At 44.6% G+C, this 69,580-nt stretch overlaps 4 protein-coding genes and 1 long non-coding RNA gene across 10 annotated transcripts in view; 1 reads left to right on the forward strand and 4 right to left on the reverse strand.

The window, feature by feature from the left end:
• Window positions 1-3,044: 3,044 nt before the first annotated feature.
• LOC101465856 (prohibitin-2) lies at window positions 3,045-15,720 on the reverse strand. Of its 3 annotated transcripts, none has more exons than XM_004575685.3 (10): window positions 15,597-15,720; window positions 14,635-14,764; window positions 12,762-12,846; window positions 12,164-12,243; window positions 11,430-11,614; window positions 9,734-9,863; window positions 9,360-9,463; window positions 7,962-8,039; window positions 4,611-4,687; window positions 3,045-3,924 (listed from the first exon to the last, which is right to left on the reverse strand). In XM_004575685.3, the coding sequence occupies exons 1-10, from the start codon at window positions 15,615-15,617 to the stop codon at window positions 3,903-3,905; spliced, it is 912 nt and encodes a 303-aa protein (XP_004575742.1). In that variant the 5' UTR covers window positions 15,618-15,720; the 3' UTR covers window positions 3,045-3,902. The 3 variants fall into 3 exon arrangements, with proteins under 3 accessions (XP_004575742.1, XP_004575743.1, XP_076732833.1); XM_004575686.3 differs by lacking the exon at window positions 15,597-15,720 and adding an exon at window positions 15,379-15,529; XM_076876718.1 differs by lacking the exon at window positions 15,597-15,720 and adding an exon at window positions 15,000-15,020.
• A 4,952-nt stretch (window positions 15,721-20,672) lies between these two features.
• Window positions 20,673-34,525, forward strand: LOC101465551 (CYFIP-related Rac1 interactor B). The gene is made up of 11 exons (XM_004575684.5): window positions 20,673-20,961; window positions 28,213-28,286; window positions 28,840-28,961; window positions 30,330-30,435; window positions 30,760-30,896; window positions 30,992-31,069; window positions 31,311-31,427; window positions 31,946-32,025; window positions 32,112-32,238; window positions 32,417-32,487; window positions 32,572-34,525. Exons 2-11 carry the CDS (start codon window positions 28,214-28,216, stop codon window positions 32,639-32,641), a joined length of 981 nt encoding a protein of 326 aa, XP_004575741.1. The 5' UTR covers window positions 20,673-20,961; window position 28,213; the 3' UTR covers window positions 32,642-34,525.
• On the reverse strand, window positions 34,507-43,871 carry LOC101465086 (uncharacterized). Of its 3 annotated transcripts, XR_013094100.1 has the most exons (5): window positions 43,593-43,869; window positions 42,281-42,577; window positions 38,566-39,965; window positions 37,199-37,500; window positions 34,507-36,686 (listed from the first exon to the last, which is right to left on the reverse strand). XR_013094100.1 is itself a non-coding variant. In XM_004575682.3 (3 exons), exons 1-3 carry the CDS (start codon window positions 43,717-43,719, stop codon window positions 38,662-38,664), a joined length of 1,728 nt encoding a protein of 575 aa, XP_004575739.2. In that variant the 5' UTR covers window positions 43,720-43,869; the 3' UTR covers window positions 37,809-38,661. The 3 variants fall into 3 exon arrangements, 2 of the variants coding, with proteins under 2 accessions (XP_004575739.2, XP_004575740.2); XM_004575682.3 differs by lacking the exons at window positions 34,507-36,686; window positions 37,199-37,500 and having other exon boundaries at window positions 37,809-39,965; XM_004575683.4 differs by lacking the exons at window positions 34,507-36,686; window positions 37,199-37,500; window positions 42,281-42,577 and having other exon boundaries at window positions 37,809-39,965; window positions 43,593-43,871.
• A 16,701-nt stretch (window positions 43,872-60,572) lies between these two features.
• LOC101464606 (transcriptional regulator Myc-2) lies at window positions 60,573-65,950 on the reverse strand. 2 transcript variants are annotated; one of them, XM_004575680.2, is made up of 3 exons: window positions 65,815-65,950; window positions 62,548-63,160; window positions 60,573-61,513 (listed from the first exon to the last, which is right to left on the reverse strand). In XM_004575680.2, exons 1-3 carry the CDS (start codon window positions 65,854-65,856, stop codon window positions 61,014-61,016), a joined length of 1,155 nt encoding a protein of 384 aa, XP_004575737.2. In that variant the 5' UTR covers window positions 65,857-65,950; the 3' UTR covers window positions 60,573-61,013. The 2 variants fall into 2 exon arrangements, with proteins under 2 accessions (XP_004575737.2, XP_004575738.2); XM_004575681.3 differs by lacking the exon at window positions 65,815-65,950 and adding an exon at window positions 63,762-63,971.
• A 1,023-nt stretch (window positions 65,951-66,973) lies between these two features.
• LOC143413518 (uncharacterized) overlaps window positions 66,974-69,580 on the reverse strand; it is a 3,435-nt gene continuing 828 nt past the window's right edge. The window contains exons 2-4 of the long non-coding RNA XR_013094115.1: window positions 69,527-69,580; window positions 69,076-69,165; window positions 66,974-68,500 (exon numbers count right to left, since the gene is read on the reverse strand). The exon at window positions 69,527-69,580 is cut by the window's right edge and continues 99 nt beyond it. This is a non-coding gene — a long non-coding RNA (uncharacterized LOC143413518). The remainder of the gene's footprint in view (window positions 68,501-69,075; window positions 69,166-69,526) is intronic.

A 69,580-nucleotide genomic window follows, 5' to 3' on the forward strand; every position in this document is an offset into this window, starting at 1 on the left:
AGGGACAAATGTGATGACGAAATTAGCCGAAGGCCTCGAAGCGTCAGCATTATGAGCTGCTAAAGAGAATAAGTGTTGATTACTGAGCTGCAGCCGCATTTCTGCTCGTTTTGCAGTCTGTTAACATTTAAAGGTCAAAAGGTCAGGAAGACTTTGCCTCTCGCAGCAGCGCTGCTGTGAGGCGGGAGGAGCAGTTGGTGGTTGGAGGTGTTCTCCTGTTTGTGGGTAAATAATTAACCTCCAGGCTGTTGTTTGGAGCCCGTGTCTGTGCTGGAAGAGGTCCCGTCACTCGCGGCGTGTCAGAGGACATTTGCATCACTTTGAGTCTTTCTGAGACGCCCCCCCCCCCCCGCGGTGCAGATGGTCTCTTATTTAGTCCTTGGAGCTCAGTGGGCTCGTTCACAATGAACAGCAGCTGTCGCTCTCCCAGCTCCTCTGGAAAAGCCCACCTCTCTCCTAATGGTGACCTTCTGTCTGCTCCCCAGCAGGATTGGGGGCTTAGCGAGCTAACTTCAGGTTACAGCTTAAAGGTTGCAAAGGTGGTTACATACTGACCAATCAAATCTCTGGAGGATCGAGTGGATCACTGTGGACTGTAAAGACTGTAGAGCATCACACAAAACCCAGTTCTATCTGCAGCGAGCCGGAGCAGCAGAGCTGAGCCACACTGCTGTCGTCTCTTTGTTTCCTACATTGAACAACCCAACAAACTGACGCATCGTTTTCCTTCATCATAAAGAAATTCTGCTTTAGTAAATAATAAAGCCGGGAGTGTGGCTCTCTGGGCTCTGAAACACTTTCTCTGTTAATTCATCAAAAATAAAAAAAATTTACAAGAAAATGAAAAGAAAAACAACAAAAAACAGGAAATGTTCTGTTTTTAAATGAATATGAACAATAAAAAACCAACACCTCCTTTATTCATAAACTTCCTTCAAAGGTTGGAGCTGCTCTGGTGCTGTGTGACAGTAAGACTGTAAAACTGATCCAAGTGCAGGCAGTACAGTCCTAAACATGAGCCCCCCCGGCCTCCTGTGCCCCCGGGCTTGTGTTTGAGGTCTTTGTCTTCAGGAACAACTTCTTTATTTTGCCCTCCTGATGTGATATTTATGCTCCATGAGCTGTCATACGATCCGTGATCGGGGCACCTGGTCACAGGTAAGCCTGCTGACTGCTGTGCAGGTTGAACCCTGCAGGGCTGCAGCCACACGAGCATCAGCAACATCAGCTCGCTTTCATTAATTTAACTCAAGTCACAGCTGTAATCATGGCACAGCTGTCACACTGACGAGTCTATTAGCATCGTTTTATAGGCTCCCGTTTGTGCCCAGTGAAAGATCAGCTGTACGGTGCCTGCTGAGCTTAACTGCTTCAGTTTTCTGTTTTATCGATGAACCCTACGTTTGTCTCTAATGCCATTTTAAATGAAAGTGTTGGAACGCCCTCCACGCAGCCTCTGACATTAAACTGTTCAAATGAAACTAGACGGAGTACTTTTAGAGAAACTAGCATCAGATATTGAAGGCGTAGCTGTTTGTAAGTCAGACGACGGCGTGTCTGCATGAATATTAACGAGCTGTCAAACGTGTTGATTCAGACGCAGGAAACTGGCTTTAAAGTCGCATTTACATGCAAGAAATCAGACTCAAGGTGACCTCGCAATCTGCAGTGACACACAGCAGGTTTATCATATTTTACACAATTCAGTTATCAAAATGGGATTTTACCCAGCAGCTCCCGACCCCAAGCATCACGTCTGGGTCGTCTTTGAGCCGTCAGCAGGTCCGATTCAGCTCCCCTCCAAACGTCTCACATCAGTTTGATGTCGTATCAATCGATGGTGCCACGTTTTCACGAGCCGACTGATACGGAAACACTTCGATCTGCGTCACGAGGTCATTTTCACTTGCATGCGTCTCGGCCCTGCGGTTCCTCGTTCTCGTCTCTTTGCATATCTTTCATATTTTCTCAGACTTCATGTTGACATGATAACATGTACAGTCATGTTTTTCACGCTGTGCAGCAGTGATGGTTTTGTAGGAATTTTTCCCGCTCTGATTCAGCTCATTGAGGTTTGCAGGTGTGTGTTTGTGCACGGTGAACTCTGAACTATTGCAGCAGCAGCTTCTTTTCTTTCGCTGGTGGAGATCTGCTGCTGTGCTCGGATCATCGTCCTGTTGTGGTCCCAGCTTCAGCTGAGGGACAGACGGCCTCACGATCTCATTTGTCCACTCAGGGACTGCAAAACAAGCCCAAACCCTCCTCCACCGTGCTCACTGAGGTGTTTGTGCATCGTCCACTTTGGTCTCGTCTGTCTAAAGGACATCGTTCCAGAAGTCTTGTGGTTGGCTCAGATGCAGCTTTCAAACCTAAGCTGTGCTTTCAGTCTTTTCCATGAACTTTAACCTTTGACATGCTGACAGAGGCCTGTGAGTCTGGCGCTCTTGGGTTTGTAGTGGTTTCTCTGAGGACTGTGGGTCTGACCCTGGGGTGAACTCGTTGGGAAATCCACTCCTGATGTATTGTGTCACTGTGTTACCAAACAGCCCAACGTTCCACATCTGCAACCTGCCCAAACCTTTGCTTTTATAGGCGTTCACACTTTCTGATGTTCAGTTAACATGTTTGACTTTCGGCTGCTTCCTCACCCTCTCAGGAGGAGGGTGAGGAAGCAGTGCTTAGTTTGGTCACATCACTGTAAACGCCTCCAAGTACTTTAATCAAACCTGTGAAATCAACTGTGTTGCTGCAGCTTTGCTCTCATTGGTCCTCGATTCTCCAAATCTTAAACACCTGAGAAGGAATTTCTCTAAGATTACAGATTACACAGACGTTCATGGCTCGCTGTGCTAAGTGGAGCAAAGTCCTTTGAATAAGACCGTCAGCACTAAGGAGCATCAAGAGCTCCGTCTTTTAGCTCTGCATGCGTCACAGTTCAAAATAACCAGTGTTCCTGTCACACTGGGCCTGTGGTCACCTCACTGTGTGTAACATCCACCAGTGGAGCAGAAGGAGAGTGAATAAAAACATGTGAATGCAGCAAGTCTCCAAAGAACTTCATATTTATTCAGTATAAATTGTGTAAGTGCTCAAACATGGATCCGTTCATACAAACAAACTGCGGTGTGTTAGAGGCGGCACTGACAAATACTGGCTGGCATTAACGACGGTGACTCAGCAGGGTTTGAGGTTTTATGTTGAATGAGACGCTTATTGAAGTGTTACAAAACAAAAGCTGCTGCGAGCGCCGACTCACCGCAGCTGACCTGCTGACGGCGTCCAGGAAGCCTCTGGACTCCGAGTCTTCACGCGAGGCGGCGCCAGGCCGAAGCGCTCACCTGCTCCCTGTCGGACTGCGTCAGCACGGACAGGTGGACTCATTCTATCGTCCTCCTGCAGTCTGACGGCAACACGCCTGCATTTACGATCACACGTCAGACGCAAAGGGCGGCTTTAACGCCGGAGACCAGAGTTTGTTTGTTTGAGTTTTCTGACAAAGTAACAGAAAAACGTTCTGATAGTGTTTGAAAAGTTCAGAGCGACACGTCAAACTGTTACTTTGAGCACTGCGCTGTGCGACAGGTCACGCATAAATTAAGCTATGCTAATGAAAAGTGTTCATGAGAGGAAGTTCGAAAGCTCCGAAAAGCAGAAGGCTGCATCAGAGAGGAACTACTTCACACAAATAAAAAGCTTTTCCTGATTCTACAAAAAGGAGAAAAACGTCTGTAAATGTTACATTATCAGATATGAAAGTCAGGCTCGGTGTCATGGAAACGAAGCGGATCACCGATAAACCTGCTGTGGGAGGTAAACAGGGCCGGCGGGGAGAAGACGGGAGAAGACCGGAGGGGTTTTCTTTCTGCAGAAGCAGAACTGAAGGAATGATGAGAAGCAGCTTCTTACTTCTTCGAGAGCGACAAACTGGAAGACACAAAGAGTCAAACGTTACAAACGCTCCGTGGACAGCACGCCAACATCGTGGTTATTGTGCAGGTGTGCACTCCAAAAACACCTCCGATTGACCTCGTAAAGACCCGTAAATCCAGGCCTGAAGCGCGGCAGACCCCACAACGTGCACGAAACAAAAACAATGTCACGTTTGTGGGTTTTAATCGGACTTTGAGATCCCATCTGTGTAAACTAGGGGCTGGGCACTGGTGCCAGACTCTGTCAGCAGGTTTACATAAAAAGCTCACAATGTTGACCTCACAATTACTCATTAAAACACCACAGGCTGAGACATCAAACACTAAAACTAAATCAAGTACAAAAAAAAGTATATACGTGCGAGTCAGACACTCTTTACTGATGCTGTAAATATTAATGTGCAGTTGTTTATGCAGCTTCCTCATTATTGTAGCAACTCCAGAGTTTAGACTCTTCCAGCATCGACTCCTGTCAGGTCAACATGCGACCGCAGAAAACAGCGCAGACTGCGTCGGGGCTTCGACGCAGGACTACAAGTTAAACTTAAAGGTTTCAAACGTGGCCACACTCAGCTGGCGTCTCTGTGACTGGGTCATGCTTCATCGGACCGTCTGTGTTCAGACGGCACTGAGTAACCGAGAGCTTTGACCTCATTGGTCCAGTGAAAAAGGTGAACTTACTTGAAGCTTTTGCTGTCCTGCAGGTTGAGCACCAGGCTGTCGGCGTTCAGGTACACTTTGTTTTGGGACTGCGCCACCTGCAGGTCAAACACAGAGTGAGCAGAGAGAAAACACAGGTGGGAGGCAGCCTGCGGGCCTGACCGAGCACAATGGGAACACTGTCCGAGTCTCAACACTGAGCTGATTCACAGCAGAGCGAGAGCTGCCGAGCACGCTCGCCATCCATGTAGGAGGCGCATGACGCCAGCCGAACGCCCGGGCCCGATGACGTTCCTGCCGCGTGAGAGCGATCACGCCGCCATGGAAAAGGCGCTCAGAGCTGCTGATGAATGAGCGTCATCAGTGATCCTCTGGTGGAGACAAACACTCGCACGGTGTCTCAGTCACTGCTAATTATCACCATCACATTAGCTCTGATGGATTTGGGCAGTCAGTCTGAATGAAGCTGCAAACGCCACAGCGACGGCGAGCGCACCGACACGGAGCAGAGCCAGAGAGATTTCACCCACATCAACTTCTCTTCACCGCAATTTTAAATCCTCCTCGTCACAAAATCTCAAATAATCAGGCCCCATCGTATCTTAATGACCTTGTAGTACCATATCACCCTATTAGAGCACTTCGCTCTCGCTCTGCAGGTCTACTTGTTGTTCCTAGAGTATTTAAAAGTAGAATGGGAGGCAGAGCCTTCAGTTTTCAGGCCCCTCTTCTGTGGAACCAGCTTCCAGTTTGGATTCAGGAGACAGACACTATCTCTACTTTCAAGATTAGGCTTCAAACTTTCCTTTTTGCTAAAGCATATAGTTAGGGCTGGACCAGGTGACCCTGAATCCTCCCTTAGTTATGCTGCTGTGGGTCTGTACACATCACCTGACTCTGCTGCGAGTCTCTTCCTGTTAAAAGGTTCTTCCATCCCACCGTCACCAACTGCTGTTCAGTTTGTTTAGCTTTTCCAAATTGTAAAGCTCCTTAACATTTATACATGTAAGTAAAACTTGCAGATCTTGGTCAAAATGTGTGAAAGTAAAACAGGAAGAAAAAGGTTTCAAGTGGCTGCTGCAGTGTACGGCTCCATTTTTAGCTGCACTGTGAGACAAGCAGCAGCATCTGCTGAGCAGAGAGCTGATGGATGAGGCCGGTGCAGGTGGGACGCTGGGTAGACGTTTGCGGCTGACATCGGAATAAAAACTCAAACATATCTGTGTTTTCATCATCCTCATCAACCTGCTCTCTGCTCTGATTGGCTGCTGAGGTTCACCTGTGTCTGAAGGGGGGCGGAGCGGCTCCATCTCCTCTCTGCTTGCCTTCCACAGTTTCCATGTATGAGTCACAGCTCGCGATGAGGTCTGTTCACGGCTTCCTCCCTCGTCAGGTTCTCAGGATTTTATGTCTCAAACTCTTTGAAACATCTTTGTGCTTTCATTCCTCTGAGCGACCTGTTTAACATGTTTGCTTCATCAACGATTTGACTGTATTTTGTGTGAGTGCATCACTCTGCTTCACGAGGGTTTGTTTTTCCTGCTCGTCACTTTAAGTACCCGACGTTTTCCCCGTGATTTTGATGCAAAGTCAACTTTAAAGCCTCGATGAAGCCACGTTTCTCTTCTGTTGCTGCTCATCATCGTTTCGGCCTCTTCCACCTCATCTGCGTTCTTTTAAAACGTTCAAACATTTAATTTAAATCCAGAATTAATGCTCGACATTTCCTGCTGTGGGCTGATGCGTGAGTGGAGGTCAAAGGTCAGAGCTGAGGACAAAAAGGACAGTTTACAGTCTGAGCCTTTTGTTTCAGTCCTGCTTTCTGTTACATTCCTGCTCTCTTGGCGCCACCTGGTGGTCTGGATCACACATGGCAGCTCAACACTGTCGAACTCAAACCAAACGTCCGGTGGTTAATGAATAGAACAAATATCTGTGACTGTTCTTGTTCACGTCAGCTGCTCGGCTCAGCTGCTGGTAGTTACTGTACAAAGAGCGATTAACCAGGAGGACCCCACGCTGCTCCGAGTAACGAGTTTACTCTGGCGATGAGAATCAGACCGACAGTGAGACCACGCCGCTGCAGGAACACGTGCGATGTTTACTCTGAAGAAAACGAAACATCACATCAGGATCATCTGGTCCACGTTTGAGCCGCCAAAGCCAAACTGACGAGTGTGAAACCTCCCATCAAACAGCTGTTCTCAACCTCATATACGTGTCTCTTCATCTCCCACACAGAGGAGGAGGAGGGGCAGGTTAGAGGCGGGACTCTGCAGGTGTTTGTAGCACGACAGGTGAGCCGGCGCTGCTGCTGCAACAACAGCTACACTAAAGCAGCGCTCTGGTTCTACTTTAGCTCAGTGTTCATAATCAGCTTTGCAACATTCTGGTGCAGCGAGTTCTGCGGAGCACCGACAGTCAGGACTTCTCTCCGACAGAGGCGGCTCGCCGAGCACGACGAGCTCCACAGCTGACAACCAATGACTGCTGAGCGTTTCAAACTATCGAAGACTGAAAGACGAGCACAAAGTGACCCTGAAAGGACCGAACACACAAAAGATTCACAAAACAAACAACCGAGAAAAAGAAAGGAAACAGGTGTGTTCTGTTTGTGAGAGACACCACCCGTGCATCCACCCTTTAGAGGAGGCCAGCTCTTCCTCTGTGGTGTCCACAGTAGAAGTGACGCTCGAGTGTCACAGGAAATGTCTTGAAACAATCGTTTTAATCATCCTATCAGCAACCCTGCAGTCTCCTAGGAGACACACACAAGGTTTGACTTGACCTTTGACCTTGATGTCAGCTCCACCTTTGGTGTGAATTTCAAAATCCTACGTCACCTCGTTCTCGAGAAACTTATGTTTCCACGCCAACCCACCCGCTCCCACCCCCCAGCGGGTGACAACACCTCCCCTCTTTTACAGCTGATGGTAAATGCACGATGCAGCACAGCAGCATCACTGCGTCAAACATTTCCTCTCGCCTTTCACCTCCGCTCACTTTGTTTATTCTCCACCACGAGGAGTCACAGGAGGGTCCGACTGAGAAACCTGACGAGTTTACATTTAAACCTGTTGGTTTAAAGAGAATCGTGATGTGACGAGTTCATCGGCGGCGCACGACTCTCGGCTCTGCTGAGGTTTCGTTCGACTCACACAAAAGGCGCCTTGTTTGCATTGGTGCTCCTCTCCCCTGCTTCAGTGTCAGCAGGGTGGAGTCTGGGACGGGGGTTTGTGCTTGTTTGTGCGTTTTTAAAGGGACAGTACGCAGAGGAGAACTGCGACTGTGTTTATTTGTGGGATTCTGTTTCAGGCTTTGAGGGTTAAGACGTGTCAAACAGACGAACATGGTGCGGGTCGTGTTTCCTACCGTCTTGGCGATGTTCTGCGCCGCCCGGATCTTCCTGAGTTTCAGGTAACCTGGATTCTTGGTCACGGCCTCGCCCAGCTGCAGCAGACAGAAACAGGCTGTTAGTGAGCGCTACGCACCTGCAGGAGAGCGAGCGGCGGGCCGAGCGAGCCACTCCCAGCGCTCCAACGACGAGCGGGATCGACGCTGCGGGCGTGTCGCCGCTCGGCTTCGCACGCACATTGACGTGCAGAGAAAACAATTAGCACATTTTTGGATGAAGTGTTTGTTTGAGGTGTTTCTGGTTCTCACAGGCTGAGGTGAGCGAGTTCACAGAGCAACAAGCGCTGGATTTTACTGAAGCACACTCGCTTTGTTTTTGGATACCAACTCGTAAAAATCCTTGAAAGCGCTGAATGACTGCAGATGTTTAACAAAAACAACAGCTGGAAACAGCTGCTCTCACACTGCCATCCAAACTGCTGCTCAGAGGTCGTCTGAGGCTTTACATGGACTCAGTCTCAGCTTCCTCACGCCTGAGATCTGCAAGTCTAAGATTCCTGGTTTGATCCCAGGAGGAGACGCACCCCACTGGGGCTGTGTCAGGAAGGCAAACTCCGGAGGAGCTGCCCACTGTGGGGACCTGACTGGGATAAGAAGCAGCTGAAAGCACCACCAGCACAAAGATTCACGTCTCTGATCAGAGGCTGAAACGAGGAAACACGAACGTGTGGGTGACGCTGCCGGACCCACAGCCCGGGCTGGAAGAGCCACATTACCTGATGAGCTAATAAGTGTGATGCGTTGTCATAAATGAGGTTACAGTGAGCATGCTCAGTCCCTGATGTGTTTTATGCTGCTTTCAGTGACGTGACAGACGTTACATGTACTGAAGTTTCTCTGTGATAAACCTACAAACGAGTGATTAACGTGAACTTCTGAGCTCAGAGGTGCTGATTGCTGCTCTCGTGTCCTGTTAATATTCCTCAGATATCTCTAATCGCCCGCTGATTGGTCAGATCTGTCAGTCTGAGTTACCAGGGAGAAGCTGTAATCTCTGACTTGGGTTTGAGGTTTTGTTGAACCTGCCACAGCCGGAGGCCTCCTCTACGAACACGTCACCTGCTGACGTTTAATGAACGAGCTTCTTGAAAAAGCGACTCCTGCAGCTCCTCTCTGCTAGAAACGTGTTTATTTTCATCCGGTAATTATAACGACAGCATTAGGCTCAATAATTTTATCTGAAAGGTTTTTCAGCTCTGAATGTTATAACGAACCAAACGTTTGAGTCTCAGAGTCTCAGACGGCGGTCTGGAGGGGCTGCTGTGGCACACACTGTGACTCTGTGGATTTCATTTGTTTTTTTGATCTAAAAAAGTGATTCATCTTAAAGACATGTCCCTCCAAAGCGGAGCTCACCATCTTGGCGGCCTGAGCTTCTCCTTCGGCCTGGATGATCTTCTGCCTCTGGTCCTGTTTGGCCTTCTCCACATAGAACTGAGCTCGCTGCGCCTCCTGCTGGGCTGAAGAGGAACAAACAACAATCGTTCACCCAGCAGGCCAACGACCTTTTACGTGACTGTTTTTATAAGCTCACCACTCTGGTTTAATCTGGGTAATGTACATATTTAGCTTTAGGTCACAGTGAGTCTCCAATAAACTGAAATCATTTCATTCTCCACACGGTGATGATAAACCAGCCGTCAGGTGGACGCAGTAATCATCGAGTCCCCGGGGTCAGAAATTCAGCCCGATGTGGCTGCAGGACAAAGACTGAGCAACTCTTCACTCACCGACTTGTTTGGCCTCCACGGCGGCCGTGTACTCGCGGCTGAAGCTGAGCTCGGTGATGGCCACGTCGTCCAGGATGATGTTGAAGTCTTTGGCCCGCTCAAACAGCTCCCTGCGGATCAGCATGGAAACCTGCAGGAGACGGAGTCAGACAGACCTCAGTGTCAGATCACTAACAGTGATCATCAAGAACTCTGAAATATTCAATTTATGTCGAGCTGCAGGGACCAGTCAGGACTTCTGACTGGTCCCCTGCAGGAACACTCCACAGCTGTGGATAGGGTGAGTCGTTCCCACAGTGTTGCTCATGGTCAGTGTCACAGTGTAGCACCAGAGCGTAATGGTGCACAGAGCTTGAACCAGACAGTGAAGCTTTCAGGTTACCAGTGGCACCAGGATCCAAGCCTCCCCTGAGGTCATGACCCCGGCTGAAAGGCCGAGGTCGCAGACACAAACAGCCAAAATAAGCTTCCTCCACAGGGCGTCTGAGCTGAGCTCTCAGACACTCTAAGGAGCTTACACCCAGGGGAGCTCAGAGTGGAGCTGCACCTCCACGAGCTGAGCTGGTTCAGGTATCTGATCGGGGAACAGTCGGGGTGCCTCACCTCGGAGGTCTAAGGACCTCTGGAACAACCACCGCACTGAACTGCAGCCCAGCTTTGGGTTATCAGACGAAGAGGCACAGGCGACCCGCAGAGAAATAATGTGATGTAACAGCTTCCATAATATAATTATTTTGTTTTTTGGACTGAGATCCTCCTCAGGTGCGTCTGTGTGTGACCCCACATCACCACACGTGATTAACCCTTTAAAGCCGGGCAGAGCAGCACGCTCCGTTTTGCGTAACTATTTTTAAATCCCTGTAGAACCGGAACCACGTGAGCTAGCGCAATAATTGTTTTTGCACATGAAACTGGACGAGTTGTACTTACATCTTACGCCATCAGCTTGTGCTCGGTCACAGTTTCCTTCCACATAAAGCTTTGCAAAAACAGCATAAAAAGCACTTGCAGCAACAAAAACAGAATATTCCAGAAACACACTTTGCCGATCAGCTGTTCAAAACACTTCCTACGTTGGAACGATCGCACGTCCGCCATGACCTGCCCGAAACCCGAAGTGACGTCATTTCGCAGAAAATGTAGTTTTTTACCTTCCGGGTCTTCTGAGCCTAAACTGGTGTTTTTAAAACTCGTGTTTGACTTCATGCTTTTCTGTGTCGTTTCTGTGATGCAGAGCTGGAAATAGTTTCTTTTGATGCACGTGCTGGTTTATAATTATAATAATTATTTGTTTTTCCTGCAGTATGTAAAACTTGGTGTATTTCAAAAATAAAACTATGCAGACACTCAAAATAAACTTTCTGTGGTTGGAAACTTTTTTGTATTTACAGTTTTGAGGGATAAGCCTCTTAAATTTCTCTAACTAGAAATATATGTAAAAAGAACAAATGATTTTCAAGTTTTTTGTAGTTTATTGCACTTTTTTGCACTTTTTGTAGTTACTGTGGACTTAATGCAGACATATTATTAAAATTTGGGCTGTAACGGTTGTATTGATGTAAAGCAACTTGAAATGCTCCCACAAATGGCTCCACAGCATGTAAGAATATAAAGATCACTGACTTGGTTCTATGGCAGGTCTTAAAGGGCTAAACAGATTCAAACTAAGCGCGCCGCTCTGGGGGCGTGTTCGTACCTGCGCTCTCTGCGTGATGAGCTGCGATGCGTTGAACTTGGCCACCACGCTCTTCAGCACCTCGTTGACGATGGAGGGCAGCACGCGCTCGTCGTAGTCCTGTCCCAGGTGCTGGTAGAGGACGGGCAGGTTGGACGCCAGCGGCCGGGACAGAACTCGCAGGGAGACGTTGACCATCTGCAGGTCTGAGACAGAACCAGTCAGAAGCTGAACATCTGTGACAGCTGCTGACTAACCAGCCGTATCTCTGCTGAGCTTCACACGACTGCACTTGTTTGAAGCTCATGATTTTGCACAGGCTCCATTCACACCTCGGATTCGTCAGCGAGCTAAACCAGCTTTGTTTTTATGTGAAATAACCCACAGATGGCCCCAGTAACGTACTGGGGCCATCTGTGGGTATGTTCTTATAGTTTATAGGCTTATTCCAAGTCTCCAAACTGTTGACTGAACATATCGATCTACTGTTTCATTGATTATCTGAAACCAACCAGCTGTTATATGAAAACAGTGAAGTGTCTGTAAACACATGAAAACATGAAGCTGCACCTGTGGAGTTTCCAACAATGCTGAGAAGCAGCTTTACTGACACTTAATGATTAAAAGCTTAATCTAAGACTTGGAGGACAACCTGATGTGTCCTCGAGGCTGCAGGACTCAAAACTGGACTCGTTTTCCTCTAAAACCAAACACGTCCACAGACGGTCTTCAGTTATACGACGGAGGCGTCTGACCTTTGCTTCCAGTGAGAGAGGAGATCTTTCTGGGTCTGGCTCTGATGTCATAGATGATGGGATACTGAAACCAGGGCATCCTGAAGACAGACACAGAATCACATCAGTTAGTTTGCTGATCTGTTTTTTCTGCATCCGTAAATCGTTTTTATTAAACTAATGCTGGAATCCTCAGGTGTTGGGGGCTGCACCTTCATGTTCATGTCCATCTACTCTGCAGGACTTCTTTTAGTGCCGTTTCATGGAAAGGAAGAAAGTCGGACGACTGTTTGGCCCTGAAAAGCCTGCTGCCTAACCAACACTGATCCGTTAAACTCAAAAAGGAAAAAACTATTTTCATAAATCAACTCAGAAAAGGTCAAATTTAGAAAATGAGATTAGAGAGCCTGAGATGTATCGAGGAGCCGCTGATAAAGATTTAGAAACAGAGCACACGGAGCAGTGAAACAGAGAATTAAAACACTTTCTGACTGTTTTACAGTCCCGCCCACACCTCCAAACAGCCACGCCCATTAATATGAGCCAACACGCAGCATCAGTCACCTGTCAGTCAGTACGAGCTGGTTGCTATGGTAACAGTGTGGGTGTGGACTCGTACCTGAAGTGGAGTCCCTCGGCGAGCACCGTGTCCATCTGCATCCCTCCGATCCGGTTGAAGACGATGGCCCTCTGACCTCCTTCCACTGCACACAGGAGACCAACCTCAGACTGAACCCTGAGCTCTGTTCTTCAGTTTCTGCTAAACTGACGGAGCCGTTTCCACCGGCCTGAAGCTCCCACTCAGGAACATGAACCACAAACAGATCTGTCAGCACAGACCTCTCTGCTGTGTGAACGTCACAGCAACGATGCGAATGACATCGCTGCTGACACTTCAGCCTGTTACACCGAGATTAAAACAAACTTCTGATACCTTCACCTGGTCCAGAGGTGGACGTTCACGTTAACGTGACCAAAGTTTAACATGTGGTCAGTAACACCTGAGAGTAGAGCTGTTGGATATAACCATATATATCAGATGACGATATAAAAACGTCGTTTCTTATCACGCTCTTTTGTTTCGTGGTGTCGTAAAATAAACTACGTCACTGCAGTGGCTACATTCATTTCTTAAAGTTCTCTCTTTCTCTTATATTTAATATAACCACACTACGGACGGACAAGCGCCTGTTTTTATGCGTTGTCGTTAGCAACGACGACGGTAACACCATCAAGTGGCTCCGCTGTTCGCTTGTTTGTTTTCCACGTAAACCTTTCACAATAAAGCTCAAGATCCTGTTGAGACTTTTCAGAATAAACTGAATCACGTGAAAGATGCAGAGTGTTTACGGAGGAGAAGCAACAAAGAGCCGCCAGGTGCTAAAGAATAAACCTTAGACTCAAACTTTGAAAGAAAACTGCGGCCGTTACGACTTCTGTCTAAAAATGTTTCATGCACCGGTTAAAACACTCGACTCCAGCTACACGACGCCCAGCTGGAAACACTTCACACAAGTCGAGCTGCCCGAGATTCACAGAATTGACAGAAAATGTTACATTTTTGTGATTTATATCGTTGTCAGGACGATAAATGTCTTTTATCGGGATATGAGACTTTGGTCATATCGCACAGCCCTACCTGAGTCTAAAGCTCAGACTGCTCTAAATACTCAGTTTCACGCAGTTTTTTCCTGCTCTTGGACCTTGATGATGTCATAGAGAGACCTTACTGTAAACGTGGTCAGCTCATGCACAGAAGTTGGCTTTAAGTGAAGGTAAAACAGCTTCTTACAGACAGCTGAGGAGCACCGAGGCCTGCGAACTGGGACTCCAGCTAAGCTGCTCTAATAAAAATATAAAACATGGATCTGAACATGAAAGACTTTAATTAAACAGTGAAGATGTTTTAGATTGTAGTTCGTGAAACAAGATGAAAACTAATACAAGCACAAAGCTGTGGATTTTCTCTTTTACCACCATCAGCCTGAAGGTTCCACAGATACAGGAAAGGCCCATTTCCATCCTGCTGAGCTTTAAACATTAAAAGTTTTTCATATAATAAAAAACAGGCTGTTAGCACCAGTGCTTGCAGGTGGAGCAGACTGTGTGGCTGCCTGCTAAAAACCATTTAGTGAGTAAATACTTTGTACGTATTTAATCACTTCTTGTTTCACAAGCCTGAGCCGACCACCTTTAGACGCAGAATTTACATCATCCTCCGTCTGTGTCTGGCTGGGTAACAACTGCAGCCCAACTCCACTTTTCCTTAATCAAAGCTGGAAACTTGCAGAGCAGCTGCAGGCAATCCCGTGTTTTGTATCAATGAAGGACAGAATCGAGCTTCGAGCCTGTACCACAGACACGCTTTGATAAAAGGTCTCTAAAGAACTGTCACACTAAATATGACAGATTACTCCAGGAGAGTGAGAGTGTCAGGGATCAGAGCCCCAGCTGTGCTGAATATTCATGCTTTCACAGTGACTGGGGGTTACCTGTGTATGTGGCTTCCTTCACTGTGTAAGCCAGAGCTCCAGCACCAATCAGCAGCTTCAAGCCGAGTCCTGCGCCCCGAGGTCCTGAAGACATCCTGCCTGCGATCTGCCGCAGCTGCTGCAGAAAACCCTGAAACACAAGGATTTCAGTAAATCTCCCCGTGCTCGCTCACGCAGGACACTCATGGTTAAAACTCAGTGACCTTGACTCCGAGTGGACAACCCCCCTCCCTGTATATCTACAAGGCCTGCATGTACCCGCCACAGAAACCTCGTTAGAGGACGCTCAGATTCTCTCTAAAAATAAACTGTTTTAAAAAAGCAACAAGGATGCTAATAACACAAGGCTGGACACGTCTGATCACCTGTCTGAACTTTAAGGACTAAGTTTAAACTCGGCTCATGCAAAAAGCACAAAACATAACTCGACTTAAAGAGAAGCAGCTTCTTTGGTTTGATGCGCTAGCTGCGGGTTAATTAGCCTGTGTAACATCAGGGACTGCAGACTCACCTGCCTGCACGCCTGATGCACCTGAGTGTGTTACGCATGCGCAGAATTAAGTAACTGCTTCTAGAAACTTGCAATATTTTCAGTGAATTTACTTCTAATGCGTATACATGTGTTAACTCAATTATTTCATAATTGAGAGAGTTTTAAAGGGACCCCGGCGTCATGTTCGACTCCCACTCTCTACCTGAGTGTAAAGCTAGCTAACCGGCATCGAGTGGCTCTCACGGCCTCACCTGTGCCTCATTAGTGCCGTCAGGCTGGATGGAACCTGGCTGACATGGTTTCGAGTGTAAACCTGCTTACATCAGACTCACGTGTCAGACCTAAAAGCTTCTAAAATGTCACCCAGGTGCGTGCAAAGCGCGGGAAACCCGGAGCGGTTGAACCTGAGCTGAAGGCAGAAAACTTCCCTTTAAAGCCGAGTTTAAACGGGAGACTCACAAACACTCACCCCGGGATCTTTATTCGCCATGCTCGTCCTCTCCGCCTGTTAGAAAACCAAGTGAAGAAGACAAGGTCGCAAGTGATGACGCGTTTCCGGGATTGGGGGTAACTTGGGAAATGTAGTTTTTAAGAGTATTGGGGCATAGTCTCTATGTATATATATTTAAAGATAATAAAATGTTTTAAACCCACCCAAAGTTCTGAGGATGGAAATTAAGGATTCGCTTTTCATTTTTGCCATAATCTACAAAATAAAAGCAAGAAGGATTGTGAGCTATAAAGTACAAAGTTATAAGAGGTAAAGACAGACTACAGCGTCTGATCTCACGGATGCAGTGATGCCGGTCCTGAGCAGCAGGGGGCAACAGAGGGCAGCAGAGCTCCGGGGTGTCGGCGGCTCCTCAAACCGCAGGAGCACCTGCTGCACATAAAACGGTTATTTTCACACTGAAGTTCACTCAAGTCTTTGTTTCCGTGGTTTGAACACAGTGAAGTCAGCCACTGAAATGTTTCCGTTGTGCTTTCAAGAAGAAATTTTGCGACAGAGTTCAAGGAATTAACATCAAAATCCTGCTGCTGTGCACACAAACTGGACATGTTCACTCACCTTCCTCTAAAGGATGAGAAAAAGTTAGTTCCACATTTTAAACCAATACTAGTCAGAATAATGACTAATAACAATCATATAAAAGTATTTAAAAAGCAATCAGAAAATAAAGGCTGACACTCAAATAAAAATGTGACCTTCACTAATATATTACACTGTCATGTTTAAGCTTTATTCGATTACACTGTTATCACTACGGGTCAACACACATCAATAAAAATAGCACTGCTGACTTTTCTTATCTCTGCCCTGCATCTGTATTTTTTACTTCCTTCCAAAAATGAAGGCACAATTATGAGCTGAGGTAAAACTATGACTTCGCAAATCAAGCTAATGAAGCGACGTATAGAGGATAAATAAACTGGACATATTTAGAAAAATCATTAAACAATTAAAATTGGGAGTTAATAAAAGAAGAATCTGAAACTCTTACATCTTTAGAAACAGAAAAATGTAGCTTTTTATTTGAAAAGTGAGGAGGAAGCTCACACCTGCTCTCTTCAGACTTTGAAACAAGCTCAAATCTCAAACAACTAAAATCAAGCAAAGAATTCAGATCATAAAAAGGAAACAGACACACCCCTAAAAGCACAAACTTTAAGCCTTAATGCAATTTAAACAGTTGTGTTATAAAAATTATGACACTTGTGTAGATGTTATGAAGGAGAAAATGATCTATAAAGACAAAGAAAAGTATCAGGCTGTGAACACGCTTATTTCTGCTGTAAAATTTGAACATGGAAGTCCCTGCTGGAGCCGCTGGTGTTGGTGTTTTATTTTTCAGCCTCTGAGGGTCACTGCTGAGAAGACTCACTCAGCAGAGAACAGACTGAGAGCATGCTGTAGGTATTACAGGTACTGCACTGCAGTGGTTTGTATCATATCTATCTAATAGACTCCAGTTTGTTCATGTAAATGGAGAGTCCTCTTCACACACTGAGGTTAATTATGGAGTTCCACAGGGTTCAATGCTAGGACCAATTCTGTTTACATTATACATGCTTCCCTTAGGCAGTATCATTAGAAGACATAGCATACATTTACACTGCTATGCTGATGACACCCAGCTCTATCTGTCCATGAAGCCAGATAACACACACCAATGAGTTAAACTGCAGGAATGTCTTAAAGACATAAAGACCTGGATGGCCACTAACTTTCTGCTTCTTAATTCAGATCAAACTGAGGTTATTGTACTCGGCCCTGAAAATCTTAGAAATATGGTATCTAACCAGATTCTTACTCTGGACCTTGGCCTCCAGTAACACTGTGAGGAACCTTGGAGTCATTTTTGACCAGGACATGTCCTTCAACGCACATATTAAACAAATATGTAAGACTGCGTTCTTCCATTTGCGCAACATCTCTAAATGCCCCCGGCCTCTCGGCCTAGGGCTCGGTCACTCAGGCACAGCTGGGGGCCGGCGGAGCTCACGGGCGCGTCACTGCAACTCCCCCTGACTTCTGCTCCGCGGCTGCTGGGCGAGCCCTCATCTGGGACTCTCCTCAGCTCTTACTGGAACAGTGGCGCGGCTGCCCCTCTGTTGGTCTTCCTTGGTCTCTTGTGTTCTGGGGGCCTGTGGATGTCTGGAGTTTTGATCTCCTCCATACCCGCTTCACACCCTGGAGGACGGGGCTGTGGCCCCCCCACACTCCCTAGCAGATCATTACATGGAGAAACCTTTGGAATGCAAGCATGCTGATCCACACAGGTATGCACACATGGGTATTCACAGACGCGGACTAAAGCTTTCTTGGCTGCTGCCTCAAAGCACACTGTGCGCTGTCTATCTTGCGTGCTGCACAATATCGTTTATTATTTAGTAAATATTGATATCTATGACTAGCTAGTTTATTGTGATGGTGCTTTGTTTTCTCTATTATTATGTTGCTCTTTGTTGTTTGCTGTCTCCTCTGTTTGTTTTTTTTTTTTTTTTTTTTTTTTTCTCCATACAGGTGACCCAGGAGTTCTTTTTTTTTTTCTCTCTCTCTTCCCCCCCCTTCTCACCGTCTCTTCTCCCCTTTGGTTTTCTTTCTTTCTCTCCCCCTCTTTCTCTCATTCATTCCCCCTGTCCTATTTATTTAAAAAAAAAAAAAAATGACAAAGGATGAACTGAAGCTCTGCCATCACGTAATGTCGCATACTGCTGTTTCTGATGTCATTTAGAAAAAAAAAAAAAAGAAAAAAAAAAAAGAAATATTGTATCTAATCAGATTCTTACTCTGGATGGCATTACCTTGGCCTCCAGTGACACTGTGAGGAACCTTGGAGTCATTTTTGACCAGGACATGTCCTTCAACGCACATATTAAACAAATATGTAAGACTGCTTTCTTCCATTTGTGCAACATCTCTAAAGTTAGAAATATCCTGTCTCAGAGTGACGCTGAAAATCTAGTTCATGCATTTATTACTTCCAGGCTGGACGACTGTAATTCATTATTATCAGGAAGTCCTAAAAACTCCCTGAAAAGCCTTCAGCTAATCCAAAATGCTGCAGCAAGAGTCCTGACAGGGACTAGAAAGAGAGAGCAGATTTCTCCTGTTTTGGCTTCCTGTTAAATCCAGAATTTAAAATCCTGCTCCTCACATACAAAGTACTGAATTATGTCTGTCATGGCAGATGACCGCCCCTCCCTGAGCCGTGTTGTGCTGGGGATTACTTCCTTTTAAAAGGGTTTTTTCCTTCCCACTGTTGCCAAACTCTTGCTCATATGATGTCATGTGATCTCTGGGGCTTGTTCTCTATTATTATAAGGTCTTAACTTACAATATAAAGTGCATTGAAGCAATTGCTGCTGTGATTTGGTGTTACACAAATAAAATTCAATCAAGCTGAATTAAACTGAACAGAACTGAATTGACACTCTTGAGTCTTCCGGCTTTTTCTGCTTTTCATGAGCTATTTTTCTTCTTCATTATCGTGACCACAGAGGATCTGAGTGGGTTGAACTCTTTGCCCTACTCAGTCTCATTAATCAACAAGAACATGTTTGAACAGTGTTTTTCTTCATCCTGCTCCTCTTCTTCCTCCTCGTCTGCCACCTCTTGCTTGCAACTTCCTCCTCTGCCTCTCAGTCTGGGTCCACCAGCTCACCCCAAACTTTAAAAAGGCAACAAGTGTGAACATTTCTGTGTCACTGTGTGAAACTGAAAGAAAAGGCATCTGTGCTGACACTTTATCGCCCGTCAGCTGTGGTCACTGTTCTGCATTACAGTGCAAAATGTCTGCTGTTTAAGGAGAATGAGTGTAAAGTCCTGCAGAGGCTACAGACGACTGAGAGGAGGATGAGGTTTAAATTAGGATAAAACTAAATGAGACACAAAGCAAAGAGAGTCATTTAAAGTGGATCATGTGACACAGCATGTGGTTATATGATATTTAGGTGAAAATGAGCATCCAGGTGTTACCCAGCTGTCAGCCTATGAGGCTCCAGCTAATCGTGACCCTGGAACTGGAATCGTGGTTAAGAAAAGAAAACGGACGTTACAGTTGAAAATGATTAAAATTGCAAACTTTTGATTTGCAAAAACATACCAAGTGAATAGTTTTCAAATATAGTTTATGGAATATTATGAAAAAGTTGCTTCACCACACCGCCCACGGTGCCTTGTTGTGCTATTTAAAGATGAACTTAGATTCTTGTGGAGCTTTTTGACATGTAGCGTCCATCAGTCCATCCCAGCTGTCACAGGCAGAAGGCGAGCTACACCCTGCACAGCTCACCAGCTGAGCTAACAAGCACGTCTCTGCAGTGTGGGAGGGGAACAGGCCACACAGACACCACCAACCAAGACCTCCACGCTGTGAACTTATAGCTTATATAGTTCCTCTAGACTTTCTGTAACGTGTTCTTTCTTACGTTTCATCTGTTTATGCTCTGATTGGTGGATCCGTGGTCAGGCTATGAACACACATTAAAGATTCAAACACACCGAACAGTCAGTCGAAATTTGTGGACAGATTTCAGCATCAGCGTCTTGCTGCCTGCTTATATTCAGGACAGCTGTGATATTGTAAATGAGACTTCTTATTGAGACAAGATAAACCTTTATTAGTCCCACGCGTGGGAAGTGGACATTTCAAAGTTGAGAGCAGCAAAGATGAAGAAAAACAATAGAATAAAATAAGATAAAATAGAATAAAATAATAAAATACTGACCAAGAATTTACCAATCAGAGCACAGAGATTAAAACACATGATGCCATAAACGAGTCTGTAGTTACTGTGTGTTTTATAAGTTTTGTGGAGTGATGGATGCAGAGTGTTTCGTGTGCGCAGCAGAGACACAAACACGCGGCTGACTGACGGAAACGATGTTTTTATGATTTCTTCGGACAGCCTGGAGTTGTTATAACTCTGCTGTGACGTCTCCGTGACGATGGTTGTGATATAAAACCCGTGGAGCTACTTTCTGGTGATGCCTGGTGTTTTTGAGACTGCAGCAGTGCGCAGACTCGTGCCTCGAGGCTCTGCTTTTGTGTTTTAGTTGCACCGGAGCTCGGGTTGCCTCCGTCGGTCGACCGTGAGGTTGCAGCTGCAGTTGCTGCCGTCACGGCTCGCTGATTGGCTGCTCGCTCAGTTCCTCCTGAGGAAATCACTCCTTTTATAGTTAACGGAGTGCCGCGCGGTTGTTTTCCGGGTTCACACTCGCGCAGCATGTAGAGAAGGCGGACCGCCGGGAGACACCTGGACCACCGCGGACACACCGGAGCCCGGACGCACGGCATCGATCCGCAGCTATCGATCAGCTATCAGTGAAGGTGAGGAGGGCAGAGGGGGGCCGTGTTGTGGGGAGAGGGAGGGTGGTGGTGGATTTGCAGGGAGGAGGGGGGCGACCAGTGCTCTGGGTGGATCCTGGTCTCAGATCAGACATGTCAGGTCCTGCAATCTGCAGACTCCGAGAAAAACTCCGCAGGGTAAAAAGTTCCTCTTCCTGCAGCCGCAGCGCCTCTGTCCGCGGATCACGGCTCAAATGCGCCTCAGCGCCAATCTGGAGCTCCGTGGCGCTCCGGGCGAAGCGGCGTGTGTGTGCCGCGGGGAACGAGCCGCTCGGTTACGCGTTTTTACGCAGACAGAGCCGGAGCCGCTGGCACGCGCTGCTTCCGGTCAGCCCGACTGTCGGGCGGCGCGAGGAGCTCTGTGATCACAGTTTGACGCAGCAGACGAAGCTCCTGAAGCGGGCTCACAGCTCTGAGACTCCCTGAAAGAGGAGCAGAGTCTCCGCTGAAAGTGCGGAGGAGAAAGGAGAAGCGCGCACTGATGAGTGAAACTGTCAGCATCATCATGGCCGACTCCGTGTTTACTGCACAGCAGCTCCGTGTCAGCTGCACATCACTGTTTATGGATCCTGATGGAATCCAGTTAAACTCTTACTGTTTAAAGCTGTGTTTGAGCTTCATTTATCAAACACGGGCGTAAAACTTGACAACCATCAAACAGCAGACACGTTCAATCCACTGATCTTCACCAAAACACCAGCTGCAGATTATGAAACGATATAAACTCTCTTATCTGTGTAAAGTGTCCCAGCTGATGAGCTTCAACTTATGTTCTCCTAAATTTACTAACCTGCTAGTTTAACTCGCACCTCTAAAAGTGAGCTTAAGTCAGTTTTTGAGGCAGTGAGTTTATTTTATTAGAAAATGTCCTGAAATAAAGTTTAATAAACTGCTTTAAACTTAAAATATACAAACGTTTGAAGTTTACTTGTATTCAGTGTTTGAGTTTCTTCGTTAGCTGTAAAAACGAAAGTCATATTAACTGATTCTATATTAAGCAGATGTAACTTTCGACCCTTAAGTACTTAAGTAAATATAAGTAACTACGACTCAATGACGCTGACATTACTGATGTTTTAAGTAAAGCCAACTTCTCAGTGTTTGGTTTTAGGTGATGTGAAGTGCATTAGTTGATACCAGTGTCTAATATTTAGACATGATTTGTATGACTTGTCGTGCCTCTGCGGTCCAGCGGTTAACACCTTCACCTCACGGACTGATGTCCCGCTCGATCCTGGGAGGAGACACAAACTCGGCCTTTATTTAGTGTAAAGTCTTTAACTCAGAGCTCTTTAGCCGTTGTTCTCTACATTAAGTCGACGTAACTCACAGGTCGGCACATTTTATTTCAAAATGTGCCGACCTAGAGTAGTCTGAAGCCGAGCTCTTTTATTTTGGGATATCTTTTAACGTCACTTCAGTTCTGCACACTGAATAAACCAACTGGTGTAACTCGGCTGCTTTAAGCGGGTAAGATGATGTTTTCTGAGTCGTTTTAAATGAAGCCATCTCACAGTGAATGTTGGATCAAATCTCCAGCAGGGAGGAACATCTCACGCAGCAAACACAAACAACTACATTTTTAACCAGAACAATCTGGTTTATGTGCACATCAGCAGAGTTTGGAGGAAGTTCGAGCTGTTTCACTTAAGTATAATTAGAATCACCACCAAGCAAAAATAAGTTGGTGCACAGCGACGCTGAACTTTGAGACCTCAGATGCGTTTTATTGCAAATGCTTCGACATTTGAGTCGTCGTCATTTCGTTCTCTTCTGCCTGAATATTTCTGCTCTCCTGTGTTTCATGTCAGCTGAGAGTCACCGACAGGTGATCACAGCTCGGTGTGGCTGCTGCACGGACTGATGGTGGCAGAGCTTCGTGCTGGCAAACAGTAACTGACAGATAAATGCAGGCAGTGATATACTCGAGTACAGTGGTACTATCAGCACAGTGTAAATTAGTCGTGAAGCTTTCAGGAGAAAAACATTTTCTCAGTTTAACTCGTTGAATGTCAGGATTCAAGGGTTTGATGCTTTTCTCTGATGGTAAATGTGTAAAATCTGTAAAAGAGTGTTTTTGGTACCTCAGGCCAAACCAGAGCCTCAGACTGTCCTCACATCAGCACAAACAGCCTCTGTGCCTCCATCCTTGTATAACTCCTCCATCCTCTAACATCCAGCAGTCTCGCTGTTTGTGGTTCACATCCACATGCTCTGAAAAGGTTTCTCTCAGAGTTTGAGCTGTTCTGGCCCCGTGTTAGCTTTATTCACCTGCTCCAAACAGACTTGGAGCCTGAAACCTGTGCAGGATTACCAAAGTCTACATCAGGGTCAAGCTGCTAATTTTGTGAAACGTGTCAGTTTGGAACGTCTTAATGTCAAGTTTTGTTTTTGTTGACTGGTTCTTCTGTGCCACGTGCCGCAATTCCTCTAATGCCCACTGGAGGCTCCAGCAGTGAGACTCTCATGTTAAAACTTTTCCGCCTGATACCAAAACTTAGCTTCACCTCAGCTGACCCGAGTTCCTGAACTTCACTGCTGGACTGTGTTTGTGTTGTGGGAGGCTTTAGTGAGATTATCTGACCACTAATGTAACTGCAGTGAGGTTAATGCACTGAGAGAATACCAAGTCTGAGCTTCGGTGTTGCTGAGTGTAGGATCTTAATCAGATTTGGTTGGATGCAACACTCAGAACGCCGCCCTCCATCTTTTATATACAGTACTTGCAGTAGGCACGCCCTGTCCAGCTTGTTTGGGCGGCGACTCGTCTGCGCTGGTGGTTGGTTGAAAGAAAGTGATGTTTCCCCCACATCACAGGCTCAGTTTCCTGCTCTGAGTCTGAAGTAAAGACCTGGCGGGGAAAATGAAGCGCACACTCATTTCTAACGAATCTGCTTCAAACTGTCGGGATGAACGGTTCCTCATAAAGAATTTTCTGCAAACCACATGTTCCTTAAAACAACATCACATTTCAGCGGGTTAGTTATTAATGGAGGGGAAGATTTGTTAATTTTAGCTCAGCTGCTTTAAACACCCACTTAGCTCCCAACTGACCAAACACCGAACAGAAAACTCCGTTATTAGCACTTTAAAGAAGTAAAACAGGACGTCTGACTGGTTTTTATATTCAACTTAATCACTGATACCCGCCACAGTTCATTCAGCATAAGAGGAACTTTAGTTTGACACCAAGCAGAGAGAAGCAGCTTCACACTCTGACATCTCATTTATTTCTGCACAGCACGACACATGATCGAGGATATCTTTACAGCTTGTGAATATTCTCAGAGATTAACAGAGCAGCAGACTCAGATTGAGGATAAATAAAGAAAAGACTTTTATAAATGTATCACGTGTATTATTCTGGTCTATCTGTCAGCAGATCAGTACATTTACCAGCTGGGACTCTGCAGAAAGACTTCAGTGAGAATGTGAGGTTTAGCACATCAGTGTAGGTGAGGTTTTTCTCCTGTGTCGGCTGCTTTGTGCTCCGTCACACTTGTAGATCAGGAGACGGCTTCAAAGGTGTTATAATAAGAGGTGATTGCAGAGAAAGTTTACAAGAATGTGCTGAAATGAACTTGAACTTTGCACACCAGTGTGTGAATGGGTGGGTGACTGGATATGTAAAGCGCTTTGGGGTCCTTAGGGACTAGAAAAGCGCTATATAAATACAGGCCATTTACCACACGGGCAGGCTTTAAGCGACTGAAGCTGTGCCGCAGATAAAGAGGAAATCGCCAAGGATTAGAGGAGCAGTTCACGTAAATGCTCAGAGTTTCATGTGAGCGCTGTGGAAACTTCCTCTGCAGCTAAATGTGAGCTTGATGAAACATTAAGAGGTTTTCTGTCGTTGTCAGAAGAAGACGAACTCAGAATAGATGTTTTGGTTTGGGTATGTGTTATCGGTGCAGCTTGGACTTCTTATTTTCACCCAGTGTCTTTCTTACCTGACCCGAGCTGCTCGGTCTGCGTTACTTCCTCTGTTTTTAAATTTAGGCCAAACTTTCAGAGACTTCATCACTTCCTCTTTTGACTGTTTTCAACAAGCAGGCGCTGCTTCCAGTTCAGCTTGCAGCCCGCAAACGCAACGCAAGCAAACGTTTTCTTTCAGTTTGAATTGGTTTGCAGCTGAAACTTAAAGTCTGACAGAAAGCTTCAGTTTCCTCTGCAGCAGATTTCACACAAACGCACCGTTTCTCCAGTAAAACCCACTCTGTGTCACCCACTGTCCGTTTGTTGTGTTTCCTCTGAGGTAGAATTTAGGTTCCACTTCCACCTAATGGAGACATGCACTCACCAGACACTTTATTAGGAACAGCAGTGAAATCGTGCAGCAGCTCTGCAGATACTCAAACTAAAAACTCCAGCAGCCAGTGAGGCTGTCGCTCCTGGACAAGAACATCAGATGTCGTTCATCTGAACAGAGAACCAAAACCTGCAGCTTGTTTCACATGTGGTGTGACATCAGCAGCAGTAAATCTGAATGCTCAGCATGAATGCTGCCTGTCAGCTGGGCCTGTCAGACATGTGAGACGGTTAAAAACACTGAAATTACAGAAAATGTGTCCCAGAGTCTCTGACTGATGTATAGTGAACAAACAAAGTGACGTCCTTCTTTTTAAACAGCAGCAGTGGAGTAAAAACTGATTTCACTCCACGTTAGCTTGTGTCTCAGTGAGAGACTGTAAATAAAGGATGGATGTGGCCGGCGTTACACATTGTTGGTTGGAGTTCACATTTTGAAGCCTTAGCGGTGATGTTTTGTCTGCTGCTGTGGTTTTAATGAAGCCCCGAGTATCCATATTTGGACGAGAGGGTCAAGCTAAGGTGAACTAGCTTGGTTAGCAGGCTGCATCCATAGACTGCACGTGTGCATCGCACAGATACCTGCTGATTACTGTTAATGTCATGGACTCTGAAATCAGTCAATCACAGTGGGCATGGGCATCTTTTATATACAGTTTATAGCTGACCTTGTGTCTCTTTAAGTCAGGGGTGTCGAACTCCAGGCCTCGAGGGCCGGTGTCCTGCAGGGTTTAGAGCTCATCCTGGGTCAACACACCTGAATCAAATGATTAGTTCATTACCAGGCCTCTGGAGAACTTCAAGACATGTTGAGGAGGCATTTAAATCAGCTGTGTTGGATCAAGGCCACATCTAAAACCTGCAGGACACCGGCCCTCGAGGCCTGGAGTTCGACACCTGTGCTTTAAGTAATCCAGACTGGCTCCGTGATGTTGAGGTCTTTATCCTGTCTTCCTTCTCTCAGCCCAACCCAGGAGTGGGCAACTCCAGGCCTCGAGGGCCGGTGTCCCTGCAGGTTTTAGATGTCCTTGATCCAACACAGCTGATTTAAATGGCTAAATTAGCTCCTCACCATGTCCTGAAGTTCTCCAGAGGCCTGGTAACGAACTAATCATGTGATTCAGGTGTGTTGACCCAAGGTGAGATCTAAAACCTGCAGGACACCGGCCCTGCCCCAACTGGTCACAGCAGATGGCCCCGCCCCTCCCTGAGCCTGGTTCTGCCGGAGGTTTCTTCCTGTTAAAAGGGAGTTTTTCCTTCCCACTGTCGCCAAAGTGCTGCTCATAGGGGGTCATATGATTGTTGGGTTTTTCTCTGTAGTTATTAGTGTAGGGTCTAGCTTACAGTATAAAGCTCCTCTCCTTGATGCGACTGTTGTTGTGATTTGGTATTTGTATAAATAAAACTGAACTGAACTGAGGTCGGGCCATGTGTTCTTCTTCTTCTGGATAAAGATCGTTGTTCCGGACTCAGACTTCAGTCCTGGTGGACTCAAACATCCAGAGTGATCTTTTGCTGAATGTTTGCATCGATGCTAATCTTCATAGCTGCTCCTTTTAGCACAGACCTGTTAGCATCCACCAGGTATAGGTTTATGGCTACGTTCACATTCACCCCTCCATACTACCAAGTGGGAATCTGACATCAGAGGCCAAAGTGTCTGTTTGACTCTTCATCTGAAGAATAACCAGCTCTATTTTCTTGGTTTAGGGTTAGCATGTGGCTAAAATTCTAGCTAACCCCAACCTGAAGTGGTTCACCAGTTTCCTGGTTTAATTGCATTTCTTTATTTAACCGTCTTTTTGTTCGGCCATGTTTTCCTCTGTGACTCGTCTCTGTCTGCTGAACATCAGTGTTTAATGTGTGAGGCTGAATTTTCACTGTGAAATCAGTGTTTTCACCTCTGTTACAGTGAGTGTGCGCACAGTGAGTGGTTTCGATTGTGCGAACACATCGTGTCTTTATTCTGACCGTGAAACGCGCGTATCCTGTTCTGTCTTCTTATTCAGTGCTGCATGTAAAGGCTGCGGCTGTAGCAGCATCCAGCTGATAGCTCTGATAACAGGTGAAGATGCACCCACTGCTCTCTGCCGGTGTTTCTTCCAAGCAATTAAAAGTCTCACTACATCTAAGAGACGTGAAGAAATCCTGATCTCACACTGTTAAATCTGTGCTCACATTCTGTGTTTGGTGTTGATCTGGTGACTCAGGCAGCTCTGATCCATTTAAAGGGTCAGTTCTCAGACGCCGGGAGGATTTCTGTTTATGTTTCCAGGTAAAGCCGCTGAACAGTGCTTAAGTTTTCTACTTACCCCACACTGGAGGTTTCATAAGCTCTGACAGATATTGTGGAACACCCCATAAATTACAAAACTGTGAAATAAAGCCAAGCTGGTAGGGACACGCTGCACCAGAACTCCAGCAGTTTCATAATGGAAGCTCTGATTCATCCCAGATTGGGTGTGACAGAGTTCGGAGGGCTCCTCTCCGAGTCTGAGAGACAGAACGTGAAACTCTCGACGCACTGAGGAAACGCAGGCCTGCAAACACAGAAAAACCACAGGTGGAAATGTGAAACATGAACCAATATCCTGGCTTGGATCAGGTATCGTCAGTGTTTCACGTTAAAGGGTGTAGGACTCTTAAACTTACTTTTGAAGCACAGCATCCAGTAGCTTTGACCTCTTCTTCTTCCTTTGCCACCAAATGGAAAATGAAGCTAAAGATCTTACCAGCATGTTACAGACTGAGCTGTGCGCTGGTTTGAAAAGAATCTCAGTGATGCATCGATACCTGTGTCGTTGTGTTTGAATACTTCAGTGTGTCGGTTTGAATGTTTCATCATGCTGCAGCACGGCTGCATCTCTGTGAATCGCACGTGTGCAGCTCCGAATCTGTTCGCTGACGCCGTGATTGTTTTTACAGCATGGGGAACCTGATCAAGGTATTAACCAGAGACATCGACAACAACGGTGGAAACTTCTTCCTGGACTTTGAGAGTGAGACACACACACACACACACACACACACACACACACACACACACACACACAGACCTGTGTTCACGTCAGGCTGTTCAGACCTTTTCTTTAAGCTCACCTTTCACTTAGTAAACAGTAAATACAGAAAGTCTTTGTCAACATGAAGCTTTCGAGTTTCTTTATGTCACCGGGTGGGTGGGTGTGGGTGTGGGGGGGCTTCGGTGAAAGGATTCAGACTGTGTAGAAAAGCTCAGTGATTTGTGTGACTGTGTTTCAGAATCAAAGCTCGTTGTTGCTGATGCAGCGTTTCACTGCCCCGTCTGGGTTTGTGGTCACCAACATTAACAACGTGCTGCTTTTTGTTTTCAGGCCAAAGTTCAACAAAAATGTTCCTATTACATGTTTTTACACATAAAAATCTTATTAACGAGTTCTTGTTAACGGGTTGGGTTAGTAAACAGGTTAAACGCCACAGTCTGACGCACATGTGCAGATCTGTGACGTCAGGAAACATTCAAATAAGCTGTCCACCTGAGACAGTTCGACCTTTGACCCTGATCTTGTGTTTCAGACGCTCAGCCCTCACAGTCGGAGACGGACGTGTGGGAGAAGGTGAACCAGGTACTGACGGAGGCTCAGGTCATCCTGGAGGACCTGCAGTCGTACAAAGGGGCAGGAGAGGAGATACGACAGGTGAGACTGAGCACACAGACGAAGACATGCGTGTGCGCGGGCCGTTATGATTACAGCGCCGTGCGTGAGAGTGATGTCACAGGAAACGGCGTCAGTGTTCTTCCTGTTATCGTGCAGGAAAAAAGATTTCTCACTTCCAGCAGTGAGAAGAAACGTGATGCAAAAGCATATCAGGTGAAAGAGCGAGAGCTCGGAGCACACAGGCATCAAAACCTCTTTTTAGATTTGGTGTGATTTCCACTTCCTGTGGATATCGCCGTGATCTCACATGCATCCAAAATAATCTGCGTGCAGACTCCATGAAGCGTTTACGGCTTCGCCGCCGGCCTGTACGGGTCGCTCTTCGAGCGCTCCGGTTCCTCACGCCACCGTGGACACGCCAGCTTTTTGTTTCTCGTCACCGAAGCTTCAACAGAGGAGGAAAAACAAACTCGGGCTGCAGTCTGGGTTTGAGATTTTTATCAGATCCAGTCTTCCATGAACAAAGTTCCAAAATAAAAGTTGCTGACGTCGGGACGTAAACGCACCCTCTGCTGGAGCTCTTTGACTTTCCAGCAGGAAAAAGATCGTGAACAGTCTTAGTTTGGTATTTTCATCCTTGATAGTCGACTGTTTACAGGGTGGATGCAGTGACGAGTCACAGAGGTCGATAAATGCAGATCTGTGTAAAGATGTTTCAGTGTGAGGAGGATCAATAAAAGCAAACTTTGATGATGGCAGACGCAGATCTGCCCGAGAATCTGTGATATTTGAATTATGAGAATACAAGTTATAAATATGATGATTATGAGGAAGATGAGGTCTCTACTCTGAGTTCGACTTTCCTCTGATAAAGCAGATTGATCTGTACAGGTCACATGATGAAAGCGACCACAAACATCAACGTAATTTGATCAGATTCAGGAAACAGTCATAAACAAAGCAATGAGAAGACGCTGCTTCAGGAGGTTCAGTTTTTATTGTTTACATCTTTGTAAAACTGTCTGTAGTATGAGAGTGAAAGTTTAAAAAGTAAAAGGAATGAAAACCACACAAAGGAAGCCGCGGAGTAATTTCAGGTAATGATTAAGAAAAATGTTTCTGCGTTCATGAGCCAGACTGTGCTGTCAGCGATCCGAGAGAAAACAGGAACAAATGTTTCAGTGCGAGCGTGCTTTTCACTCGCTGAGCCGTAAATGTAAACGCCGTCAGCAGGAAGTGGCGAGAGCCGTCCACCAGAGGGCGATCACTGCAGCAAACAGCCGCTCCCTGTCAAACAGTGACACAGGAAGCAGCTGATTGGGTCACAGCCAACGTGAAAAAGCAGAGAAACGTGCAGGAAAGAATAATAACAACAGTGTGTGTGTGTGTGTGTGTGTGTGTGTGCAGGCGATCCAGAATCCCAGTGTGGAGGGCGTGCAGGAGAAGGCCTGGTCTGCTGTCGTTCCTCTGGTTATAAAACTCAAAACCTTCTATGAGTTCTCCCAGAAGCTCGGTAAGAACCACAGACGGCTGCTTCAGCTTCAGCACGTTTGAATATTACAAACAAAACAAACATAAATAAATAACAATGTTCAAAAGGAGCAGGAAGAAGCATAACCTTCTTTAATAACCTTTTTCTGTTTGTGCTGCTCCTCTGTATGTATTTGGTTTCATAACCACACACACACACACACACACACACACACACACACACACTCACGCACACACACACACACAGATGCAGAAACGTTTCAGGGATGTTAGCAGCTAACGTTCACACTGAGCTCAGGTTACTGTTCGGCCTGATCAAAGAGGTGCTTTCTACCGCGTCCCACAGAGACCAGCCTGCAGTGTCTCCTGGACGTCCTCACCAGCTCCAGCTCCACTCCCACTCAGCACCTGGAGCAGAAGCAGGCTCTGGCCCGGCAGTTCGCCCACATCCTGCACTTCACGCTACGCTTCGACGAGCTCAAGGTCCGCTCCCCCTCCTCCTCCTCTGCTCTTCGTCTCTGTTATTCACTGCTCATCCTCCTCTTCATGTTCTTCATCTCCTTTTCTGATTGCTCCAGATGACCAACCCCGCCATCCAGAATGACTTCAGCTACTACCGTCGCACCATCAGCCGCATGCGAATCAACAACCTGTCTGTAAGCAAACAGCTCCAAAATGCATCTGAAAATCTAAAATATGTCGCAATGATTGAACGAGAATAAAAAACCACATGAATGCTGTAAAATGACGGCCTGTATATAAAAGATGGCTGCAGCCCAGGCTGTAAATGTCTCAGAGAACAGAAGCTTCACCTCACAGGTCTCTGCAAACTTACAAATCTCACGTCTACATTGATTTAAATTCACTTTATAAACTTACAAACTGCCACTTTTTCAGTCTGAAGCAGGCAGTGAAGTCAACAACGAGCTGGCCAATCGGATGTCTCTGTTTTACGCCAGCGCCACGCCGATGCTGAAGACGCTAAGCGACGCCACGTCGAAGTTTGTCTCAGATGTAAGTTCCTGCACACTTTCACTTCTGATTCAGGGTTTCTATGTCTTCACTGCTGGAGGTTTTTTACATCCTTCAGTACCGCCCTGAAATGTTACCTGAGGGAACTTTTCTCTACTTCCTGTCTGAGTCTCCTGTTCCTGGATGCTCACATTACACATGATCTCAGTCTCTAATAACGAGGTCTGTGTACGAGCTGCAAACTGCTCCCAACACAGTTCATCTGCATGATGTCATATGGTGAGAGTGCATACTGAGGCCTCCACCCACCTACAACAGTTCAAGCAGCCGGCCAATCAGGTGAAAGCTGGCTTAAAGGCTGAGCTAAAACAGAAGAATAAAGCTGCAGAGGCTCAGTATGAGATTCAGTCTGTGTACTTCAGGACTATTTTATTTGCAGTTTTTTTAATACACAGAACTGTATGCTGGTTTTTGTTTTTATAACCCACCAGCAGAGGGCAGCCTCAGCACCGACTGTGAAAACACAGTTTGATAAACTGATTCTGATTTTTGTTGCTCAGCATCCGGAGGTGCCGATCGAAAACACGACAGACTGCCTGAGCACGATGGCCAGCGTGTGTAAAGTGATGCTGGACACACCGTAAGTCCTGACGTGTCCCTGAACACACCACGATCACCGTTTCTCTGTCATGAAGCAGATTCATGACTGTGTGTGTTTGTGCGCAGGGAGTATCGCAGTCGCTTTGCGAGCGAGGAGACCGTGTTATTCTGCCTCCGCGTGATGGTCGGCGTCATCATCCTGTACGACCACGTTCACCCAGCTGGAGCCTTCGTTAAGACCTCCAATATAGATGTAAGTTAGCACACATAACTTTTTTAAATTTTACAAATAACCCTGCACACTTCTGCAATGATCTCCTCACAGTTTAAGAAAATCACCCCCGTTGTCGTTTCCCACGAATCTGCTGAGCATGAAACCTCAGCCTGTGTCTGCAGGGATCAATCAACGTTTGGTTTTTGGTGCTTTTCAGATGAAAGGGTGCATCCGAGTGCTGAAGGAGCAGCCGCCCAGCAGCGTGGAGGGTTTACTGAACGCTCTCAGGTGTGTACTCGCCGCACAAACACATCGAAACCACCAGCACAGCCAAACAGGCTTTAAACGAGCTCCACCCTTTCACCCCTGCAGGTACACGACCAAACATCTGAACGATGAGACTACCTCCAAGCAGATCAAAAACATGCTGCAGCAAAATTAACCCGACATGAAACTGGAAGGCTGCAGGGAGGTCACAGTGTTTGGTCCGAATTTCAAAAGAACTACTGAACAAACCTTTATCTAATATTTCTGTGATTATTGTTTTAAACTGTCATTTTGAAAAAAAGCTGTTTTTGTTGTTAAGAATTTTTTTTAAAAAAAGGGAAAAAAGGACATAAACCAAGAACAATTGGTTAAATATGAACTCGACTCGCATTCACGTCATGTGTGGTTTACAGGCCACCTGGTGGGCATTAGCAGTAGTACAGCTGACTTAATGTCTTAAATCTCTTTTGCTGGTTATTGCAAATTTACAGAAAGTCACACATGCAGAAAACATATCGGCGCCCTCTGGTGGAGGCGTTTGTTCCAGCCTAAAAGCATCCTGATGATGATGTCGCATCCACACCTCTGTCATTAGCAAAGTTTACAAAGAAGCTAGGAAAGTAAGAAAAGCCAGTGAACAGAGTGTCACTCTGGCCTTTTAGACTTCACGTTGTAAATGCAGGAAACAGAAGTAAACAGGAAAGTTCACCAGTGGCGATGATGATGATGATGGACAGCCATGTGGGTAAAATTTCAGACGCATGGAAAACCTGGAGGTCTGCCTGCAGCTGATTGGGTCTCATTCATAAAACAGAAACAATCAAAAGTGAGGTCGCAGCAGTTTGATGTCAGAGGGCTTAAAAAAGTCGACCACACGACTAAAATCTCCAAGCCTGCGGAGCGAGCGCTCAGCAGGTCGTCTGTAACGCTCAGTGACGTGAATGCGAGTCGGTCGCCTTCAAAGCAGCACAGATCAGTCAGCGTCCATCTGTTTAAGTGTTTTGGTGGTTCAATCACCACTTTGGCCTCTTTTCCATCACAATTTTTTTTAAGAACCCAAGACAGCTTTTATCTGATCGAACTCCTCGGCTGTCGTTCCTCAAAGAAAAAAAAAACCCTCTGTGGTTATTTTGAGGATCTATTTTCTCCACCAGTCCTCTCACACCAGCGGAACAAGATCCAAACATTATGGAAACCATCTGAAACTCCTGGAGAGGCAGATTTTATTGTCCTCTTCTGAGAATGTTTTTCCCCCTCACATTTATAAAATGAGCATTAGTATGTTTTTAGGGTCTTGAACCGCTGCTGCTGTTGTTTCCAAAATCTTTATCAAACCAAACCAACAGGCAGGAAAACCAACCCGTCACCACGGCCGTGTGTGGAGTCCTGCTCTGCACAACTCACACTTTTATTTCTTAACTTTAATGAAATGTAGTTTGTTGATGTCTGCAGTGAGGTGAGGTCAGCGGTGCAAAACGTCACAGCCAAAACTGGTTTAGCCATCTCAAACATTACAGAAGAGTTTCATCGAGCTGAGATGTTTCAGCCTGATGGTAAATCTGAGGCCTTTTCAGTGTTCTTGTTTTCTTGTTTTATGACTGTGCTGAGTTGTTCTAATTATTTGATGGTACGTTGAAGTTTCTTTGGTGGAAAAGCTTTAATTCCTCATTTGGTCCCCTGGTTTAACCAAACACACCGTTTCAAATAGTTCTCTGTGGTTTCATGTATGTTCTTTACACTCAGCTCAATTTATCTTTCATTTGTTAAGCTTAGACTGAAACATTGTTGAGGTTTGAAATCCTCTAACACAAAACTGTCGGGGGGAGGGGAGGGGCTGAGAGCGGGTATCGGCCAACCAAAGAACCACTGTGATGATGATGATGAGGAGGATGAGGTACGAGGGAAACCGAGGAGGACTTTACTTTGGGCCGGCTGACTGGAAACTTTGAGCTTCTTGTTTTGCTTTGTATGTTAGCGCTGCCGTTTCAGGGACTGTATGGCATTAAGTGTTTGAAATGATGTCTGTGTTGGCAAAATAAACTTTTTACATTTTTAAGAATGATGCGTCTGTCTCTCACGTCATCATCAAGTCCTGAGTGGGAGCGTCCACACAGCAGTTAACTAATCAAAGGTTTCAGCGTCACTCATCAGACCACAGGGGGGCGCACTAAGCAGCAGGTTTGACCTTTGTGTTCGCTGGATGACGACGTCCTTCTAAAGTCGGGACCAATGACTGTATAAAAGATGGACGACGCGACACCGCCTCCTCCCATTGTGCAAAAATGAAGCCAAAAGCTCGTGTCCAAATTCATGGGCTGCGTCCTCCTGAGGACGCATTTGTAGACAGATTACGTCACAGCGACGTGCCAAAGGCTGCATTCCTCCGAATGCAGCCGACAAATGCGTCCTCCTTTTCCCCAAATTTGAAGGATGGGTCGGGTGTGTCCTTCGTGGCCCACCATATCCCAGAATTCATAGCGCAGCCCAGCCAAACTCCAGTTTCCAACAATGGCGGCCTCTACTAAGTTTTAAAATTACTCATACTAATCTTTCTGGGTAACAAAATAAACTTTTAACATATTTTCAGGCGAGAACGTGGGCGTGTAAACTTGAAATATCTGCTCGGTTTATCAAGATTTCGCATATTTGCATAAGTGCTTCGACGTTTTCGGAGACGTCTGTTACCCACCAGCTCGATAGCAAGCCGAGAGCTCGAGAACGGCACAACTCCCGGCACATCATTTTCAGATCACCGTGGACTTTCGCTACTCAGGTTAAACGTAATATATAAGTCACTTAGATAACCTAAAAATGTTATTGTTGGGCTTTTTTCAGTGTTTTATTTATTCGTGAGTAAATCGGTTTGGCTGAGATTAAAGTTATTAGAGTAAATTAGATAAAATAAAACTTTATTAATCCCCCGGGTAGGTTCCTCCTTGGTTTTTACTAGGGATGGGTATCGTTTAGGTTTTATCTGATACCAGTACCAAACCGGTACTTTTGAAACGGTGCCGGTGCTTAAACGGTGCTCAAACCGGTGCTTAAAGAATGGAGAACACAAAATTGGTCCAAAAACCTCTCATGTTCAGCTGGTTTTTTTGTAAAAAGATAACAATGTTAGCCTTTTCTGCAGCTATAGGGCATATATGGCATCACTCTTGGCTGGAAGCAGTGCTTAAACAATGGAAAAAAAAACACACACTTTATCCAAAAACCTCTGTTTATGGATAAAGTGTGTGTTAAACATGAGAGCTCTCATGTTCAGCTGTTTCCCTCTTCTTCTTTGGTCATTTTAGCCTTTTTGGGCAGGGTGAAGGGAGTATCTGCCATCAAAGAAGAAGACAGCTGCATGTAACTACCACGGTGTTTGCTAGTTCACCTTACATGCATTAATGTAATAACGTGGTTAGCCTACTCAACGTAAATTACACACGAACAACATTAAGCTACTCACGCAGAGAAGAATGGCTGCTGCTGATCTTCACCAGCAGCTCCCTCACAGGGAAATCTTCAGCACTCCTCCGTAGGCCCGCCCCACGAGATGGATAAACCCAGCATTTCATTCAATTCAATTCAATTTTATTCATATAGCGCCAAATCACAACATAAGTCGCCTCAAGGCGCTTCATAGATACATGATTCATAGATTCATGAACACTGTGATGGGGACCTTTGGTTTGTGTAATGTTATAAATACTCAGATACTCCCCAGAGGCTCCGGACTTTTACATAAAGATATTATATTCAGTCCTGTAGAAAGTTGTATATTTAAAAACACATGATCCTCTCTGAATCACTTTATGGTAAATAACACTATCTGCAAAACACTGAAAGAATTCCAGATCACAAGTTTGTAGTTCAACATACAAGTGACGACCTTTGACCTTCATCAGGTTTTATTTAATTGTGTCAGAGAAACTCAAACGTGCTCTTCATGCAGCTGAGTACATGAAGTGTTTAAAACAGAAGCTGTGCAGGTCTGAGATCAGCAGCTCTCTGAAACACCAAACTGAGGTCCTGTTAATGCTGATATACAGTGACACAGTTACAGGGGTGAGTAATCCTTTTGTTTTTTTGTCTTTAACTTTATCAATAAAACAGTGTGGTACTTTAACCTTTGCACTGTTTCCATCAGTTCATTTTGCAGTTAACACGTGAACATGTTGGATGATCTGTCTGCTGTCACTGGTGGTGCTGAGGTCTGAATCTGAGGGCAGCTCCTGTAATCACAAAGACAACAGAACCATCCAACTCAGATATAAATTTTATCCCTCAAAATTGAAATAAAGCTGATTCTTCTGTCCTCACACACTCAGGATCTGAAGCTCTTCTCTTACATTTTTTCAGTATTACAGTACACTACAGTACTTTAATCCATAGTTCCTGAGTAATGAGGAGCTACTGAAGTACAAGCTTTTAAAAAATTGTTACTGTCTTTACAGATGTGGCAAGAGACTGAAAACATGCGTTGTTTGCACATATTTAATATTCAGCTCTGCACAGGAGCTGTAGCAGGATGCAGCCTGTTGCTTTTACAGTATAATACTTGTAATAAAAGTATAGTAATGATAATTAGTGACTGAGCAGCTTGATTTCTTTAGTCAGGGTAAATTCATTCACCTGCACAGATTAGCTAAACGAACCCTGACAGCCGAGTGCTCATCTTAGCTAGGTCTCAGGACCGAGCTAAGGACAGTAGTTACGCATTAGCTTACAAACACGTTTAACTTACCGAAAAGGTGCAGCAGGGCCTCGGGTCCTTCTGTCGGGTAGTCCAGTTTACTGAAGAACACCTCAGGCTGTCAGGTTAAAACACTGGGTCGTGTTTTCGTAGCGTAAACTCTGGCCCTCCTCGCAGAGCCTACGCTCTATCTGCTATTCGCGAACAGAGATACGCAAGTTTCTCCGTGACTGCAGCTGTCAGTCAAAGCTGTTATGATGATGTTTCACCCCAACTTAACACAATGGCGGTAGGAATTAGAATCAAACTCATGGGAAAGGAGACCCCTCGGACATCAATCAGCGTGATGAGAACTATTGAAAACAAAAGAAAGAATCTTTGGAAAAAAAATTATCTAAGGGGAATTAATCTATTTTAGTCTGACCCCAGTCCCATCCGCTAACATGGAGGAGGCGGGGTTTATGACCTATACTGCAGCCAGACACCAGGGGGCGATAGAGACGTTTTGGCTTCATTTCTGGGGAGCTGTCGCGTCGTCCATGTTTTCTACAGTCATGGTCGAACCTGCTCCTGATTAAAAGTTTTTTTTCTCAAACACAACTCGTTAATTTTGCTCCGTGTGGAGGGAGGAGAATGCTGTAACTATAGCGACAAACATTACTTCACTTGCACCAAACAGTTTAATAAAATGTTTAAATTGTATATTTGAATTAAACATTCAGACATTTACTCCTCGCAGCTAAAGTCATGCACTGATCTCAAACACTGAAACAAGTCTCTTATAAAAACCTTCAAATTTTAAACGTTCCCAGGAAACATGAAGACGTTCTGCATGAATGCCATGGCTTCTAAGTGCTGAGCGTTCACTGCAGGCCGCACGCTGTGGTGAGATCTAATAAACTTATAAAGCATATTGATGACATGGAGCAGAGCCGCAGGAAGCACCAAGGAATAAAGGTGACCACAGAAGAAGTTCTGGGAAAGAAGAGTGAAGATTAGTGAGCAGCAGCGGTGTCACGTCAGCAGCAGGTGGGCCGTTTGCTCCGAGCGCGCTGATGGACGGAGACAGGAGCTGAAATGTGTCTCTGTGGAGAAACTGGAGGTGTGGTATCACATACAGATACAGCGCTGCTTGCACCACAGGTGTCTCGAAGTAATGCAGCAATGATGTAAAGTGCGACTTTCTTCAGGGACTTTTAAATAAGCGAGGACGTGCAGACAGCATACTGGATTTTTGGAGTAACGACCCCAACAATGTTAAAGGTGGGCCTGTCAGGTGGGAGGAGCCAAGAACATGCAGGTGACGGAGACTGAAATGTGGTGACTCCTAACAGGCAAAGCTACAGTACACAGCAAAATAACCTAAACAGTGGAATAAACACAGGTAACAGAATAACAGAGGCTCACAGCAGCCTTGCTGTGGGATATCTCACACACGCCTGCTGTACAGTTTCCGATGCTCTCTGTGTGACGGCGAGCTCACACATCACAAACAGATGTTTAAATCCAGACGTTTATCGGGCCTGGTCTGCCGGGTAATTCTCCCCCACAGGTGCTTCCGGGCTTTGTTTCCGACCTCTGTGAGTCCTTGTGTGAATTTTCAGCTTGGATGGGTCTTTAAATCGTTTCTCGCAGGTGCTGCAGGAGTAAGGCTTCTCACCTGTGTGTGTCCGCATGTGATACAGCAAATGGATGTTCTGGATGAAACCTTTTCCACAGGTGTTACAGATGTACGGCTTCTCGCCCGTGTGGATCATCACGTGCTTCTTCAGCGCCGTCAGTTCGGTAAACCTTTTCCCGCAGGTGTTGCAGACGTACGGCCTCTCACCTGTGTGGGTTCTTATGTGGACCATCAGGCCTTTCCTAGAGCTGAGACTTTTCCCACAGGTTTGGCAGGTATAAAGTTTCTCCCCTGTGTGGACGGTCATGTGGTTTTTCAGCGCCGATAAGTCTGTGAATCTTTTCCCACAGGTGTTGCAAAGGCACGGCTTCTCACCTGTGTGAGTTCTCATGTGGACGTTCAGGTTACTCGGCTGACTGAAGGTTTTCTCGCACAGTTTGCAGGAATACGGCCTCTCGCCCGCGTGGGTGTTCGTGTGGACTTTGAGGTTGAAGCTACTGTTGAAATGCTTCCCGCACGCCTCGCAGGAATACGGCTTCTCACCTGTGTGGATTCTCATGTGGACCAACAAACTGTAGCTGCAGGTGAAATGTTTCCCGCAAGTTTCGCAGGAGTACGGCTTCTCGCCGGTGTGCGTTCTCATGTGGACGGTCAGATTGCTGCTTTGGCTGAACCCTTTCCCACACGTTGTGCAGGAGTACGGCCTCTCGCCCGTGTGGATCCTGTGATGTCGCTCCATCTGCGACTTGTGTTTGAAAACCTTTCCGCAGAAAGCGCATTTTACTGGCTTTTTACCTGCAACAGTGTTGCAGTTATCCACATCACTGTGACCTCTGTTTCTGAACTGTTTCTTCCTTCTTAGCTTGATACTCTTTCCTGACTCAACATTCCCGCTCCCTTCCCGATCTCGGCTCTCAGTTTCTTGAGAGCTGTGAGAGAGGAGCTGCTCACTGATTGGTTCTGATTCACTGTGGTCGCTTTCACCGTAAGTAAGAGTCACCATGAAGGTATCCGTCTCCTCCTTCAGTCCCAGCTGCTCTCCCTGCTGACTGCTGCACAGTTCCTCCTGCTCCTCTTTAATCTGTGGAGGTTCTGGTTCCTCCTGCTCCACACTGGAGCTCCTCTCCTGGTCACAGAGCTGCTGCTCAGGGAGAACCTCCTCCTCCTCCTCTTTACAGACGTGCTGCTGTGGGACGTCTGGAGGGACACAGAAAGGTTTGTAGTGTGATTACAGGAAAAGTAAAAATATTCTAGAATCTAATTGTGATTAGAGATGAAATGTCAGATTATTTGGATGCACCTGAGAAACAGCTGCTGAAGGCTGACAGAGTCCTTCAGCTCAGGGTGAGGAGAGCCCTTTTGTACATGGAGTAGTTTAGGGTCTTTTTTCCAGGTATTAATAAAAATATTTTGTTTTGCCCTAATTTAACCTCCTTGAATCATTCTTCCTTGCAACTTCCTGAGGAGTTTTGTAACATCATAAAAACATTTATCTCTTCATAAACGTTAAAATCAGAGACGCGCTAACTTGAGCCAGCTGTTAGCGCAGTGAGACGCTGGCTTCAGCTGTCTGCTGATGCACGTACTGATAAACTGGACACCTCAGTGTACAGAGACCCAAACATTAGGCTAAAAACATAGAACGCGTGTTTCCATCACTGGCTTATTTATTTTTAATGTGAAAGTGTTTCCTGTTATTTACAGTCTGGTTACTTTGTCCTGTCTCAGCTCCTCACACTGAGGTCTGTTATTAGAACAGGCCGACGCAGCTTTGCCTGCACCATTAAATAATATCGGTACAGGTTTTGGTGTGATAACTGTCACCATATCAGTGACACAGACATATCATCCTGTATTTACATTCCCTGTCTTCCCTTCCCAACATCGGCCACAAGCGCAGACATGCCGCAGAGAGCAGCAAGAAGCGGCTCCACCGAGCGTCGCTGGAGCGCTCGCTCGACCCAACATCTGCTTGGAAAATCAGTTTCAGTTTGATTGTGTGACAACAGTGAAGCTCTGTGGAGTCACAAAGGTTAAGGTACTTTAGTTACTGTGAAACTGAAGCTTTATGCACTTATTTTATACTTTTACTTAAATATTTCCATTGAAAACAGCCTCTGCTGATATTGTGCTGCATCACTGCAGATAAAGCTGTGTCACCATTGTTACACTGTAATGATGCTGCTGGCACTTTGTGACAGTTGATTCCTGCTTTGACTCAGATCATCAGTAAGGATAGAAATGAATTTTCTATGTTGTCATAAAATCATCATCACACATTTTTTCCACTGTCGTGATAGAATCTGTTGTTTATGAGGCAGAAGAAGCATCTCACAGTAACGCGGCTCTGTCAGAGCCAAAGGGACCAAACCACAAACTGATAACATCAGATCCCCGTCAGCAGGCAGACTTTCACAGTAAAATGTTCATTTGTGGAGAAATAAGTGAAGCAGCTTTCAGGACGTGGAGCTGTGATGTGTGCTAAAGTCAGATTACTGTGCAAATGAACGTAAATCAAAATCAAATCAAAATCAAATCAAAAGGAAATTGTTAAAGTAAAAATATTATATTTAAACTTTTAATTTTTCCTGAATAAAGTTTTCTAGAGATTTGAAACAAGACTTTTTTGATTGACTAAGCAAAACTGATATTGGGTTTAAAAAAGCTAAAATCTTGTCCACTCTCTGCTTGTAGCCGTGTGTCTTATATGTGCTAGGAGGGTCTACTCTAAGGCTACGTTCACACTGCAGGCGAAAGCGCATCAATTCCGACTTTTCTGACCCTGTGCGACCCATATCTGATCACGCTTTGACAGCGTGAACAGCGCAAATCCGATATTTTCAAATCCGATCTGGGTCACTTTCGTATGTGCTACTGAAGCCGAGACATATCTGATGTTTTAGAAAGCGACTGCTGTTTGATGGTCACGTCGCATTAAATCCGTCTTTTTTACGTCACTGACACAAGACAGACGCCGATTATCAGCGCCGGAGAAGACATCGTGAACACTTCCTGTCCATCCAGTGAAACTGTTGGGAAGACAACGTTGGAGAAACGTGAACATTTTCTTTGTTCTGTATAATCTGCAGATTGTGACAGAAATCTGCAGCTATCCTTTGAAGCAGCGCTCCTCTGAAACAGCAATAAGGATCATTATTAGGCCAAATGTAAATAACACAACAACTTTATGACTTAAAGCAAAATTGGGAAACGTAATATTAAAGGCCATCAGTCAAACAATACTGTTTACTCTGGGTGTAAACAGAGCGCGTTGTGTGTGACGTCTTCTTTTGCGCATGCGGCTGCTTTGAGCGTTCACACTAGAGCGCGTTTGCTGTCGCATTTTATTTGTAGTTTGAACAAGCAGACAGAAAAATCTGATTTGATTTAAAAATCGGAATTGAGCATTAAGACCTGCAGTGTGGACGCAGCCTTAGTTCGTACTCCTCACCCTGTGCTCCTACACATGTAAGACACACTCGCTTCATTAGGACCACCTCAGCTTCACACACCTATTCTGTGTAACTTGATTTCAGGTTTCCAGATGACATCCAACGGTCTGCACTGATGTCTGATGTCTCCCTCACACTGCATGGTATTTTTTTCCAAAACCAGTGTGAAGGTATCCGTCTCCTCCTCCAATCCCAGCTGCTCTCCCTCCTGACTGCTGCACAGTTCCTCCTGTTCCTCTTTAATCTGTGGAGCTTCTGGTTCCTCCTGGCCCACACTGGAGCTCCTCTCCTGGTCACAGAGCTGCTGCTCAGGGAGAACCTCCTCCTCCTCCTTACAGACATGCTGCTGTGAGACGTCTGGAGGCACAACAATATTTTTAAAAATGTAATAAATTAATCTAAAATAATTATAAAAGCAATTTCTTATTTTATGTACTAACACTTCGAATAAACGATGGAAAATGTCTTTGTTGTAGAAGGCAACGAGTAACAGTAATAACTGGAAAAAATACGACAAAGCTAAATGTCTCAAAATTAGACAAAAGAACAGATTTCAGTTACACAGAAAAAACAAAGAAGCAAAATAAAATAGAGCAGGTCTCGATTGAGAAAATGCTGTGGCTCCCTGACCAGGAGAGGGCGCTGCACGCCGAGAGCCGCGACCTGAGCGACGTGGCTTCACACTTGGCTGTGAACCACACCAGTGTGAGCGGAATATTCATGTTTGTGTGGACAAAGGGCCTGACAGTGGGTGGAAAAACAAAACAAAACCAAAAATAAAGATTTTCCAGTAATTATTTTCGGTGTTCAAACTTCGTATCAAACGTTTTTAAGGCAGCGAGATGGTTGAGCAGAAACTGTTCTAAACATGTGATGACTTCAGCTGCAACGAGCCAGAACTGAAGCCTTTAAATGGTAAAGGTTTGCTGCTTTCTCTGCAAGCTGCTTTGTAACCCGCCTCCTCCTTCCAATAACATTTCCATGCTGTATGAAAACATCACGTGTTCCTGTTCCGCTCCATCGACCTCTGACTGCGCATGTGTACGCGGACAGTCGTGGACAATAATAAACGAATAAAGCCGCAGAGCTGAAATTTAAGTTCCGGCTCACAGGGACTGTTTCTCTGACTGAACAGATCCTGACTGAAGCAAACATAAACACGCGTCACACAGACAAACAACAATGAATGACATCAGACAGACTGCTAAAAACATTAATGCTGTCACGGCTGTCTTTGTCCAGCTGACATCACTTTCCCCTGACAGTGTCGTCACCTCTGTGAGATGAGCTCATGGCTTTTGTATCTGTTTTCCTGGACTTTAATCCAACGCAGAGCTGTGATGAGAATGAGTCAGCTTCATGTGAGACTCACCTGTGCTGTGCGGCTTTATGTCGGGTTTCCAGGTGATGTCCAGCAGTCTGCGCTCATCCAGCTCTCCCTCTGCGGTTTCCGTTATCCTCTCCTTCTTAAACTCTGTCGCACACTCAGGAGAGGACATTTCTACTTCAACAGCTGAAATATTCCATCAGAGATACAAACACGGAAACCTTTTCCTGTTTTTAGTTCTCAGGTCTTCGAGCTAACGCTAGATGCTAACGCTTTCATTGTTTACATCCGGCAGATGTCACACTCTGAGGTTCCGACGGTGATACTGTCGGACTTTGGTTCCGCTCTTTTCCCCGCAGGGTGCAGAAGTCCCAACTGCTCGGTGTTAGAAATAAAATCCCAGCAGCAGCTTTACACTAAACACAGATGTTATATCTGTATGTATATATGTGTTCAAATGTTATGATTTCAAACCAAATATAAAAGCTCCGTTTATGGAACTGGTGTGGGATGTTGAGGAGGAGTTAGGAGGAGTTATACTGTGGACTGCCAGTTGGCGCCGTATAGTTATTACATGACTTTGGTTTTTTAGAATTCTCAGGCTGGTTTCATAGATTAAAACTTCTCAGCTGGTTCCCCAGTCTCTGTGTCCTCCTCTGGTGTCTGTCCATCTGTTTGATAGCTGGTCTCCTGATGGAAAAGGAGCTCTCTTCCTTTCTTTTACAGACAGCAGACGTAAGATGTGTGTCAATGAGAGGGAGACGAGTGCAACAGTGAAGCTGTAAGGATCAGAGCTAGTAAAGGTGGATGAGTTTAAATTCCTGGGGTCAAATATTCAAAGCAATGGACAGAGAGGTGAAGAAGAGGGTGCAGGCAGGGTGGAGCAGGTGGAGATGAGTGTAAGGGGGACGTGTGGCAGTAGGACAGCAACAAGAGTAAAAGAGAAGGTTTATATGACGTTAGTGAGACCTGCTCTGACGGTTTGGAGGCGGCCGAGCTGGAGATGGCAGAGGCTCTTCACTGGGAGCGAGCAGGAGCACAGGATCAGCTAAAAGGAGGTGAAGAACTCCGTCAGCACAACACACCTGTTTTGTAGAGCAACATAACAACACTGACACATTTTAATCACACAAGAAAACAAACCAGCCAGTTTTTGTCATATCAAACCACAATGACCACAAAATGATGACGTGGTTTGTAAACATTCTGCACGCACACACACACACACACACACACACACACACACACACACACACACACACACACACACACACACACACACTCCTCCTCCTCCTCTGCTGCACCACCCCTCTGTGACCCTCCTCTGAGGTCTTTGTCTTCTCCAGCTGTTTGACTGCTGATACCAAGTAACACAGGGACCAAACCAATACTTTGACCCTATGAAGGCGGCGTATGTGGGAGAGCAGCGTGTCGGGATGTCTGGGCTGAATCATGACCAATTTGTAATTTCTGATATTGAGGCTGGATTTTTGGGAAATGTGTTTTTTATGCAAATGTGTCTGTAAAGCACTTTGGATCAGCTGCTGTAGTCTGAATGTGACATAGGCTTTAAATAAAACAGACGTGACAGTCGACACAAAAAGGGTCAGATGTTTTCCACAGTGCTTGTTTGAGGTTTTTGTGTCATTAAAAAGAAAAAAGGTTTAACATAAATCAGTGGGCTCCATACTGAACTGAGAAGAAAGAAACTTCTTGTGCTGGTATTGATCTGATACCAGTATCTGGACTGCTACTATTGATATTTGCGCCTGTATCTGCTGGCAGCTCCATCTTCATCATCCTGTGTCCGGTGTATCCTCGGTCCCTGCTCTGCACATGTCAAACCGTCTCAGTGTGTCTCTAACTTTGTCTCCAAACCGCTCGACCTGATTCTGTTTAATCACGAGTCGTTTACAGCTACAGTAATGAGCAGTGCAGCCTGTAGGGGGCACTTCCACGCCTCACTGGATTTCAGACTGCTGCTAATGTGTTCAGAGAGGGACGTGGGCGGGAGAGGAATGCATGTTATCTTGACTGAGATATTTGAATGAAATCTTATCTTTATAGTGAGAGTGTAAAGATTAGATAAAGTGCGTGGGTTGTGAGCGTGTGTGTGTTTCAGAAAGAAAGACTTCCTGCGTGTTTGACGTGTCTCATCGCAGATCAAAGACACTTTTTATGAAGCGTTTGTAGAAGGAGGAGAGAGCACGCCCATGTCCTGCTGAAGGGATCAACAAGTGCTCTGACACATGAAACAACCAAACTCTCGTTAATGTTTCTGTGTGGCCTCTAACCGCCAGAACCACGGGACACACGTCAACCAGTCAGCTGACTCTGAGGGAGTCAGGTGGGAGACACCCACTACTGCTTAATTTAAAGATGACAACATCAAGCTATAGAAACAATGCAGCACGTGTACTGCAGTAAACCAGATGACTGATCTGTGCGTTCAGGGGCGACAGAACCTGGACCTGACGCTGCAGACCGGTTCCCCGTGCAGGGACAGAAGATCGTGGTCACTTCCTGTAAAATAACTTCATGACAGTTAAAATGGAAAAAGAAATCTCTGATCAGTTCACGGCGGCCTGCAGGGGCAGATGGAGGCTGTAACTCACTTTCCACTGAGATAAAGTCAAACCTCGGGGATATTTCCCTTTCCTGACTCCTTTTAGGTCAACTATTATTATCACATCAGGCACGATTTCCTTCAGCTGTGGCAGTTAAAAATAAGCCCGAGAGTGGTTTGTATTATCAGCCTCACAGATAATAAAACGCTCACGCAGGTGGAGCAGCTCCCACTGCTGTGGAGTCGCTGCAGTCTCCATCAGCGCTGCTCTTCATCTTTATTACAGGAATGTGATGATTTTAGGCATTTTAAAAACGTGTAGAATCTAAGAAACCAGATACATCATCAATAATCATATCCAACCTTTTCTTTTTAGCTCTCATGATCCGCATAATCAATAAAAATAAAAAATTAAAGAAGCAACTTCAGACTCTTCACGCTTCGGTTTTTTGCTCTTTTGTTGGAAAATCTCCATTTTTGCAAAAAACATGCAAAACAGCATCAATATCAGGATCCGCACGAACCGTGGGAAGAGCCAAACCACACGAAAGCAACACAGAAAAGGTAAGGCACGCTTGTAATGTCAGTGGAGGCGTGAAAAATAAAAATGATAAGCGGCGGAAATTTAGTGTTTTAAATGAGTGAAGTGGAAAAATCTAGTCAGATACTTCATAACACCTGGGCCAGAAGTTGTACTGGACAAAACAGGCAAATGGTGATCACCTGCTTCAAAACACTGTGTGTGAATGATTTTATACAGCGTGGAGCTGTGAAGGAGCCACGCTAGCACTCTGCTTTAACAGGATGCAAACATTTACTGTTGATTTGGCTCCTTTGTAACATGTAACCTGTATTTGTCTGTTAATAAAAGGTAACGTACACCTGGACCGGTGGTTGCAGGGTTAAAACCAAAGGCAAAATGATTCACACCTGCAGCCAGATTGGAAACACCTGTTAACCAATCATACTTATCTTTGGACTATAGAGGCCGGAGAACCCAGAGAGAACCCAGAGAGAACCTGGAGAGAACCTGCAAACAGGCTGAACGATCCAAACCCAGGACGTTGTTCTTGTGAGGTGTCACTATCGCTGGATTCTGATTTGATTCATTTCTATGAACAAATAATTTTTGGATCCCGATGTGCATCCTTCTAGTTATTAAGGAAGGGCTGAAGTGAGGAAATAAGGAAGTGATGTTCTGGTTTTTCCATGTAAGAGAACTCGAACAATCTATTTCCAACAACATGAGGAACGTGAGCTTTCTACTCGAGGAACTTATTTTATTCAACAACCATCTCTGTCCCTGAAACCGCTCGTGTGCATTCATTAAACTTCACTGTGACACAGCACACCTGCTGCCCGTGTTAGGAGTTCCTTCCTGCAGGTCGGTGGGATTGATGTTGGAGTGAAAAAGGAAACCGCTCCATCGTTTGAGTGATAAAACCGCACGGCATCGTGGGTAAACAGGGGACACGTGAAGGCTTATCAGCTCAGCAGTTCGATCTGTCAGGTGGGGAGTGTTACTTTTAGTTTTGTGGGTTAACCAGACGGCAGCTGTGTGATAAGATACTGCAAACACTAACACGACTGTTTTCTTTTCATCTTAACGTCCTGACTCACAATTTACAGCTAACTGTTACTGGCCCACAGTTCACCAGTACCTCCTGCAAAACACACCAGTAACACTGTGAACAGGATTCAAAGCTCTGCTGCATGAAGTGGTTTTCATTAAATCTCCCAAACACCTGCATCCCTCCTTTGTTCCTGTAGTTTTGTGGGTCCAGAGCAGCGAGGTCTACAAAACCGATGAGCCTCACAGGAAAAGATCGCAATAATAAAATCGTTTTTGCACGTACTGTATACAAAAGATGGACGTGATTACTGCGGCATCACTCATTGATTTTGGGCCTCAACCTGAACATTTTGGCCAACTGAGCTGAAAGCATGCTAACGCTCATTAGCATTGTTAGCACTGACTATAAAGACGGTAATTAAATTAATAAAAAATTGAATTTCACTCAGAGAAGCTGGAGCTCAGACGTCTTGGCCGGCCTGTTATTCCCATTAAACTCACAGCAGCCATATTATTGGTCACATGACTCATTAAAATCTCCAACAGCACAAACGCGTGTCCAGGTCAGGGGTGCAGTTAGCAGCTACAGCCGCCTGCGTTGGTTAAACTGAAGCTTGGCAGCCCGATGGTTCTCTGTTTGGTTTTGTGGCGTTGAAGCTTCAAGGTTCTTTGTCTTTATTTGCCTTTGCAGCCACAAAACAAAAAATGTCCACCTCAGAAGTTGGAGCTGGAGGCTGGGGCTCATGTTCTGTGGTGCTGTTATTTTTACTCCGAGTTTCAGTCAGTGTCCTTATATTTAGTTATTTTTCCGTCTTCATTATCACGGAGTTTGGTTTGGGCTGAATCGCTCGAGTTTTTTTCCCACTTTGCTAGGTCAGCAAATCCTGCCCCAAGAATAAACATGTAGTTTAGTCACAGTGACACATTAATGTAAAAATACTGCATTTTGTGCAGCAGGGAAGCTGTTCCACATTTAGCAGCCAGACTGGGCCGTCTCCGACTTCCCTATTGTGGCCGTCAGCTCCAAGCCGACTGTTCTGACTCATTAGTTTAATGGTCCTCTTTACATGTATATCAGCAGGTGCATTGTTGGAGCCCATTAACATTTATTGTTCTGGGATCTGTGTTTTCTCTGGTTCTGGGATGAAGGGACGGCTGTACGAGACGTGGCCGTGCACAGTGTCACCATCTCTGTCAGCTTGAAGACGAATGGCTGCTGTCAGTCGTCTCAAGAGAGACTAGAAGTCAATAAATAACCTGAGCTGATGTAAGAAACCACAGCAGGTGAAGCTTCTCAGAAAAACACAAGGTGGTGTGTTTGAAGCTCAGGAAACAAGGGTGTATTTTTAGGTTACTGCCTTCCAGATAACTGAGCTGCTGCTGTTTACTGAAATGTGCCTTTCAGTTTCTTTTTCACTTTTCACACCAGAGTAAAGTGGATCATTCCATCTACTGTGCACAGTGCATGGAAATACAGCTGAAACTCCAGATTAAGGTTTCGGTAACATAGTCCAAAAGTTCCCTCTCACAGTGTTTTCTGAAAGACCTTCAGCTGGACTGAAAACATCCTGATGTGCAGCTGAGAGCCTGGCTGCTCCATCAGGCAGCTGCAGAAGTGATGATAAATTATTCTGAAGATGGACCTTGGAGAGTGTGAATGATGGTCACTGAGCTTTGGGACAGACTCCAGTCCTGCTGCTTATGGCTGCTCCTCCCAAAGAAAAACAAGAACTGGACCGGCTCTGAACTCAGGAGTGGCACAGACACAAAACTGTGTATGGATGCTCCAAAGAAGTTTAGGACTCCCTCCTTTCCCTCCTGCCTCATTGTGAGTCCTTGAACTTCATTCGGCCATTAGCCCCAGCGATCCTGGAAGCATTACTAAAGCACATCTGCAGACTGCTCTGGTTTGTAGTGAGCGAGCGAGTCCAGAGCTGTCCATGTTCACTGTGGCATCAGTTTATTATTCCTGTTATGATTCCAGAAGGGAAAGCCCGGATCATGAAGCTCCCGTCTCTGCTAATCCAGCAAAATCATCTTTGTTGATCATATAGCTGCATATGACGACACAAAACATGATGAACATCAATGGAAACTCTTCTTCACTGTATCAAAACAGTGGGCACTATTAATACGACAGAAATGCTGTGAAGCCCACAGGATCAGTCAGAGCTCAGGGAGCGTGGATGCTGAACACGCCTCACATGCAGCATCACTGCGGCGTTGCTGCTCTGCTGCATGCACGAACATTCCCGCTAAGTAAAAAAGTTCTTCAGCACAATTTTATGAAAATACTTTCTTTGAATGTTCGGGGATTCCGCTCGGTTTATTTTTAACGCGCAGATTTGAAATGCTCATAAACAGATGTTGTGGCGTCGGTCAGAGTAACCCGGCCTGCGCGCTCACGCCTCTCTGATGTTTATTTGCGCAAACCTTTTAACCGCAGTCGTTTTTACGCCTTTTTGTCTAATGGTTCTGAAAGTGGGAACTTCCAGACAAAAGCAATTCTGAGACCATCTTCCCACTCCGAGTGCAGTGAAAGTCTTGTTTTTGCTTTCATAAATACACAGCGCGAGTCCTTCAAAGCGAGCTGGCCTGTGGTGAAAGGCAGTTTAACAGAAACACAGAGGGCTGCTCCTTCAGCTGATTTTGCAGAAGTGTTCTTGTGGAAAGTTGCTCAGTCTGAACGATGAAGCGTGAAGAGCTGAGGGAGGTGAAGGGGAGACACCGATGACTCACGCTTTTACTCACATGCTGATTTCTGACACATTTACCTTCCAGATTTACTCACCCGTGTCTTTCTTTGGCCCCAGATTTTGTTTCCATTATGATTGTTGCTTTGAAGGGAAATTTCCCCTCAGATATTTTCTTCTTTGTTTTGGAAGAATTTTGACACTTTGTTTTTTCTCGTGTCCATGCTGTGTGATGATGTGATGCAGGACATGAAGCAGGAAACTCTCCCAGTGCTGTTGTTAAAATTGTTTCTTCTGATTGTGCTTCTTGTTTGATTTAATGTGACAGTTTTGTCAGAATCAGCTTTATTGACCAGTTATGTTCACACATACAAGGAACTGGGCTGCAGTTATTTCTTTGCTTTCAGTGTGTTCATTACGGTGGCCCTGAGAGGCCAAACGCACTGCAACTTAAGAAAACACCAGCAAAAAGAAAAACGCTGCAAAAACACACAAAACACAACGGAAATAGAAAAAAGTTGCAGACCAGTTGCAGGAAGCAAAATATGCTAAGAACTGTGCTGGGAGACGCTGAACAGAAGTGGTTTTGTGAGGAAAGAAAAGATGAGAGGTAAGTGTGTTAGCCTAACTATTAGCCTAACAATCCGTCATCAGTATTATATGAATGATGATAAAACACGCCTACCATGTTTTGGGTCCCTGCAACTGGTCCGTCGGGTTATTGTCTCCCCAGAAACACTTCCCCTGTGCTTTTGGAAATCAGTTTTTTCTATTTCCGTTGTGTTTTGTGTGCTTTTGCAGTGTTTTTCTTATTGCTGGTGTTTGTTGCAGTCTGTTTGGCCTCTCAGGGCCACCGTAGTTCATGCAACAGAATAACAACAACACACAATACTGACAATGTCGCACAGCTGCTACACAGCAGTATAACCATATATGCATATAATATATTTATGTTGCAAAGATACTTGAATAAATGAGAGATGTTTAACTACTTACTATATATATATAAAATATGTTCATGATTTAATGACCATAAATAAATATGAATGGTTTATAGAAATATGGATGAAGTTTAAGTACAAAAGCTTGAACCTGCGAGCTGGTAGCGACTGTCTTGCTTACCTGCCACCGGTGGTCATTAGAGGTACTGCAGGTTGTGTCACTCACATGGTTTCATTTATAATTTCTGGTTCTTCTCTTGTTTTATTTTTTCCTGCATCATCCTCAGTTTCTTTTTCTTTGAGGCCACAAAAAGTAATCGGGCCTCGTCAGGAGGTGCTCGTGGTGCTGTTTCCCTCTGTTTTAGGAGCTTGGGGTGTTGTTGAGCCTGACGGGCGTCACTTTTTGTTGACGTGTGTAAAATATGATCCTTTTCTAATGGTTTCTTATATTTTAACTTAATTTTACGGTACAACTTTCATTCCAAAAACATCATCGCCCCAAAAATCAAGCATTTATTTCAGTCTGCATGCTTGCATCTTTGTCTGCATGGAGCTTTTCTCACATTTCTAGAGTTGCTGAGTTGAATTTTTGTGCTAAGAATAATTTCTTGTTGTAAAAATGACTATAAATCATCTGCAGAGACGTCACACGGCAGTTTGTTTCCCTTCAAACCTCAGACAGTCTTACAGTCTTAAATTGTCTTTGCAAGAAGTGAACTTAGTTTCTATTTTTCACTTGATTTTAAATTAATGACTGAACCAGCTGAACTCTGGATGCTTTTCTTCCCGTAGTAACGAACCCACCACAACAGAAAATCCTTTGTGTCATTAAAACAATTGTACGTCTGTGGAAACCCAACAGTGAGCACGCCGCGCTGTGGTCGGCAGGTTTTTCTGTGGTGGTCTGCAGACAGACAGTTTTTCCGCTCAGCGTGGGGAGCAGCTCTGTGCAAGGGAAAACCCTGCTGCAGACGCACTGAGAGGGGGCGCAGGGGGGTGTTTGGGGGGAGGCCATCTCGGTGTCCCATGGGAGCTCGGCAGGATGGGTGGGAAGGTTGAAGGGTGTGAAAGCTCAGTGTCATCACTACAGGTGCTTTTCAAAGCTGAACTTTTTGTTTATTTATAGAGAAAAACCCAGAAAAAAGCTTCAGATGTGCCTAAACCACAAGACTGAAACTCGAGCTGCTGATACGGTTGATTAGATCTGCTCAATAAAGGCGCAGTTATCAGGTCACCACAGTTTGCACAAAAATAAAATGATATAGCCGTAAGCAGCAGGTGCAAGACAACTTACTGAGGAGAAGACGTCAGTCACTCACAGTCCTGACAAAGAGAGATGAACACCTGTGGAGGTGTGCTGTAAGGTCACCTGACTGGTTTTTGAGCTACAGAAAGAGGGGGAGCTCAGGGGGCACGTCAGTGTTTCAGCTTCGGTGTGCTTTCAGCCCATTTTTGTTCAGTTTGTCAAACATTTTACACACAAAACATCCTTTGGCCACCTGCTCTCATGTGATTTGTCAAAACTGAACCTGACACATCAGGTTATGACACATAGCATTATGATAACAGAAAGACAAAACTGTCACTTCTAAGTCCGACATTAGTCAGCGAGCGGGCTTACTGCTACGAAGGGAACGAGAAGATCATCCTGACCTATGACCTTTTCTAAACCAAAACTTTTAGTGACTAAACGTAACCAAACAGTAAGTGAAAGCCAAAGATCAAACCACAGAGCTCCACATATGTAAGCATCAGTGTTGGGTTGTTGCTCAAGAAAAGTAATGTAGTATACATTACTTGTTACTTTTCTTAAAAGTAATGCAGTATGTTACTTAATTACTCAAAGAAAGTAATTAATTACACTACTTGTTACATAACTCTTTGCTCAGTAAAATGACCAGAAATGCATTGTAACAAAAATTACCATTTAACAATATAAACCTGAGGCTACACACGCCAACACAAATCCCTATCCTGTGAGGACACACGTGCAACAATACACAAAATTCACAGTTCAGTTCAACACAGACGGCATCGTCAGAAGAAAAGTTGATAAAATAAATTAAAAATTTTGTATTGTTCGATACATATGCGTACCGAACCAAAAGATGTATCGAACGGTTCAATATCGTTACGAGTATCGTTGCACCCCTAGTATTTAGGTATGAACACAAAGCAAACATGAAATCCAGCACAAAGAGACTTTAAAGCCATCACCACGCTGTCTATAAACTGACCGCTCATCAGTTTGTTACCTGCTGAAGTCCAGGCTCTGGCTGCTGGGTGGGCTCAGCATGCACTCAGCTTTAACATCACTCTGGGAGCTTGGCTAGCTTAGCATTAGCATGCTGTTTGTGAACACAAAGAGCTGAAGTTGTGTTAGCAGCAGATGCAGCTGTTTGCAACTCTTCTGGGTGCATTTTGCATTTTACCATCGTGCTCCTTACCTTTCATGCAATAAAATAAAAGTCAACTCTCCACTGACTAACAGCTGTTTCCACCATATTCCTCCTCCTGCACCTGAGCTGAAATCAGCTGATTGTAGCCCATGTGGACCTTTGTAATGAAAGTGGATTGTAACTGTAATGTAATTACTCAATTATTACAGTAACGCATCACATTACTGTGTTGCTAAAAATGTAAAGTAATTACATTAACACGTTACTTTGTTGCTTTGTAATGCATTACAAAGCAACAAAGTAATCAAATACAGAGCTGCCAACACAAAGCAAACACTGGTAAGTACACTCCACTGCCAGCCCTCCAGTCTAATCCAGAACTTGTTGGTTTTCAAAGTGGAAAGCTATCTTTGAGCATCCTGTGTTGCTAAAGCAGATCCATAAATGCTCCAATGTCAAAGGACAATTTGTGCATAATACGACAAGTCAACAGATTTGGACTTTTTCAGGATGAGAACAAGTTCTGCTTGAGTCATCAGAGTCACTCATAAACCAAACTAGTGGAGAACTGACACTGATGGTGGATGAAGACGTGAAATAAGAAGGTGGCTGTAAAGGCTTTTACAGTTTATACTGCAGCAAACATTTAAATGTCTAATGACGGGTAAGACAGGTATGAGGTTTAAAGGAAACCCTCTCTTTTTTCATCATCATCATCTGTAAGATGGTGTTGTTTCTTAGGTTTGGCCTCATTTGCCCTGGAGAACAGAAGATTTTACCCCTGCTTTCTCAGGTTTTGCACAGAAATGTTAATAAAGACCTGCTGGTTAATTCTGCCCTGCAGGCTGGTAAACCAGCTCTGACCGGACGTAAAGCTGCTGTGTTTTCTGTGGAAATTACACGTGAGCTCATTTGCATGTTAATGTTGTGAGCAGTTGAACAGCTTCAGGGGAAGCTGCTGTTTGCTTCACCTGGAAAAAGTGAGAAAACTCAGCTGCACGATCCTCTACAGCCTGCAACAATAAATGCTGAATAAATGAAAACTCTGCGTTTCTCTGCGTCTCTTTTTACCATCTGCTCCAAAAACAAAGCCTCATACTCGGCAGTGCTTCAGCGCAAATGACAACGAATCCTAAAATCTACATTTAAATCTTGTAGCAAACAATACATTTCAAAGTTAACAGGAAAAAAAAGGGAAAACATAAATAAAGATGTTTACAACAGAACTTTAACTCTTATATCAGTGCAAAGCTCTAAGCAAGCATCTGTAAACATCTGTGTCACACATTACTTGATACTTTTTTGTTCGTTTGTTTTTAAGTAATCAAACTCAAAAATGAATTCCTTACATTTTCCTTACATCACATGCAAGCATCCCTATTTAATCCTTCTTTGAGTGTTTGTGTTTGAATCCAAAGCAGCAGCAGCAGCTTAGCGTTTCAAAGACGCGTCCACACGGTGGAACCTCTGACAAATAATGACTGACGCTGGATGATTGTAACAGGTGTGTCATAGTTTTATTCTCTTTCAATGACAGTTAAACTGTCTCTTTGTGCATACTTCGAGTTACTGTATCCAGCAAACACCTGTCTAAGATTTTTCTACAGTTTTCAGTTATTAAATGTACAAAAACCCTGAACGTGTAGAAACTCCTGCCTGTTATGAGTTATGAGCTTTGGACTCCAGAAAATCAGGATAAAATGCAAAGGATGGAACTTAAACCAATTATTAAAAATGGAAATTTCTGGTAAGTCTATGCAAATCTCTCCAAGGGGAGTCCCAGGAAACTGTTTTCTGCTTTTATTTGAATATCTCAAATTATGCAGTTCAACTGCAGTTTCTGCAGCAGGAAGTGGGAACAGCACCGGCAGTCACTGAACCTGCATCCATGCAGGAAGGTTCACTGAGCTCACGTGTTTGTCTTTGGTACAGTGCAGCACTTTAACACAACAACAGAGTTACACACAAATATGTTTTTAAGGGGCTTTTTGTATCAACATGTAATCACAAACTAGATCCCACTCTGCTGACAACATGGCCAAAGTAACAGCAACATGTACCACACCCCCGATGGTTTGTGAATTCTCTTTGATCTGCTGTTTGTCACCCTGAGAGCTCAGATCATGTGACTGCGAGCTTCCTGTCAGAGAGCGCGAACAAACACCAGTCTGGCAGATTTGCCACCTGATCCGTGCCTTCTGCCTGCCTGATGAGATTCACAGCTTCCAGCTTTGTCCCGACTGTAACTCAGCAGAAATTAAAACATCATTTGGTGTCAAACAGTCTGGATGAAGCTGCTCAGCAGGAGTATTTCAACACTGTGTGTTTTCAGAGGAAAAGATACGCCAAAGGAGTCTCTCTGCTTTTCAGGGAGACCTCCAACTGTGTTTATCGCAAGGAAAGTGCAGCTCCTGATTTATGAGCAGCAGGTGGGAGTCCTGCCATCGCCTCAGTGGTCACAGGAATTTGTCTCAGTCTTTTATGGAGCTTTTATAGTGTTTATTCGTTCCCAAATTCCCCTCAAGAGGAAAATGAGAGCACCTGGATGCCCTGTACAAACAAGAATATGCAGAAATTCCCTTGAGTACACGTCCCCACTTCCTCTTGGCATTTTGCCTGTGTGGGTACCTCGGAGCCTCTAATGTCTTTAGGTGGACACATGATATTCCCTGTATGTGCTTTTCAAATGGCTCGTTTGACAGCAGAGGGTCTATTGTCACCTCCTGAAAGATCCTTAAAAGACATAAATGGAAACATGACAATCCCAACAAGTCTGCATGGGGACATCTGATTACCCACTGCACGCTTGACTACCACAGACCTAAGAGCCCACTATATGTTTTTATGAGGAGATTTAGGAGTCCATGAAACACCTCATGATTTATTCAAGGACACACTGGACTCATTTATGGTTGCTGTGGGAGGCATTTAAAAGCCCAGTGGACACCCGAGAGCCCATTCTTTATCTTCATGTGGATTTTCTTCCTGGCACCTTACAGTCAGTCACTCAGAGGCTGTGGGTCCACAGGCTTCTCTGTTTGGAACCTCAGAGCAACACTCAGCTGTCCACAGTGGTTTGGACACCTGGAGGTTCACAAAGAGTCTCATATGTCTCTCTGTGTGGACGAACAAGAATCGTCTTAGTGTCGCTGAGACGTCTTCAAAGTCCTTTCCATCTCTCAAAGCTCCTTGTCCCTTAGCGGCTGCTTGTTTGTGCCTTCTTCTAAAATATTCTTAATGCAGATTTCAAATTCAAACTGAGAATTAATCAGAAACATGAGCGCTGAGGTAACAGAAACGTGGAAAAAGTGGGAAACAAAGCTCTGGAGCAGCAGAAACCGGAAACTCGTCACCCCTCAGTCACTGCTGACCGTCCTGGACGATCTGCAGGTTTTCAGCATGACTCAGCAGTCTGGACTGTTCCCGTGAATCAGCCTGAGTCACTGCGACTCAGAAATTAGTTTTTTATTCATGGAAAGAATGAGAGAGGATCCTGTCCTGATGCTGTTATCAAAGTGGTTCTTTTCTTTTGTTTCTTGCATGCCTGAACTCTAGACGCAACAAGGAAAGTTCACGGCCGGCGCCCAGACTCTTTATCAGTGATTAAATATCAGAAACAGATGAGTGAAATAAAAGTCAGAAGAATATCAAAAGATATCTTTATTTTCCCTGCAAAAGTCATATTCAGAACGTCTTTTCAGAGAACCCATGTTTGCGAGGGGGCGGCAGTGAGTTCAGGAGTCTGATGGCTTGGGGGAAAAAGCTAAACCGCAGTCTGGAGGATCTGGCCCCGATGCTGCGGTAGGGTCTGCCAGAGGGAACAGAGTCCATGTGAGGGGTGTGAGGGGTCAAGCATGACGCCGGAGGCCTTACTGATGCAGCAGTTGTGGAAGATGTCCTGCAGCAGAGGGAGAGATGTTCCAGTGATCTTGGCAGCTGCTTTAACAATTCGTTGTAGTTTGCTGAGATCACCAACATTGCAGTTTCTGAACCACACGGAGATGCAGCTGGTCAGAACGCTCTCCATGGTGCTCCTGTAGAACATGGTGAGGATGGGAGGAGGGTTGGCTGCTTCAGGTGTCCCAGGAAGTGGAGGTGCTGCTGGGCCTTTTTGGTGATGCAGGCGGTGTTGGTGGTCCAGGTGAGGTTGTCTGAGATGTGAACTCCCACGTCGTTGCTGCTGATGAGTCCAACCATATGAAGGCTGAATTTGACTCATGTGCCTTTATTGAGTGGCATGAAGACCACCACTGGATTCAGGTGAGGATAGAGCCGACGAGTTGAATTTGTTTTTCAGTGAATGCTCACACACCCACAACCTCACCTGTCAGCCTGAGCCACACCACTGTCGCTCCCTCCCTCTCCATATAGCACTGTTGCCACATCAGGATCTGCTTCAGTTTGATTACCAGCCCCGTCTGGGAAGTGAGGACGTCATCATCTCTCTGCTCAATCGTGTCTACACCCACCTGGACCAGCGAGCACTGTGAGGGTCATGGTTTTTACTTTTCCAGTGCTTTCAACCGCATCAGGCCGACCCTCCTGGGTGATAAGCTAACAGCGATGCAGGTGGATGCTTCTCTGGGGTCCTAGATCGTTGATTACCTGACAGGAAGACCACAATACATGCGTCTTCAATGTTATGTGTCTGACAAGGTGATCAGCAACACAGAGGCACAAGGGACCGCCTCTCCCCCTTCCTCTTCACCCTCTACACCACAGACTTCAGCCACTGCACAGAGACCTCCATCTTCAGAAGTTTTCTGATGACTCTGCGGTGGTTGGATGCATCAGCAGGGATGATGAGACAGAGTACCGGGCTGTGGTCGACTCCTTTGTCACGTGGTGTGAGCAGAATCATCTGCAGCTCAACGTGGCAAAGACCAAGGAACTGATCGTGGACTTCAGGAAGACCAGGAAACACTTGACCCGTTTCAATCCAGGGGGTCAGTGTTGACATTGTGGAGGACTATAAATACCTTGGAGTACACATTGACAATAAACTGGACTGGGCTAAAAACACCACAGCACTTTACAGGAAGGGCCAGAGTCGTCTCTATTTTCTGAGGCGACTGAGGTCCTTCAACATCTGCCGGACAATGCTGAGGATTTTCTATGAGTCTGTTGTGTCCAGTGCGATCCTCTATGCTGTTGCATGCTGGGGGAGCAGGCTGAGGGTCGCAGATGCCAACAGACTCGATAAACTGATCCGTAAGGCCTGTAGTGTTGTGGGGATGGAGCTGGACTCCCTCAAGGTGGTGTCATAAAGACAATGTTGGATAACACCTCCCACCCACTCCATGACACGCTGGCTCGTTCAGCGAGAAACTCAGGTGACCAAATATCACCACGACACAGGAAACCATTCCTGCCCGACGCCATCTCCCTCTAACACAGCGCAAACACTGCAGTAGTTACACCCTTTTGCACACACTCTTTCTACTCTGCGATTATCCTGTCAGCTTTCTTGATATTTATTTATAATCACCTGTTAATCCTTATTTTATTTTATTGTTGAGCGATTTGTATATATTGTGCTATTACTTAAATGTCTTAAATGTCTGTGTTTCTGTTATTTATACTGAGCAACTGTAACCCACATCATTTCCTCAGGGATTAAATATGCTGATTCTGATTATTGATTAAAAAAATATTTGCTTTATGGGTCTCATTCATTTTGAGCGTATATTTCAAAAACACACTTTATCCTGTTCTGCCTCAGAAACCTCAGATTTTAGGTTGTTTTACTTACATCACTCATTTATATCACATTCAACAGTAAAAATAAATGACTGTGACACCAGCCTGTTTCAGTGAAGCTTGTTTGTCGCCTCCAGCTTGTTTCATTGTAACAACTTCAATCCTTTAAAACCAGATCTGACGAGCGAGCCGAACACAAACCCTGCCTGACTGATCTGAGCATAAGTCACAAACTGAATTTCATATCGTGTTGCGTTCCCTACAGTTCCCGGTAAATTCTCTGTGGAGTGAAGAACGAACACTTCCAGGTGGGAACATTCGTGACTCAGCATATGGACACATTTACCACCTCTGTGTTCAATCAATAGTTTTTTTGCTGAGTCCAGGCTGTATGACACATGATCAGGATATATTTGATTACGTAAGTGTACAGCCTGCTGCTTTCTGAGATCAGCTGTATGTTTGACAGCTTTGTGTGAACGTGATTGGCCTGAACTTACACTGAATTATGTGACTAACTCGGGTGTGTTTGATTGTTACGTTCTGTGGTCCTGAGTTAAATTAACTTTGACAGCTATTCAGTCAAAAGATTATTTAACTACTAGAGTAGGGAGTTATGTGTATAGATACTGTTCAGTCAAAGCCATGCCGGTTGACCTTTGACCCTCTTAAAGTGATGCGGCTGGTAAATGCAGAGCAGCTGATTTGGTTTGAACTTTCACCCCGTGTTCAGTGTGGAAATCGCGCAGCACCACGACAGCCTCAGCGCGCTGCTCCGCTGGGCCGGATGTTCTCCGATGACGCAGCCGAAATGTTGAGTAATGACTGAAAAGAAACAGCTCAGGCCAGAATACAGAGGAAATGCCATGAAAATGACCCACAGGAATATGCGCTGGATCATTTTCAAGAGGCTGAATTTGTCTCTAAGGAACCAACTTGGCGATTCCACCCTCAGATGTTACAAGAAGCTGAAAACACTTCCACTGAAACTTGGAAGTTTATCAGTGACTGTGGGGTAACGTCACTGTGGGTTTAAGCTGATCCTTCTAGGGGGATCCAGCGGCTGCCTGAGGCATGTTTCACACCACCACATGAATTCTGGGACTTACAAACAAACAGGGAGGTTTGCAGAAACAAAGCAGACACTTTGAGATCAAGAGAAGCTCCAACATGTGAAGGGCTTTTATTCTGAAGGGATGAAAACACTTCTGATGTACTTTTAGTGCAAAAAAAGCTTTTGAACAAAAACAATATATATATATAAAAATGAACTCTGAAATTAAAAATACACAATCACAAATACAAAAGCTTTAGGGAGTGAACGGATTAAATAGTGAATTAAATTATTGTTCATCATCAGCTGTAAATTAAAGTTATGACACATATTTATTCACATTGTCGCCTCATAAACTGGAATGTCTGAAAAACTACTTTAAATTAAAATAGTCAATAAAAACAAAAATAAATAAAAAACAGAAAACCTGATTACAGACGAGCAGCGAGCCCCACGGGCAGCGTGCTGCATTCAGGTGACGTCGGTCATTATTTTAGCTTTAAAACCTGAAGTGAAGAAACTAGAACGACTGAGCAGATGTTAATGTGAAGTCCTGAGCTGCTGCAGCCTCTGCTTCAGCTCTCTGCTCCTCTTCCTCAGTTCATCTTTCTTTGCCAACAGCTTCCTCTCCTGCTCTCTGACCTCCATGATGAACTCCGCCGCCTTCTTCAGGATCACCACCTTCGCCGCTTTTTCATTGTTGGCCACCGCTGGGACCTCGTCCCTCAGAACCATGAAGCTCATCTTCAGCTCGTTTCTCCGCTGCCTCTCCAGCACGTTGTGAGTCCTGCGCTTGTCGTTGTCCTCGCCCTCCGATTTCGGGCTCCAGCACCGGCGCCCGCCGCTCTGCCGCGGTGCCGCGCTGCTGCTCTCCGCCTTCACACGTTTCTCAGGGGGTTGCTGGGCAGCGTAGTTGTGTTGGTGGATGGTGACATGAGAGCGTTTCAGGACCAGAGGGGAGGTGTGGGACCGTCGAGATGACTTTCTCCTGTCCACTGTCACCACATCGATCTCTTCCTCTTCCTCATCATCTTCCTCTTCTGAGAAAAAAAACAAGGAAAAACATTCTGGTGTAAATAAAAGTGATCGCGGTCTGAGCCAAAACCACCGTCCTGCTGATGGACGAGTGACTGAACAGGGACAGAAAACGAGTGAAAGCAGCAGAGCGAGACAGAAAACGTGCCCTCCTTGAACTCCTCGCTTCCATATTTTCCATAGTTTTCAGACATTTACCGGCCAATGAAAACATTTCTCAGATGTCTGCTGACACTGACAGTACTGGTGGATATTTTAATCCACAGCTTAATTCAGACCAAGGTTACGTTTTAGTGTACTACTATCCACAGTAACTATAGCGTCAAAATAATGGTGACGTATGAGGAACAGAAAGAGCCCTGTGGTGAAGCTTTCTGAACAGCTGGTCTGATCTGGGATGACAGGCACGGCTTCACTGAGAGCCCCCACATCATTTGACTGTCCTCTGCACTTCCTGTGATGTAAAAGTACTGACCGCAAGAAGAAAACCAGCTACTGATTTTAAGGAGTTCACTTATGTCAGCTGATTGGACCCCAACGCACCTGAGCCTGTTGAGCCCCGCCTTGTTTAGGCTCCCTGACTCAGAGATCTGACCTGTGTGTGTGTGTGCGCGCACACGTGCAGGATGTCACAATGTTTGCAGCATCTAATATTTGTAAGTCTAATAAATTAAAAATAATTTCACTACTTTAGGAAAAGTCTGTCGTTTCTACTTCTGTTATGAAAATCCTCACACAGCCTGCAGGATATTTGCCTGCTTGGTGATAGGCTGTTCCCAGACGCTGTAATTAAAGGATGGCCACACCACAGTAGTGTTGGATATCAATAGATGCAGTATTTTGAGATGCTCTGAAAATCACTGGGTTACTACATTTCCAAAAAAATGCAAGTGGATCCTACCTGATGCTTCTTTGTTTCTAACCACTGGTCTCAGAGGGTAAATGAGAAGTGAAGGAAAGGTCGGAGAAAAGCAGAATTCAGAGTTCAGTGACTCTGATACTCAGGATTAAAGAGCTGGCTTTTCAAAATAAAACTCACCTGATTCGCTGTCACTGCTGCTGGGTGGTGGCGAGTCCAGTCTCAGCTCAGACCCCACCTCCATCGCCACACCATCATCCATCTGCTTCTCACCCAGGAACACCACAGAGGGGTCAATGCAGTCTGTCACCGAGGTGTGGAAGTCCTGCAGGTACCCAGCGCTCACCTGAGACCCGCCCACCTGCTCGTCAGCTGTTCTGTCTGTGATGGTCTTAGTGTTGCAGGAGTCCCGGCGGGCCCGCAGCGAGGCCAGCCTCTCTGACACCACCTTCTCCAGCTCTGTGGCAGCGGCGAAGCTGCTGCTCCACATGCAATCCTGGATGATGAAGGACTGCAGAAATGCTGCAGAGGAGCTGTGGTCATCGTCCAAGAGGTCAGACACCGCCTCCAAGTGGTCGGCGGCAGACAGGGAGGGTCTCCGGCTGGGGGACAAGGGAGGTGTAGGCAGCAGCTCGAACTTCTTCCAGATGTCTTCGCTGGGAGCCGGCAGGAGCTGGCTGCGTGGAGGAGGGTAGAAGTCTTCCTCTTCACCATTCAGGAAGAAGTAGGGCTGGACCACGTCGTAGTCATAATCGTAGTTTGTGCTGTTCAACACCGGCGGCATGACGGCGGCCTGAGAAACACAACAGGAGGTCAGCCTGAGCCAAGCACATGACCACAACATCAAAAAACCATCTGATATTACAACAGTGCAGGAGAATCAGTTAAGCATGCCAGACTCCATTCAAAAAACAGCTAGTTTAGCTTTCTTTGGATTAAAGTCCGAGTTTACATAATAGAAAGCAAAGATCCTTCATCAGTAAACAGCACTACACACATCTGCAGTGCAGATACACTCAAATGTATTAAAACTCGGGATTTAACATGCGTAACAGTTTTAAAAGTAGTAATTTTATCAAAAAATAAGAACAGAATATGCGGTTAAAAGACATAAGTAAAGGTTGCAGAGCAGAGTTAAACACAGAGCTTCAGTATGAGTAAAGTCTCCAGACAGGCGAGAACTTCTGCAGATATGCGAAACTCAGCTGTCAAAATGCGCGACGCTAGTTTAATAACATTGAATCATTTATTCAGAGTCACGCATCAAAGGAAAAACGGTCAAAATGCGAAGAACGAACATCAGCGATAAATTCGGCACACATTTTAAACTGACTAAGCGAAAAGTTAAACGACAGCAAAGAAAAGCATCCAGAAAGCTTCAGACATAAACTTACCGTTTTTCTCCAACAGTTAAGGTGAAAAGGTGAAAAAGGTCCAAATGTTCAAGCGAGTAACGAGTAAACTTATAGCGGGCTTTGTCCAGCAGAGCCTGTCAGTCTTAAATAATCCTCAGTTTCTCGAGAACAGACGCTATAACGGTCCCTCAGTGTCGCCCAGCTGCTCTGCAGTCTCAGCGTGAAACTCAGCCATCAGCTGCTTCACACACATTAAATACTCCGGCTTTTATATCTTCATCCGCCGGCACTACAATCTTCCCGCCAAATGCGAACTACGTAGTAAACAAACGGGACCTATCGATGTGCTGCTGACCCTTTAGAAAATAACCTTTAGCGCATTTCTGCCATAAAAGCTTGATTGTAGTATTAGTTTTACTTTAAATTCAGCAAGAAGATGTGCAAAATATGGGAACTATTTTACTCAGCGGACGTGTACTTTTTGTGAATGGTAAGAGGGTGGTCGTGACTGTAAGTGATGTAAAGGAACAAAGTTCCGGGAAACCCGCTCTTATCCCGTGATGAAGTCATGAAAACAAACAAGAAAAACAATGTTTATCGAAAGAAAACCTGGATTGAATAAACAAACAAACAACAGAACGAAGAAAACGATCACGAGCTCCGAATGCAAAAGCAAAACACGACATGTAATAGAAAGATTTAAAACTAGATTAAAAGACTAAAAAAAAAAAAAAAGTAATCTGCTAATAGAAAATGTATTAAATGAATCAAGTTTGATAAAATAAAAACAATTACAATATCATTAAAGAATAAAATAAAATTTTAAAGGAAAACTAACCTAAGAGAAGGAATTTTAAACAAAAACAAAACATATTTAAACAACTATTTTGAAAAATTATAAACAAAGCCACTAAAATGAGAAACAAGAATTTAGCACAGCAAATATACTGTTATTATATTTATTTATTTTACTTTGATGTGATTTTTTATTTTCTCTGTTTTGATGTCATCTAAATTAATTCTGGGAAAGACAACATCAAAATAACATCTATGAAACTGAAATATAAAGAACAGATTATGGGCTCCATGGTCAAGACCTATGAAGAAACTATTTATTTATTTCTTTTTAAATTCACAAAATGAAAGAATGTGCTTCAACCATCTCCAGGTCTCATTTCCCAGGTGTACATCCTTTATTTCTCTCCTCATATCTTAGACCCTCCCATCAAAAATGAGGTGAAAGAAGCAGAAACACAGAAACTGAGGCAACAGGCGCGCCAGATGTTTAGCTGTTAAAGATGTCACGAGGAACAGCTGCATCGGCTGTTTATTGCTTCATTACAGCCTGTTGCTGTATTTGATGTCCTCAGAGGTACATTTAAACCAGCTTTTTGAAGCAGACTTCAGTGGACGTGTCAGGGAAGGGGACACAGGTGATGAGCAGGTGAAAAGGTTGTTGGTGAACCTGTACTTCAAGAGGAGGGAGGAACACTGGATGATGGCCAAGAGTGTTAGATTTAACGAGAATGCAGCTAGGGGGCATCAGATGGAAGTCTGTGGGAGGAAGTGAGTGAATGCAGAGCCAAGAATGCCGCACACAGTTTGGGAGGAGCTGAGACAGGCTCTGGGTGGTAGGAAGGACTTAGCAGATGACTGGAAGTGCTGAGGAAACGGCCAAGAAAGTGTTTGGTGTATCGGGAAATACAAGGAGACTTGGTGGTGGAATGAGGCAGTGCAGGAAGGTATTTGGGTCAGCAAAAAAAGTGGGATATTCAGGAAGCTGAAGAAAGTGGAAGTACTGGGAGCTTAAGTGTACGACAAAGAGGTGACAAAGCAAAAAGCCCAGTAAGCTGTATTTCAGGCTGATACCAAAGGAGGAGAAAATGACTTGTAATGATCGACTAAGCAGGAAAGGACAGAAGTGATTAAGGATGGAGATGATAATGTGCTAACAAGTGAAAGGAGTGTGAAGATGGAAGGAGTACTCTGGGGATGTGATGAATGTAGAAATGAGAGGATGACAGTTAGAAAATCAGGAAGCGCAGAGGATCGAGTGAGAGGTGGGGAAAAGCCACTGGCCCAGAAGACCTACCTGTGAAGGTGTTTTGGAGGGTGGTGAGCTTTTTAACAGCATCTTAGAGAAGACCCAGAATAAAAACCGCAAACCTGTTTACTAAATCCATGACACACAAAGACCACAGAAGAGGCTCACAGACACGCCAAGAAACAAAGTGGAGGCAGCACCATAAATAAGCACGGGTCTAATTAAGGCAAGTGGACACAGGTGAGGAAAACACACAGGTGCAGATACTCTGGGATACGCTGAGGACTTCAAAGTGCTACAGAAACACTCACTGTGCACCGGATATCACTATAAAATACACAACCCACCGCATGCAACACTATTTCATGATTTGAGCCAACCTTTGTTTAACAGCAGCTCCTCCTGCCTTTTACTCTGCTGCCCCCTGCTGGTCAAAACCTCACACTGCCTCAAACTGCAGGATTCTTGTTTATCTTTGCATTTTCCACGTCTAGTTTTTTGTTAGATTTAATTTATTATTCTTTATAATTCTGCCTGCTTTTTACAATACCGTCAATATAACATGAATAACATTTACCTTTAATAAAATATCATCTATATAAATGTTGCTGCTAAAGATAAAACCGTAAGGTTGCTGCCCTCTTGTGGCTGTAACAACACACTGCATTACCAACCATAACCATAAATTCTTATTGTTGTCTGTGGATGGAGGGATGGAGGTAAGTGGATAGAGTATGTGCCATTTTAATCAGAATCAGAATCAGAATACTTTATTGATCCCTGGGGGAAATTATTTTTTGTTACAGTGCTCCATTTTAAACCAACATTAAGACAAGACATTTAATAGAAGTTATATTAATTTTTCCTAAATTTAATTTCATAACATAACAAAGCAGAAGATTTAGCTGAAATATTCAAACTACACATTTATTTAAACCAAACAAGTGTTTAAGATTTGTGTTCCCAGTGTTTGTAATCAGATGTAATCTGGGCTTTCTGACGTACATAACTGACTTCCAGCAAGGCTGCATGAATATGGCATTAGACAAAACACAACATGAACCCAGGAAAGACTCCAGCTGGAGGAACAGGCCAGTTAATGTCAGAGTTGTCCACATATAACCAAGGACAGCTTCAAAAACATCCGACTAACTGGAATTTCTAACTTAAAGACCTGAATAGAAGAGCCGATGATACACTGAAAAAAATATGTTGTTGGATTTACTTAATTCAATGGTGGACATTTGTTGCACACAGATGTTTTGCTTTGGCAGCAACTTAAACAATTGAGTTAAATTAACACAATTTATTCATGTTCAATAAACCTGTGCAATTTGTGTTGATACAATGTGACTTAAACATGTTTTGATGAAGTAATTTGAGCTCTTGAAATATTTTAATCCTTCACAATTTTCTCACTTTATCCCAACACCATTCAATAACTTTTACCCAATACTACTTGGTCACTTAAATACTACATGTTATCTTCAAATTACATTTTGCTATTATATTCTAGTATCAAATACACAATTTTCAAATGGAGGCCTTATAACAGATTATATTGTCCTCTTCCAAGATGGTTGCTGGCATCCACCAGTAACCTTTCAAAACAAAATGTCTAATTTCACTGCATTGACAGTAGGTAAAGAATTAAACTGACATTACTCCACTACTGAATCTACATAAATCAACAGTTAAATAATGTCAGTTCTTCCGTGTTCTCTGGAATCAATCACAGCAAAGAAATTAGACTCTTTCTTTTGAAAAATGTTGGGAAAGAACAAATCAAAACATTCTATTTAAGGCCTCTGACGTCAAGATTCAGTTAAACAACAATTATAACTAAACAATTTGAGGTAATGTTAGTTTCCATTAACATTAAATTAGGTTACTGAATTGGCAAACACCTTCCTATTAACATTACCCATTTTACCCCAATAACTAAAGAAATTAGCACTTGCAGGTCAAAACCTTTATTCAAGAGATGCAAAAATAACATTGATACAGTGACTGTCAAAAATTACAGCACTGATCATACTGTGACATCTTGGTTCAAAACAGCACACTTAGAAATATTCAACGTTCCTTACTTCAACTGAATGAAACTGAAAATACCATTTCACACGGCCCATATGGGATATTTAGACTGCATAACTGTTCATGCTACATCTCTTCACTAGTAAAAGAAAGAAAAAATACAAAGAGAAATTTAAAAATGCTGCCAAACAGAGAACTTGTACAGAGCAAAAGGAAAAACAAACAACAACAACAACAAAAAAACGGCTCGTCCTCATGGCAGTTGCAGTGTATATAAAAATGAACCCTGCGATCTGTTCCTGGAATTGAGCTTCAAAAATGCAGCAGAACAAGTGTGAGATTTAAATGTCTTCTCACCTAGAGCTGGTCACCTCACATGCATAACAGTGAGCTTCGTTGCAGGAGCAGTTTTGTCTTAGTTGTGAACTTTTCTTGAGAGCTGAGTTGCTTCCAACTCCATTACCACCCTTTGAATCACCTCAAAAGTGTAGCAGAGTTGTGATGGGTAACTCATATTGAAGGAATAAAAAAGGTCCAAACAGCATGGCTACTGCAAAGGTCACGTTATCCAGATCTTGAAGAACTACTATACCCTCGATGATGATGCCAACATCAGAAAAGTCATTGCCTGGTGCATCCTCTGGAGACAGATGTTCATTGTGGTTTTCTCAATCTGTGCAGTGGCCTCAGTCAAGTCCTGGTTAAACACAAAACATTTTTTTAAGATTCCCTTTTAAACTCATCTCTTTTGAATCTACCAGTTCTAATGTTAGAGTAATTTAAACCAATGCAAGCAACATAGTAAATAGCTATAGCCAAAGAGTGGCCTGCCATGCTGCCATTCATGGTCTAACAGAGTTTCTAAGAGAGGGTGAAAAACATAATTTTACATTAGTTTTTGTTAGAAAGACACCGGCCCATCAGAAATCCAGGTTTTGTCACTCAGAAGATGTTAGAATTTAGACTTTCAGCCCCACAATTTGGTTAGCTGTTGGTCTTTTTTTTTTTTTTCAAACAAAAACTAATGTAAATATTGGTGGGATTTTCCTTTGTTCACTAGAATGACAAATTTAAAGTTTTTTCACACTGATGTGACCCCTAATACAGGGGTGGGGCCTCAAGGGCCGGTGGCCGAGTTCACTACTAGGCCTCATGTGAACTTCAAATTATTAAAGAGGACTACTGGTCCTAACCAGTCCAATGAGGATCAAGTGGATAACTAAATGCATTTTTAAATGTTGCAAAGCCACAATCTACTCATAAAACACTCACCATGAACTCCTGCACCAAGATGTTGCAATTGTCTTTCACACAGATGCGGAGCACTTTGATGAGGGACTCCCTTCGAGCATTAATGTCATCCTAAAGTATTATAACAAAGAAAACAGAGATTTGTGAACTTTTCAGTAGCACAGAAGAAAATGATCCCAGACAAAAACTTAAACCAGTCAACATGCAACACCAGCATCTACAAAGCAATATCAAAAGTTCCTGTTTGACATCAACTTTATGGATATATAGTTTCCAGAACATTTATTTTTTTAAAAAGATCAATTTTTCTCAGTGGGCCAGTAAATGCATGACGAAAATTATGGCATCCTTTCGGTGGAATCAGTACTCACAGGTAATAGTTGACTGTTTCAATGGATGCAGCATAAAAATCTTTTACTGACCTAATGCAATACATATACACTTTGTAGTTAAAGAATTTTAAAGTTCTTACTGTCATTATGGCAGCTACATCCTTTAGCTTTGTGCCCTGTTCCCCCGATCACTT

The sequence above is a fragment of the Maylandia zebra genome, linkage group LG18 (assembly GCF_041146795.1).
Source record: "Maylandia zebra isolate NMK-2024a linkage group LG18, Mzebra_GT3a, whole genome shotgun sequence".
NCBI classification, from domain to species: Eukaryota; Metazoa; Chordata; class Actinopteri; order Cichliformes; family Cichlidae; genus Maylandia; species Maylandia zebra.

Bases quoted from the DNA above. Each gene is read 5' to 3' on its own strand.
- LOC101465086 (XM_004575682.3), bottom strand. From the start codon at position 43,719: ATGTCCTCTCCTGAGTGTGCGACAGAGTTTAAGAAGGAGAGGATAACG. The intron at 42,578-43,592 runs GTGAGTCTCACA...TTGTGCCTCCAG, and splicing joins CATAAAGCCGCACAGCACAG to ACGTCTCACAGCAGCATGTC. The intron at 39,966-42,280 runs GTGTGTGAAGCT...GTGTCCCTCCAG, and splicing joins AATCAAGTTACACAGAATAG to ACGTCCCACAGCAGCACGTC.
- LOC101464606 (XM_004575680.2), bottom strand. From the start codon at position 65,856: ATGCTGTTAAAAAGCTCACCACCCTCCAAAACACCTTCACAG. The intron at 63,161-65,814 runs GTAGGTCTTCTG...TGTGTTTCTCAG, and splicing joins CCTCCAAAACACCTTCACAG to GCCGCCGTCATGCCGCCGGT. The intron at 61,514-62,547 runs GTGAGTTTTATT...TTTTTTTCTCAG, and splicing joins CAGCAGTGACAGCGAATCAG to AAGAGGAAGATGATGAGGAA.
- LOC101465856 (XM_004575685.3), bottom strand. From the start codon at position 15,617: ATGGCGAATAAAGATCCCGGG. The intron at 11,615-12,163 runs GTCAGACGCCTC...GTTCTGTCTCAG, and splicing joins CTCTCTCACTGGAAGCAAAG to ACCTGCAGATGGTCAACGTC. The intron at 8,040-9,359 runs GTGAGCTCCGCT...TGTCTGCTGCAG, and splicing joins AAGCTCAGGCCGCCAAGATG to CTGGGCGAGGCCGTGACCAA.
- LOC101465551 (XM_004575684.5), top strand. From the start codon at position 28,214: ATGGGGAACCTGATCAAGGTATTAACCAGAGACATCGACAACAACGGT. The intron at 31,070-31,310 runs GTAAGCAAACAG...CCACTTTTTCAG, and splicing joins TGCGAATCAACAACCTGTCT to TCTGAAGCAGGCAGTGAAGT. The intron at 32,026-32,111 runs GTAAGTCCTGAC...GTTTGTGCGCAG, and splicing joins AAAGTGATGCTGGACACACC to GGAGTATCGCAGTCGCTTTG.